This window comes from Lolium perenne, chromosome 2 (genome assembly GCF_019359855.2).
Source record: "Lolium perenne isolate Kyuss_39 chromosome 2, Kyuss_2.0, whole genome shotgun sequence".
Taxonomy (NCBI): Eukaryota; Viridiplantae; Streptophyta; class Magnoliopsida; order Poales; family Poaceae; genus Lolium; species Lolium perenne.
This window is the reverse complement of record NC_067245.2, coordinates 205,370,197-205,442,285: the sequence shown is the minus strand read 5'-3', so window position 1 is coordinate 205,442,285 and position 72,089 is coordinate 205,370,197. Positions and strand designations below refer to the sequence as shown.

Sequence of the window (72,089 nt, the reverse complement as noted above, 5' to 3'; positions counted from 1 at the left end):
CGCTTGCAAAAGCGCGTAGAAGATCTTGATCACGATCGGTTCCGGCGCCACGAACGGGCAGCACCTCCGTACTCGGTCACACGTTCGGTTGTTGATGAAGACGACGTCCACCTCCCGTTCCAGCGGGCAGCGGAAGTAGTAGCTCCTCTTGAATCCGACAGCACGACGGCGTGGTGTCGGTGGCGGTGAAGAAGTCCGGCGGAGCTTCGCTAAGCTACGCGGGAGATATGGAGGAGAAGGGGGCGGCTAGGGTTTGGGAGGGGGTGGCCGGCCACTCAAGGGGGGCGGCCAGCTTGTGGTCTTGGGGTGGCCGGCCCCCTCCCTTGGCCCCTCATTATATAGGTGGATCCCCAAGTGTTGGTGTCCAAGTCTTCGAATAAGACCCGAACCAAAAACCTTCCATAAGAGGGGAAACCTAGCCCAACTAGGACTCCCACCAAAAGGTGGGATTTCCACCTCCCATGTGGGGGGTGGCCGGCCCCCTATGGAGGAGTCCACTTGGGACTCCTCCCCATCTAGGGCTGGCCGGCCATGGAGGTGGAGTCCCATGTGGACTCCACCTTCCTTGGTGGTTTCTTCCGGACTTTTCTAGAACCTTCTAGAACCTTCCATAGAACCTTCCGCGACATTTTATTTCACATAAAATGACATCCTATATATGAATCTTATTCTCCGGACCATTCCGGAACTCCTCGTGATGTCCGGGATCTCATCCGGGACTCCGAACAAATATTCGAACTCCATTCCATATTCAAGTACTACCATTTCAACATCCAACTTTAAGTGTGTCACCCTACGGTTCGAGAACTATGCGGACATGGTTGAGTACTCACTCCGACCAATAACCAATAGCGGGATCTGGAGATCCATAATGGCTCCCACATATTCAACGATGACTTTAGTGATCGAATGAACCATTCACATATATTACCAATTCCCTTTGTCTCGTGATATTTTACTTGTCCGAGGTTTGATCTTCGGTATCACTCTATACCTTGTTCAACCTCGTCTCCTGACAAGTACTCTTTACTCGTACCGTGGTATGTGGTCTCTTATGAACTCATTCATATGCTTGCAAGACATTAGACGACATTCCACCGAGAGGGCCCAGAGTATATCTATCCGTCATCGGGATGGACAAATCCCACTGTTGATCCATATGCCTCAACTCATACTTTCCGGATACTTAATCCCACCTTTATAGCCACCCATTTACGCAGTGGTGTTTGGTGTAATCAAAGTACCTTTCCGGTATAAGTGATTTACATGATCTCATGGTCATAAGGACTAGGTAACTATGTATCGAAAGCTTATAGCAAATAACTTAATGATGAGATCTTATGCTACGCTTAATTGGGTGTGTCCATTACATCATTCACACAATGACATAACCTTGTTATTAATAACATCCAATGTTCATGATTATGAAACTAATCATCCATTAATCAACAAGCTAGTTTAAGAGGCATACTAGGGACTTCTTGTTTGTCTACATATCACACATGTACTAATGTTTCGGTTAATACAATTCTAGCATGATATATAAACATTTATCATAAACATAAAGATATAAATAATAACCACTTTATTATTGCCTCTAGGGCATATCTCCTTCATTTTAGCATTTCAGCCTTGCATTCTTTTTTAGTTTCAGGCAGTCGATATCCGCCGCTCGATTAGATAGAAAGAGTTCTATGCATAGAGTTGATCCAGTTTATAAGAGAAACCAGGTTCAAAAACTGTACATTGCCTGTTTATAAGGAAAACCGGGCCAAAAAATGCACAAGCGAGGAAACCCGTCGTGTACTCGTCGTCCATACCACGATGTTAGTCCACCAAACGCCACAAACTCACACCACAGTCTCTAGGGTCGGTGCCCCAACTTGCACCACTCAGCACCAAAGCCGCACGTGAGCCACGACGCTGCACGACCCAGCCGTCTCGTAGCCCCTGCTACCTAGGCGACCACCTGCAGCCCTCAACATCGCACCAAATCTGGGGCTGCCGCCCCGGCGTAGCAGCCAGGTCAAATTTTGCATTGCTCGAAGTCGAACCAGCCGGGTCGGCGAACTCATTGTCCGCACAGATCCAGGCCACTGCCCAAACAACGCTAGACCATGGCCCTGTCACATAGTACCGTCGTTGCATGGGGGACCGAGTCCGCCGCCTCGACATACCACCACCATCCAGGGCTGCCGACCGGACGTCTGCCTCCCCCGAGCAGAGCCATCCAGCCCTGCTCCAAGGCGACGCCTCTAACAAGGTAGTGACTCGTCCAGTCTCCATCACCTGCTTAGAAGGATCTTAGGTTTTCACCTGGAGATTTTGGAACCACTCGTGTCAGGATCGAAACTCCACGACACAATCAAGAAGCATTGAATTTGCATTGAGGTGGAGAACCTTAAGTTTGTTAATATTATCTTATGTGGTGATCATACATACTGTTTTACCTTTAACTAGACAAAAGACTTAAAAAGGATAAGCAGAAGGTAATGATCACTAACTCATGGATGTTGAAATAAACTAGTTGTTAGTTGTTAAGTTTTAGGTTTCAGTTAGACAGATAAAGTTAGTTAGCTGATTCAGTTTTATTTTCGGTCAAGACGCGGTACACTTTCCACACTTGTAGGATCGCCAGCTCGCACATTCCAGTGGTGGGATGGCACGATCAAGTCGCGCCACGGCATGTTTGTTTTCCTCTGAATAAAAGGGAGAAACAAAAAGCAGCAATTGGTATATGTAACGGCCCAGGGTAGCACCCCCTATTAGATTTGTTTGTGTTTTTATTTTGTGCATCATCATGGCATCATGCATGCATCACATCCATGTTTTAACAAAATAAAATTATTTTATTAAACCCTAACTCTTTATTTTCCTCTCATATGGTTTTAATAAAACCTCCCCTTGTCTTTTCATTTAAGAAAAACCCTAAAGCAAAACTATTTTATTTGCAAAAATAAAATGTTGGCAAAGTTTTGTATTTGTCTTATCTCTATCTCCCCCCTCTTCTCCTGAACCATCCACCGCTCGGCCCACCTCCCTTCTCCTTCTGGCCACTTGGCCCAGCCATCCTGGCAGCTCACCTCGGCCCAAGGCCACCGTACCCGTTCGCAAGCGGAGACGCTCCTCTCTTCGTCTTTTTCCCCAAGCACACACGCAGCGAGCGTGAGCTTCACGCGGTCGACGTCACAGCGCACCACCTCCACCAGCCTGGCTCTCACCTGCCCCTCCTTATCTCCTCGCGCTGGACCACGCCTCCCTCTCCACGCCTCTCTGTTTCTTTTCTTCCACTCCACGAAAGAAACCAGGAGGAGAAACCCCATCCCCGGCCACCGTGAGCTCCTCGCCGGCACTCCGCCGATTCCGGCCGCCCCGCGCCAAACCAAGGCCACCACGAGCTTCGCCTCCCTCTCCTCGTTCACCTCCTGCAAGGAATTGTGGCCGGACGCTCCCAGTCGCCCTCAAACTCGCCGTTCCCCCACCACGGCCTCCTTCTTCCGGCGGCGATTCTGGCAACCTCCGTCACCATCTCTCCATTCTGAGCACAGGTTGAGCACCAGGGCGTTTCTGCGCACCCCCTGGACCCCTTCTCCTCCTCCCTCTCTTCCTGTTTCTTCTTCTCACAAAGTTGCCGGCCGCTATCCCCGCAGATCCTCGCCGCCGGCAGAGTTCCGGCGACCCCCTGCAAGCGGCGCCGCCACCTTCTGGTCGAGCTCGACGAGACGCGTCGAACGGTACCCCGCACGCATCCAGGGACCCTCTACATCGGCGCGCGCGACGTCTGCCGCCGGTGACCACCGCGTCTGGAACGCGCGCGGCACGCACAGCGCCGAACACCCTCCGTGCAGCAGCACAAGCTTTGCCAGCTCAGCGCCACGTCGTCTGCCCTGGCCCCCACCCGTCAGCCGCTCGGGCTAGACCCCGCCACGGTGAGAAAACCCCCCTCCAGATCCAGATCTATCCGTTTTTCAGATAGGCCCCTGCACTTCTTTTTCCATCAACCCGCAGCCCCTGCCCCTAACAGTTTTCATCAAAACCCCCTGCAGCTTTTCAAAATAAACCCGGGGTCCTCCCCTGACCTAGTATTTGTTTTCTGGTCCTTTTTCTATTTAAAATAAATCTGTTTTCTATATTTAAACACTAAAAACTATTCTGCTAATAACTTTTAAATGGTAATTCAAAATAAAAAGTGTTATATATGAAAGTTGATCAGAAAAATACGAGGATCATGAATATGCCATCCATGCTTGCTGTTGCATCATGCATCATATAATTTCGTGCTAGTTCGCATTATCACCTAATATGTAACATATGGAATATGTGGGATATTGTATAAATGTTGTCCCGGTTCCATTTAACTTTGATGTAGCTCACCCCTGCCATGTTTGCTATGCTAATCCACCCTTAAATTTGACGATAGAAAATGCAACTCCAACCTAATTTATGTGTCCGGGGTTTCGACTCCGATTAATTTGGATAAGTTGCATCGCCGGATCATGTTTGCCATGCCATGCATATCATATCATGATCATGCAGATTCTTTTGCCGTAGTAGTAAGATGTGCATCTGTTGCTTGTTGTAGCGCTTTGATTCTTCCCGGATAGGATCACGAAGTGGTGCGGTGAGATACGCCAAGTTCTCCGGATGTCCCTCGGCAAGCTCTAACAGGCAAGCATTTCCCCTATACTCCTGCCCCTGCAGAAGTCGCTCACCTATTTTATTTTGCCTTCTCCCTCATGCTATCCTTAAGTTGCGTTCTTGTCACGTGTCCCTTCCACTTGTTACCTCAAGCAGCCCATATTGCCTCCACCAACCACCTATGGCTATTGTTTGGTATCGGGTCTGCCTTGCGAGTCGTAGTGCATGCTAGTGCTGTTATATCTCGTTACCGTTATCGCTATCTTATCGGTTGTCTGTTGGGAATCATGACACATGGTTTATGGTTATATCTGTTGGAAGTATCATGGTTACTTGTTAATAGTTGTTAGCGGAGGCATCGGTGGGTCAGTTGCTCGTTTTATGACGGCTCACTTGTGTTTCCTGAAAACCTAGGACCCCGAGTTCTTGTTATCTGTTCCGAGACTGAGCGCTCTAACCACACGTGGGTATGCTTCTGGGTCTCCCCTCGACCACTGCCGGAATCTACAGCTTTGTCCAGTGGCCACAACTAGTTCGTAATGTTTTACCATTTGTTATTGCGTGCATGCCAGCCTGTTACTTATTTATTTTGGGAAGCCCTAGGGTGCCTTGTATCCCTTGTTTCTGGTATGCACGTATAGGTCGCGGAGCCGCTGCGAAGTGGTTTATCGCCCCAGTGTGTGTTTAAACCACCTAGTACGCTGTCGCAAACAGCTAGGTCCGCTTCGGAGATACGGCCGGACTTCGACACGGGTTTAACTTAGTTAGGTGGCTTCCTGGACATTGTTGTCGTGAAGGAGAGTGCGAGTCGTGATATCCACCTGTCGCAAGTGGGTTGATCGTGCGTGTGGGCACATTTGGGCACCCCTGCAGGGTAAAATCTTATCGATAAGCCGCGTCCGCGGTTATGGACGACTTGGAGCTGTATGACTCGACCATAGACAACTTACACCTGCTGTTTCAATCATAATAACTTGTGTAGTAAGCTAGCACAACTCTAATAATAAATGGTTAAAACTTGACAACCGTGTGAGTGCCTTTGCAAGTACTTCTTGGCGAAGGGGGAACACATCGGCTGTGTTATGTTTGCAGAGTATAGAACTGTTAGTTATGCGCTCTCTCACCTTCTCTGATAGACGACAGTTGTAGAATGTCTCTATAGGTTTTTAGTGCTTGCGCGCTGCCGCTTAACCCCACCATATTGCCTATGACGTTCCTCTTGCGTCTTCTAAGTCCCCTGCGTGCCTCAAGTACAAAGGACGACTGGTTGACGAATGCTTATACGTCTTGAAGTCTTGTTAAGTACGAACCCGTACTTATTGCTGCTTCTACGGGATATAACCGGGCAGGTATGAAGATATGTTCGATGAAGACGACGCTAGCAAGGTTACCCTTCCGGCTTGGCCTGGGCAGGGTTGTGGACGCCATCGTTTATCTTCAGGACTCTTAGTCCAATTTGTATCTTGTCCGTACTCGGATGTATTTGGTCTTCTGTATGATTTGGATCTTTGTATGTATCTATTTGTATCTTGACTCGTTGGAGTCGTTGCTGTAATATATCTGTATCTTGTGGGCTCTATTGTAATCCTGTTGTAATGTTACCTCTCGTGATTGATTCCACCCGCATCGCGTGCATGCTTCGGCGTGTACGAGGCGCTTGGTGGTGCGTCTCCTAAAATCGATATCGTGCGGATTTCGGCGGATTCGCTGGGATCCTCATGGTACCGGTTTTGGGGCGTCACAAGTTGGTATCAGAGCATCAGGTTATCGATACCCCACTAGTCCAGCCTGTAGGATAACCTTGCCAACGGACGTTGTTGTGTCTAGTGTCAAAACTATTTTCTAAAATTCGTTGGATAGTTCTGATTAGCTCTGATTTTCTCCTTACCTAAATTCTTTCTCTCTTATCTTTGCGAGTTTTGATTCTTCTCTCTTATCTGAGCTTCTGAGTCTTAGGTTACGACGTGGGTTGGACGATCTATGCCTTCACCTAATAGGTCCGATCTTCGGAGGTCCCGATGAAAGCGCATCATCGACATCGGAACAACGACTTCTTGTTAGTGGTGTCGACCGACCAGCATGGAGCAAGAATTCTTGTTAGTGGTGTCGAGAAGATTAACACTTCGCCAGAAGAAGGTTCCACCTTGAGGTCGGGTGATTGTCAACATGGTACAAGAAGACTCGATAGTTTAATCAACTCCCCCTTGGCTTGACGTGGAACCTCGGGGCGAGGTTCCTTGTTAGTGGTGTCGATTGTAACGGCCCAGGGTAGCACCCCCTATTAGATTTGTTTGTGTTTTTATTTTGTGCATCATCATGGCATCATGCATGCATCACATCCATGTTTTAACAAAATAAAATTATTTTATTAAACCCTAACTCTTTATTTTCCTCTCATATGGTTTTAATAAAACCTCCCCTTGTCTTTTCATTTAAGAAAAACCCTAAAGCAAAACTATTTTATTTGCAAAAATAAAATGTTGGCAAAGTTTTGTATTTGTCTTATCTCTATCTCCCCCCTCTTCTCCTGAACCATCCACCGCTCGGCCCACCTCCCTTCTCCTTCTGGCCACTTGGCCCAGCCATCCTGGCAGCTCACCTCGGCCCAAGGCCACCGTACCCGTTCGCAAGCGGAGACGCTCCTCTCTTCGTCTTTTTCCCCAAGCACACACGCAGCGAGCGTGAGCTTCACGCGGTCGATGTCACCGGCGCACCACCTCCACCAGCCCCGGCTCTCACCTGCCCCTCCTTATCTCCTCGCGCTGGACCACGCCTCCCTCTCCACGCCTCTCTGTTTCTTTTCTTCCACTCCACGAAAGAAACCAGGAGGAGAAACCCCATCCCCGGCCACCGTGAGCTCCTCGCCGGCACTCCGCCGATTCCGGCCGCCCCGCGCCAAACCAAGGCCACCACGAGCTTCGCCTCCCTCTCCTCGTTCACCTCCTGCAAGGAATTGTGGCCGGACGCTCCCAGTCGCCCTCAAACTCGCCGTTCCCCCACCACGGCCTCCTTCTTCCGGCGGCGATTCTGGCAACCTCCGTCACCATCTCTCCATTCTGAGCACAGGTTGAGCACCAGGGCGTTTCTGCGCACCCCTGGACCCCTTCTCCTCCTCCCTCTCTTCCTGTTTCTTCTTCTCACAAAGTTGCCGGCCGCTATCCCCGCAGATCCTCGCCGCCGGCAGAGTTCCGGCGACCCCCGCAAGCGGCGCCGCCACCTTCTGGTCGAGCTCGACGAGACGCGTCGAACGGTACCCGCACGCATCCGGGGACCCTCTACATCGGCCGCGCGCGCGCGACGTCGCGCCGGTGACCACCGCGTCTGGAACGCGCGCGGCACGCACAGCGCCGAACACCCTCCGTGCAGCAGCACAAGCTTTGCCAGCTCAGCGCCACGTCGTCTGCCCTGGCCCCCACCCGTCAGCCGCTCGGGCTAGACCCCGCCACGGTGAGAAAACCCCCCTCCAGATCCAGATCTATCCGTTTTTCAGATAGGCCCCTGCACTTCTTTTTCCATCAACCCGCAGCCCCTGCCCCTAACAGTTTTCATCAAAACCCCCTGCAGCTTTTCAAAATAAACCCGGGGTCCTCCCCTGACCTAGTATTTGTTTTCTGGTCCTTTTTCTATTTAAAATAAATCTGTTTTCTATATTTAAACACTAAAAACTATTCTGCTAATAACTTTTAAATGGTAATTCAAAATAAAAAGTGTTATATATGAAAGTTGATCAGAAAAATACGAGGATCATGAATATGCCATCCATGCTTGCTGTTGCATCATGCATCATATAATTTCGTGCTAGTTCGCATTATCACCTAATATGTAACATATGGAATATGTGGGATATTGTATAAATGTTGTCCCGGTTCCATTTAACTTTGATGTAGCTCACCCCTGCCATGTTTGCTATGCTAATCCACCCTTAAATTTGACGATAGAAAATGCAACTCCAACCTAATTTATGTGTCCGGGGTTTCGACTCCGATTAATTTGGATAAGTTGCATCGCCGGATCATGTTTGCCATGCCATGCATATCATATCATGATCATGCAGATTCTTTTGCCGTAGTAGTAAGATGTGCATCTGTTGCTTGTTGTAGCGCTTTGATTCTTCCCGGATAGGATCACGAAGTGGTGCGGTGAGATACGCCAAGTCCTCCGGATGTCCCTCGGCAAGCTCTAACAGGCAAGCATTTCCCCTATACTCCTGCCCCTGCAGAAGTCGCTCACCTATTTTATTTTGCCTTCTCCCTCATGCTATCCTTAAGTTGCGTTCTTGTCACGTGTCCCTTCCACTTGTTACCTCAAGCAGCCCATATTGCCTCCACCAACCACCTATGGCTATTGTTTGGTATCGGGTCTGCCTTGCGAGTCGTAGTGCATGCTAGTGCTGTTATATCTCGTTACCGTTATCGCTATCTTATCGGTTGTCTGTTGGGAATCATGACACATGGTTTATGGTTATATCTGTTGGAAGTATCATGGTTACTTGTTAATAGTTGTTAGCGGAGGCATCGGTGGGTCAGTTGCTCGTTTTATGACGGCTCACTTGTGTTTCCTTAAAACCTAGGACCCCGAGTTCTTGTTATCTGTTCCGAGACTGAGCGCTCTAACCACACGTGGGTATGCTTCTGGGTCTCCCCTCGACCACTGCCGGAATCTACAGCTTTGTCCAGTGGCCACAACTAGTTCGTAATGTTTTACCATTTGTTGTTGCGTGCATGCCAGCCTGTTACTTATTTATTTTGGGAAGCCCCTGGGTGCCTTGTATCCCTTGTTTCTGGTATGCACGTATAGGTCGCGGAGCCGCTGCGAAGTGGTTTATCGCCCCAGTGTGTGTTTAAACCACCTAGTACGCTGTCGCAAACAGCTAGGTCCGCTTCGGAGATACGGCCGGACTTCGACACGGGTTTAACTTAGTTAGGTGGCTTCCTGGACATTGTTGTCGTGAAGGAGAGTGCGAGTCGTGATATCCACCTGTCGCAAGTGGGTTGATCGTGCGTGTGGGCACATTTGGGCACCCCTGCAGGGTAAAATCTTATCGATAAGCCGCGTCCGCGGTTATGGACGACTTGGAGCTGTATGACTCGACCATAGACAACTTACACCTGCTGTTTCAATCATAATAACTTGTGTAGTAAGCTAGCACAACTCTAATAATAAATGGTTAAAACTTGACAACCGTGTGAGTGCCTTTGCAAGTACTTCTTGGCGAAGGGGGAACACATCGGCTGTGTTATGTTTGCAGAGTATAGAACTGTTAGTTATGCGCTCTCTCACCTTCTCTGATAGACGACAGTTGTAGAATGTCTCTATAGGTTTTTAGTGCTTGCGCGCTGCCGCTTAACCCCACCATATTGCCTATGACGTTCCTCTTGCGTCTTCTAAGTCCCCTGCGTGCCTCAAGTACAAAGGACGACTGGTTGACGAATGCTTATACGTCTTGAAGTCTTGTTAAGTACGAACCCGTACTTATTGCTGCTTCTACGGGATATAACCGGGCAGGTATGAAGATATGTTCGATGAAGACGACGCTAGCAAGGTTACCCTTCTGGCTTGGCCTGGGCAGGGTTGTGGACGCCATCGTTTATCTTCAGGACTCTTAGTCCAATTTGTATCTTGTCCGTACTCGGATGTATTTGGTCTTCTGTATGATTTGGATCTTTGTATGTATCTATTTGTATCTTGACTCGTTGGAGTCGTTGCTGTAATATATCTGTATCTTGTGGGCTCTATTGTAATCCTGTTGTAATGTTACCTCTCGTGATTGATTCCACCCGCATCGCGTGCATGCTTCGGCGTGTACGAGGCGCTTGGTGGTGCGTCTCCTAAAATCGATATCGTGCGGATTTCGGCGGATTCGCTGGGATCCTCATGGTACCGGTTTTGGGGCGTCACAGTATAGTGCGCCAAAACACTCGTCTCAAGTTCTTTCACTTTCGTTAGTGAGTTGAGAGACACGGTGAGATCGAGAGAGATTCTGGTCGGGACACCTTTGCTGGTGGCGGCTGCATCCATATCGCCTTCAGGGGAAAGGACCCTTGTCACGTGGGCTCACCAAGCCGAGGACGGAGCAGGGTAAGGAGAGGCGACTGGCGGCGGTGAGATCGTGGTGCGGGAGATCATGCGGGAAACCGGCAGTGGCGGCGGTGCTGTGACTTGGCCCACCGCCCACCCTCACGAAGACGAACTACTCCGAGTGGTCCATCTTGATGCAGGCGCAGCTCCAAGGCACCGGCCTCTGGGAAGCCGTCGACACGAGTGACGCTACGGAGCGGCAGGCGCTCGGCGCCATCCTGCGCTCCATCCCACCAGAGATGGTATAGGTGCTTGCCGTCGGGGACAACACAAAGGCGATCTGGGGCATGATCAAGACCATGCGTGTCAGCGTTGATCGCGTTCGCGAGGAGCGCCGCCAGAAGCTCTACAAGGACTTCAACAATCTAACGTTCAAGAGCGGGGAGACGATCGAGGATTTCTCCATGCACGTGTCCACCATCGTCGCCGAGCTGTAGTCGCTGAATGACACCACTTTGGAGCTCGATGGCATGCAGGAGATCATGCGCGTTGTGCCATCCAGATCCAGGTATGCACAAATGGCATGCTCCATAGAATCTCCGCTCGATTTGATGGATCTCTCCATCGACGAGTTGAGTGGTTGTCTGGTGACGTCCGAGGGTGCAGCGAGCCGAGGCAGGACGCGAGCGGCCGTTTGCTCCTCGCCGAGGAGGATATGGCGTGCCTGCAGTTCAAGTCACCAGCCAGGATCGGGAGGATCTAGCTCCGGCGGCAAGCAATACAAGGACCGCCTCATCGGCGGCATAGATGGCACCTGCGGTGGTGGCCCGTCCAAGGACACAAGTGCATGCAAAAGGGGGCATTGGGACTGTGACTGCCGCAAGAAGAAGAAGGACGCGGAGGCCCAAGCGCATCATGTGCAAGAGGAGGACGATGATGATCCTGCACTGCTCATGGCCGTGCGCGTCAGATGATGCATGGTTGCGTCTACTGTAGCGCGGACGCACGGGCTCAAGGTCTTCCTTAACGAGGAGCGTGCATATGTGGAACACCGCCGCCGTGTTGATGATACAAACGCTGTGTGGTTCCTTGACATAGGGGCATCCAACCATATGATTGATGACGTGATAAGGGGTTGCCCGATCTTCTTAGTAAGCGAGGTGGATGTTGATGAACACGCGATGAACACAACGGATGAATATGATGATAAGTGGATGATAACTTGTATGATGCTGACGAGTCTCTCGATTGATGCTGACGAGTCTCAACCCTGCAAGATCTTCGTAACTCCACACACTTGCGCACGTAGTCGCCGACCCCGAAGCTTGCAATCTTCTAATCCCCAATGGAACAATAGATCACACAAATTTTCAGTAGCAAAACACCAGATCGATGCGAATTGGTGTATAGAATTCAATAGAGTTACGTAGCAATCAACTATGAACTAGGGTTTATCTTAAACATGGTCTAAACCTAATTTAGGGGCGTCCTTGGCACTTATAAAGGGGTCCAGGACGACCAGGGTACGAAATAACTGATACAAACCGACCCAAGATGGGTTTCGACCAAGTGGTTTTCGGACAAAGGCCGGCAGTGCCACCACTGGGGGCACCCCGGCAGTGCCGCCCATAATAGGCTGGCAGTGCCGGTGACGTCATCTCCCTCCTTCGCGCATGCCTCCCTCTCCTCCATCGCGCGTCCGTTTGATGTCTTCACGTCCAACACCATGTCCAGATGCTCCTCTCCTCCTCGTGCGACGCTTGCTCCATCTTCATACCTGATCATACATAAATGAAAGGACTTAGGCAGTATAAAGTTCTCATCGATCAAGGTATCATTTAGGAGTGAATTCACCTGTTGCTTAAGTAGCTTCCACGAGCCCTTGTAATGGGTCCAATCCTAACTTCATTGGACTCGAGCTTCGCAGCAACTTCTTGTTCATCTTGCAATGACGGAGGTAGTAGTTCAGTAGGGATGTCCTCATCATGACGTGATGGCATTCACGGACATGGATAGCAGGGTGTCCGGGACCGTCAAGTTTGGTGATAGCTCCCTCTTGGACATCCAGGGCCATGGCACCGTGCTCTTCGCATCGGCTAGTGGGCAGCATCGCGTGCTCATGAATGTATATTGGATTCCTCGCATCCGCAACAACGTTGTGAGCATTGGGCAGCTCGATGAAATCGGGTGCCCAACCCACGTCGAGGACGGGCACATGACGGTGTGCGATCGTGTAAAGAAGATTATCATCAAGGGGCCACGAGAACGGAACCAGCTCTACCCCGCTCATCTCGAAATCGTCAAGCCGGTATGACTCCTTGCGCACGCCGGCAAAACGGCGTGGGTCTGGCATGCCAGGTTTGGGCACCAGCACTTCCAGAGGCTGGAGCGCCCCGGCAGCCATGGCATGGTTCGTGGCCTTCCACGGATCGAACACCCGGAGCAGCTCTAGATGCCTGCCTCGCAGGGAAACAGAGGTGCACGTCGTTCCCTCTGACCGCAAAGTACAGGGCCTCTGATCCCCTCGAGCTAGTGCACGGGGACATCTGCGATCATGCCACCCACACCTGCAGGAAAGCGATATTTCTTTCTGCTAGTGGACGACTACAGCATGTTCATGTGGGTGGTGCAACTGACGATGAAGGACAAGGCAGCTGAATCCCTCCACCGGTTCCCTGCAGCTGCAGAGATGGAGTCGGGCCACAAACTGCACACTCTCCGCACTGATCGTGGAGGGGAATTCACGTCGAAGGAGTTCGCTGCATTCTGCGCTGATCGCGGGACGATGCGGCATCTCACTGTTCCATATTCACCACAACAAAATGGAGTGATGGAATGCCGCAACCAGACCATAGTCGGGATGGTGAGGACCATGCTCAAAGCAATTAACATGCCTGCAAGATTCTGGGGCGAAGCTGCCACGATTGCAGTGTTCGTTCTGAACAGATCATACACATGCAGCGTGGAAGGATGGATTCCGTTCGAGGCATGGTACGATCGTAGCACGTGTTTGGATGCAGGGCTCATGCGAAGGTGACTCGTCCACATCTGACAAAGCTGGACGATCGCAGCACACCGGTTGTCTTCCTTGGCTACAAACCTGGTGGCAAAGCATACCATTGCTGCAATCCTAACGCTAAACATGTGATCATGTCGCGGGATGTCGTCTTCGATAAAGGGCAGGCATGGCCATGGACATCAAGCTACGAAGAGAACCGTTGCAGCAAGATCACCGTCAATTACACAGTGTACGAGGGAGCCGTGGCAGACGTTGTCGCGGAGGAGAACACCATTTCTCCTGCCACGGGAGGACGCAGAACCCAATGTGTCACACGAAGGAGTTATGGCAGACTCTGCCGCGGCAGAAGAAACGCCGCAAAAGTCTGCTGCGGCAGACCCTGCTGTCGATGCAGCTGACAGCCCAGTGTAATTCGTCTCGCCACCCTCGGTGTTCGACGAGATGCTCGACGCCGAGGATGATCCTGATCGACCCCACCGGTTCCGCCTCGTCAATGACGTGTTGGGCAAGCAGTCTGAGCACATTCGTAGAAGCAGAGCCGCATGAGTTCTAGCGCCGTGTGATGCTTGAAGAAATGGCTTTGATCGAGGAGAATCAAACCTGGACCCTCACTGAGCTACCTGCTGGGCATCACCGATAGGGCTCAAGTGGGTTTTTAAGGTGAAGAAGGATGCTGACAGTGCTGTGATCGAGCACAAAGCACAGTGCTGTGATCAAGCACAAAGAACGCCTCATGGCTAAAGGCTACATGCAATGTGAAGGAGTGTACTTTGATGACGTGTTCGCTCCGGTGGCCAGGCTGGACTCCGTGCGCCTGCTAGTCGCCATCGCTGCAAAGCTCAGGTGGAAACTGCATCATCTCGACGTGAAATCTACATTTTTGAATGGAGAACTCGCGAGGAAGTTTATGTGGCTCAACCTCCTGAGTTTGCCTAAGATGGAGAAAAACACAAGGTCCTGCGTCTGCACAAGGCTCTGTATGGTCTCCGCCAAGCACCTCAAGCGTGGAACCACAACTCTTCGTTCGCTCGGTTTCACAAGCAGTGTTCATGTGAGGAACAGGGGACAAGAGGCTGCTGTTGGGTGTCTATGTCAACGTTTTGATCGTGGCCGCAGCTGGCAGTAGTGAGGTGGAACGATTCAAGGTGGAGTTGATAGAGCGCTTCAAAATGGGTGATCAGGTTCTATCTTGGTAATGAGGTGAGGCAAACTGACAGTGTCATCACTCTGTCACAGTCTGCATATTAAGATAAGCTGTTGATCAAGGCAGGTATGGGAGATTTACAACTCTGCAGCAGTACCCATGGAACCTAGATTGAAGTTGAGCAAGCTAAGCACTCAAGATCCAAAAGATGCAACATTCTATCGCAGTGTTGTGGGAGCTTTCGCTACATCATCCACACCAGGCCAGATATCGCTTTTGCCGTTGGATATGTCGGCAGATACATGGAATCGCCAACCATGGAACATCTTGCTACCGTCAAACACCTACTGCGATGCATTGCAGGAACTCGCAGCTATGAGGCAGTACCTGAGCACAGGAGGCATGGAGCTGAGGGTTTCAGTGATTCAGACCTCGCGGGTGACGTCGACAATCGCAAGAGTACCACGGGGGTTCTGTTTGCACTCGGTGGATGTCCAATCACTTGGCAGTCTCAGAAGCAAAGGGTGGTCACGCTCTCCTCATGTGAAGCTGAGTATTTCGCTGTGACCAGCGCAGCATGCCAAGGTGTATGGCTCGACAGCTGTTAAGGAAGACGCCAAGCCAGCAACCATCTTTGTGGACAGCAAGTATACGATCCAGTTGAGAAAGAACCCGGTCTTTCATGATCGGAGCAAGCACATTGAGGTGCGATTCCATTTCATTCGCGAGAGCATCGAGCAGGAGAAGATCACAATTGAGCACATCTGCCCTGACGACCAACTCGCGGACATCGTCACAAAACACAGGTTTCAGGACTTTGCGCGCTCGCATTGGCGTCATCGACGTCAAGTAATTCATCACAGCTAGTATTAAGGGGAGTATGTTGAAATAAACTAGCTGTTAGTCTTAAGTTCAGTTTTCAGTTAGACAGATAAAGTTAGTTAGCTGATTCTGTTTTATTTTCGGTCAAGATGCGGTCTGTGTGGTTGCCCCACTTGTAGGATCGCCATCCTAAGAGCATCTCCAACAGCCGCTGTATCCAGCGCTGTATCCCAAAAAGCGACTAGTTTAGCGCGCGAGAGATCTAAATTGTTGCTCCAACAGATGCTGTAACCGGTGCTGTAAAGTGGAGCGCGCTGCAAAAGCGCTATCTGGTGCACTATATTTAGGGCGCCGGATAGAGCGCGCTGTACAAATCCCGCGCAGAAACAACTGCCCAGTTTTACAGCTCCAAAATTTAGAGCTTCTGCCGGAGGAGAATATGGCCTCGCGCGCGAAACACGGATAGAGCGTGCTGCAAAGTGCTTTTACAGCGCCAAAATTTAGCGCGTCTGTTGAAGATGCTCTAAGGTGCTACTAAATGAAAGGATGCACGTTCCGGTCGTGGGATGGCACAATCAAGTTTGGAACGTGGCGTTAGCCACGGCATTTTTGTTTTCCTCTGAATAAAAGGGAAGGAAAGCAACATTTGGTACGCTGCTCCAAAACGGAGGTGGTTGGCTCATAGGAGCAAATGCTCCCATTATACAAAATAATTAAAAAACAATTTTAAAAATGTCAAAAAATTCTGACATAAATTTTTTGGTGTACATCGTGACATTCTTTGTTAGTGTACAAGTTTTTATGGAGAAACAATATTTTATGTGGCGTGTACAAAAAAGACAAAAAAATGTCCTGTACGTAGTCGTGTTATAGCATCAAAATTTGTCTTTTTTACAGGAGCCACAATTTTTTTTAGTTTCTTTTGAAAACTTGTGCACGAACATAAAATGTGTAGATGTACATGCAAAAATTACTTTAGAATTTTTTGGCACTTCGAAATGTAGATTCACATAGTGGGAGCAAATGCTCCTATGAGCCAAAGTGAATATCCCGCTCCAAAACACTCTTATCTCAAGTTCTTTCAGTTTCGTTAGTGAGTTGAGAGAGACAGTGATATCGCGAGAGATTCTGGTGTAGGTGCTGACAATGGAAAATGATTTCTAAAATCTAGTGCAATTCTTCACTCCATTCCGTGCATCCCGACCTGCATGGCCTAATATTGTTTAACGGACCTTCTTCTGCATTTGTAGGTAGCATGACCTCTCTCGTATGGAAAACAAAACTGCAAAAGGGGTACAACTTTTGGACATTTTGTAAGGTGTTCTTTTAACCACTCATCACTCCCATTTTAGCATCAATAATGCTAGTATACTCTACCAATTGTTCTTTTACTTTCAGGATGTGTGCAACCAACATTTCAAAACTTCGACAGCAAAAACATCCATGAAGATGTTTAGCACATTTTTCATCAATAGTACTCCTATGTCAAGTTATACAACACCTAGTATCCATTGTTTACGGCTAGAAGTACTGGGTTCTCCGCAATAAAAACAACACATATAAAACTCAAGAGAACTTCGAAATCATTACAATTTTAATTATATTTTGCTAAGATGTTGATGCATCAAGCTCAAGTATAAGAGAACAAAGGTAATGTAAAACAAGTAAGCAAGGTAACCCAGTACGGAGTATCTTTTATTCCCCCTTTGATAATGGGAACTGTCACGATTCATGAAATTTGCGTATGCCTGGGAGGCGTGAGCACACTACCAGTCAAACTTTAGTCTCAAGCAATATCACCCTTACATTGGACTCATTCGGATTATGATACACTGTACAGAGAAAACGAAAACCTTCCAACCAAAAGAAAATCCCTCCCACACCTGCATGCCTCTTTCTTGAATCAACAGTGGCACTTTGCCCTTCAAAATCAACATTATAGATGCAAGTGGGTTAATATTAGGGTACCCTCTACCCTCTTTACTACAACAAAATGTTGACCCACTTGCATCTGTAATCAACATCATGCACCCAGAATCACATGGTTAGGCTCACATCATACTTGGGTATAATCATTATATTTCATATGTGATCCCAACTTTGAGCAGCTGATCTTTCGGAATGGCTAGTGCCTTGTGCCCCTCCGTCAAGTTCTTCCTCAAGAACGTATAAACATAGTTCACCACTATCTTCTTCAAGACCGAGGACTTGGCTTTAGCTGTAACATTTGCCTCCCCCATCAGGTACACCATCCCCCGCTCCACCTCTCTGTCAATCAGCTGCTTCTCCTCCTCAACTGTCTGGTTCACATGGAAACTGATCCTCCCTGAGTGGCTGCTCACCCGTGTTTCAATCGCCTCCTCGCTGTGCACTGCAGTTTGCGTGGACCGCCTTGGCCTTGCCTGGGTTTCTGGAACTTCACTGCTATCATCGTTCTCTGGTTCGATCTGCGCGAATGCGCTCTCCTCCTGGATGAACATCTTGAGCCTATCCACAAGAAATACTGCAAACTCCTTGGGCTCCTCCAGCGTGTCGCTGTACCCATACCGCGCCACACACCGGAACATCCGATGCTCCTTCGGGCCGACCTGCCGGAAGATGAACCTCTCTGCAGGAATCACATGAGAGATTGGCAGGTGCTTGATTGACATGAAGATGAAGATGGAGTGCACGGATGGTATCTTCTTGATCAGCCGAGGGAACACTGGGGGAATACCCTGAACCAGCTCCGTGTATAGAAGGCCCACCCCAGGGATCCGCCGCACGTCGCTCTTCTCGAGCAGTGCTGTCATTTCACTAATAGGCACAATGTGGTCAAGCTCGTACCAGTACCTCTTGACCTGGACATAGTGCCATGTTGCCATCAGGCTCATCACGACCAGCGCAAAACAGAACGGGAGGTATCCACCTTCAATGAACTTCGACAGTATGGAAGAGAGGTAGATCAACTCTATGGAGCCAAACACAACGTAGAACAGCATGATGAAGATCACGTGCTTCTTCCATATGAGGAGCATCACGACAGTCATCAAATGGGTGGTGATCGAGAATGTGGTCACGACACAGATCCCTGCGCATCACCAACACCGGATCAGATGAATGCACATGTTCAGCATTATTTTCCATATACTGAAAGCCTCGACGCATATGCACTATTCTTTGTTAGATGCTTACCGTAAGCATTGCCGATGTTAGTGGTCGTTTTGAAGGCGATCGTGACTAGGATGCTTGCCAATCCCATCATGAAGTTCACCTCAGGAATGTACACCTGCCCCTCATATTTGTGTGAGGTGTGGATCACTCGAACCCTGGGCATGCAACCGAGAGATAGGGCCTTGGAGAGGATGGCAAATGCACCAGAGAGCATAGCCTGGCTTGCTATGATGGCAGCGAGAATGGCAATGATGAAGGTTGGCCAAAACATTGGTGCTGCAGGAACATAGACATGGAGAGTTGATCTTGTGCTATGCTTACCAAATACGTCTATTACATGAAGCACAACTGCAGTCTTTAATTTATTTGTACCTGGGATAGATTTATAGAAGGTGTCTGCAACATCATTTGGGAATTTCCTCAGGTAAGCGGCCTGCCCGATGTAACACAGCCCCACGGACGGGAACAAAATACAATTGAAGCTGAGCTGCAAGTGAAATACAGGAACTACTGTGAGACACTTCTGTTTCGACTTCTGAGATCGCAGGGAATGGTTGTTTATATAGCACGTCTTAGATGGATGATAGAAAGAAAATGGAAACTTTTTCAGGACCTAACAGGATCTTAGCATATCTTAGACCAATAATTCAATTCTGTTGAAACTTTTTCAGAATCTGTAACAAAAAGCAGAGTGATGATAAACTTCAAGCAGGTAACAAATATGCTTCTTGTTACCTGAACAGCCCTGACGTTGAAATGTCCTAGGTCAGCAAACATACCTTCTGTGCCTGTTTCATATGATAACCAGTGAGTTCAGATTACAGCCTTGCAGGTTACAGGTTGCAGGCTATAAAAGCCCTTTTCAGTTGCATATTTCAGTCAGAGAGGTTACCTGTGACACACAAGACAACTCCACCAAGTGAAACCCATCCAGCCTTCCCGTTCCTTGTGAAGTATTGTACTATATACATCGGATTAAAGGCCCGTAGAACACCGATATCGTGAATGACGAGGTTGTACATCCCGATACCGGCAATCAGAAGAAACCACACCGAGATGACTGGAGCAAAGGTGTACCCAACCTTGTCTGTCCCGAAACGCTGGACCGAGAAGAGCATGAACAGAATTGCCACCGATATGAGGACCACTTGTGCTGTACAAAGAGCCAACATCATGAATATTAGATGTGATGGGCACAGGGTAAGAAATAATGAAAATACTGATCTTTTTTCACATACTTTGAGTCAAGCCTGGCGCCTTTTCCTTGATCCCACTCACTGCAGAGAGCACTACAGCACATCCATGAACAAATATCAGTACCGCTTTGTTTAAACTATAGTACTATGCTCATTGTTTAGAGCAGAAGCTAATACAGTTGAATCTCAATTTGCTTTATCATTACCAGAAATTGCTGGTGTCAAGGTTCCATCTCCTATCACCATGGACGTGCCAAGGATGGTGAGGGTGAAGAGCACAATCTTGGCCGCCTTGCTGGACTCAAGCTTCTGCTTCACCCACTGCGCCCTCCTCAGCTGCGAATTTGGTGCTTCAATGTGGTAATTGGACACCGCAGCATCCTCAGCCTGCTGGTCCGGGATCATTCTTATCTTTGCGTACCGTGATATCAGCGAGTAAAGCGCAAAAGTGCCACCTACAACGGCAGTGAGTTGTTATTTCATACCAACTGGACAACACTATAATGCAATATCACAAGTACTTCAGCTTATCTTGCCCAAATTCTTATAAATGGCTTACCATCTCCGTTGTCGTTTGCATACAGCACGATGAAGACGTACTTGAGCATCGGTATGATGATGAGGGTGTAGAGGATGAGCGACAGGACGCCTAGGAGATCGTCGTTGTTCTTGATTCCGTTAGGGAAGGTACTAGAGTAGACGTAAAGTGGTGATGTCCCGATATCACCATAGATGATACCGATGCTCTGGAAAGCAAGGCTCAGCGTTCGGGTCCAGCTCACCTGTGTTACCCGAAGGAAAGTAATCCATGGTAAGACTGTTCTGTCACGAATAGAACATTGCTGTAGCATGTACACCAAGTTGCAGGAGAAGTATACCTGGGAGCCATGATGCTTCGAGTGGGAGACCTTCTCTGCATCGCCGAAAAGCGAGTCATGGCGTTTGAGCGGGGCAGGTATCTCCTCGACTTCGAGCGACATTTCTGGTTACCTGCTGATGTCGAAGCTGCGCACTTCCAAATACCTTGGAGGCCTTCAGGTGTTGTCAAACAATTAGTCTCCCGTGGCACTTGCTGCCTGCATAAATGGTTCCAAGGATTCAGATGGTGGTGGTGTGGAAATCAAGTATATATGTAACTTTTTGTCATTTCCAAGAAGAAGAGGTTGGCTTAAACCCGACATGGGATCCTTGAAAATAAACCCAAAAATGACTCCTTCGATGCTAAGGAATAGTAAAATAAATGCTCAAGATTCATTGGATAGCAGTGCTGGGACCTAATAAATCAGCATCATGAATGCCTACTCAAAACTGTTGCTGTAGATTCATTGGGAAACGGTGCTGGCGCGTAAAACAAATCAGCACCCATCAATGTAATTTGTAGTGCAATGCATGCATCCATATTTTAGTCAAAATTGTTGCTGGCAATTCTTAATGAATCTGCCTTGTGATTATAGTATACCCTTAATTACGATCGGCATAAGATTAATTGTCGAATCAAACAGAGGGATAGTTACCAGGAGTTGACAGGGAGCAAGCTAGTAAGATTTACAACATGCTGCGCTACGTCTGCATACATGTCATCTTTTTTGTAAATGAATGAACTGGACTGATATGTGACACCTAACACTGACAGGCTTCACAAGTTGGTCACATATGCACAAAACTTGCTACATAATCACTAACACCGAGCATGCACAAGTGACGACAATTACTCTGTAGCCGATTTCCTCAACAACAAAGAAGTCGAGTGTAATTTACTAAACGCCAAATACTCTGTTTTTTTCTTTAAGAAAGGCTACTTCAATCTAAGTATGTTGCCCTTTTAAAAAAATATTCATGTGTATTCATGTGTGACCTCCAGCCAACGGAAACACGCCAGATACACCAACCCCTGGGCTTAACTCACGCACTAAGTTTTGACTAGGAGCCTCACATGACGCAAGATTAGTTTTTCTATAATTAATCGCAGATCTTCTTGGGTCATGCACACCGCCCTCGCGTAGTTCCAAATAATAACAGATCCCACTTGTTTAAGTGCTAATCTGATCGCAGAGCAACCTCATTGGGTGCGCCCTTGACCTCCAAACTCCCAACCCATCAACACCTGTTCTATCCAGGGTTTAGTCTTACAGAAACGAATCTTTTCCAGTACTACCAGAACATGCTGACGCGTGGGACCACCTACTATTCATAGCAGCAAAAACGTCTGTTAATGAGTTGTAAAAACTTGGCTTTTCTAAGAAGTTTCCGTTTCTAAGACTTAATACAGAGATGAAACAAATCTCAGAATTTCTTTTGGCTGCGTAATCTTTACAAGGACGCAACTTCAGTCCAGGCATAGCAAAGGATGTTATGACATTCAGAAAAAAATCCTTTTCCACGGAAAAACACTCAGAAGGAAGAAGAGCACGTGCGATCGATGATGCGCTCCGTTTCTTCTTCTTTTGTAAAACAGATAGCAGATGATGGTACGACATTCAGAAAGAATCCCTTTCCATGGAAAAACACTCAGAAGGAAGAAGAACACATGAGATCGATGATGCGCTCCGTTTCTTCTTGTTTTGTAAAAAAGATAGCAGATGATGGTACTCCTACGACATTCAGAAAGAATCCTTTTCCATGGATAAACACTCAGACGGAAGAAGAACACATGAGATCGATGATGCGCTCTGTTTCTTCTTGTTTTGTACTAGTAAAACAGATAGCAGACGATACGGTAATTGCGTGAGAGAAACAAGGCATGCCATGTAAGGAGGAGACGGCGGGTACCTACCAAGGCTTAGGGGACTCGCGGACGGGCCGGCGGCGATGGTCGATCAGTCGGCCGGCGGTCGCCCCTCCCTCGCCGGCAGTTTGGTCAGCCGACCGAGAGCTAGCTAGCCGAAGACGGCCGGACAAAACCGGAGGGTGGTAGTAACAAGGAGGAAGCAATACACTCGAGGATGGAGCTGGCGTGCGAATTGGTCTGCTGCAGCTCGCATTGGAGGGGGAAGAGGAAGGGAGGCTCCTTTAAATAGAGCGGCATGCAGTCTGGTGCAGAGTGAGCCAAAACGAGAAAGCGGCCGTGGGAGAGTTCCAGTGGAAACCATAAAGAATTGTGAATTATGATGCAGTTCACTGTATTATTGGGCGAGGTGGCGGTTTGCTCTGATTTCCAGAGGAGAGGGGGAGGAAGAAGAGAAACGAGGTGTAGAGGAGTAACTCAGCTAGCTGGTCCTCGTCTTCGGCCGCCGAAGACTTTCTATTTCTGCTCGTGGTTTCTCTGGGATATACCAGCATCGTCCGTCCGTGCAATAATTGATGAGATATCTGGTGTATAGCCTTGTTGTCTTTTCTTCATTTTCTACGGTTGGTAACTCCATTTTTGTTCACTTTACACCAGATGGCTGTTTTCCAGGTCTAATTGGGTCCACTTGCCCCTCCTGAATTGGTTTGTTGCTTACTAGTACCTCCGTTTCGAAATAAGTATCATTCATATATCCTAGATTTATCGTGTGAATATATGTGCAATAATTGATGAGAAAATGTGTTGGTTTTTCTTTATTTCTCCATGGTGGTAACTCCATTTTGGTCCACCCGTTATCACCCTTGGATACTACGTTCATCAGGATTAGTGTCACTGTTATGAGCTCTGTGATATAAGTGTGCTTTTAGCATTTTGTGCCAAGTTAAATCTATTAGAACTTGATCAACTTTATAGAAAAAGTAGGCAGTATCACTAGATTCATTTTAAAAGGAACCATCGCAAATTTGTTTAAATTTGTGATAGTTAATAGTCCAGAATAGACTGAGTACTAGCCATCGAGCATGTTCTTGGGGTAACTGCGGACTTAACTGCCACACACAGACTGATTTTAGATGCAGGATGGTATCCATTTCCACGTCGACCAGATGGTTAAGTTCAAGAGTTTATTTCTTTTGAAAGCGTCGACTAAGTTCTAACTAAAATAGATAAATTCCCTGAGCTGTACTAAAGATGGATAATTAATTAGTTTCAACTCTCCTCCAAATAAACAAGACAATTATCAGGTGCAGATTTGTAATCTAATGAAGTTCTCAGGACAATAGCATCGACAGATAAAACAAAACCATGTAAGAATGGGTCTGCTCAGCTAGAAATGCATAGCTTTTATCAAATTGTTCCTAGGATATGCTTTATGTTCTAACTGGACTAGTTAACCTGTTCATTAGGGTTTATCGCAAAAAAAAAACCTGTTCATTAGGGTTATTTAGGTCATGGCCAGGTTTATTTGGCCATCCCACCATCTGGGGAGTAACTGAATACCAGTTCATGTTCAATATCCCTCTTGGCTAATGACCCGATCCGCCGCATCCACGTCAAGCTCGCCCGCACGGCCAAAGCCCTTAAATGCTGGCAGAGAAAGAGCATCGGCGACCTTAGATTTCAGCTTGCTACCGCAAAAGAGATCATAATGCGCCTTGACATCGCAGAGGAGGCTAGGCCGCTCTCCGACGAGGAGCGCGCCTTGCATCGGCAGATAAAGAGCTCCTACTTGGGCCTGCTCTCCATCCAGAAGATTAAACTACACCAACGCTCTCGCCTCACCTGGATACGGCTTGGCGACGCGAACACAAAATTTTTCCATGTCCACGCAAATGGGAGAAGAAGGAAGGTCCACATACAGTCCCTTGCCTCTGATAATGGATTGGCGATCACTTCCAAAGATAAAGAAGAAGTACTGCTGCATCACTTCAAACATCTTCTCGGCACCAAAGCACCTAGGCCTCTGAGCCTCGCTTGGGAGAGCATCGGATACGTGCCACATGACCTCTCCGATTTGGACGTCGCCTTTACAGACGATGAGATTAAAGAAGCCGTCTTCTCCCTACCTGCCGTCAAGGCCCCTGGACCGGACAGATACATCGGTGCCTTTTTTAAGTCTTGCTGGGACATTATCAAGAATGACATTACCGCCGCCATCATGCACATGTCCCATCTTCGGGTGGGCTGTGCCAGCCTTGTCAACTCCGCCAACATCATCCTCATCCCCAAGAAAGCTGAGGCCACTTCAGTGGGCGACTACAGGCCGATTAGCCTCATCCATAGTCTTTCAAAGATTTTCTCCAAGCTTCTGGCCAACCGCCTGGCTCCAATGCTCCCGGATATCGTCTCCAAGTGCCAAAGCGCCTTTATCAAGAAAAGAAGCATTCACGACAACTTCTTACATGTTCAAAACCTCATACGGGAACTTCATGCTAACAAGACCCCGAGCCTATTCCTCAAGCTTGATATCTCCAAGGCCTTCGATTTCGTAGGATGGGCTTACCTTCTTGACGTCATGTCAGCGCTGGGGTTTGGCCAAGCTTGGCGGGACTGGGTGTGTCTTTCCCTCTCCTCGGCCACGTCCAGAGTGCTGCTAAATGGTGAACCTGGCACCCCTTTCTGCCACGCCCGCGGTCTCAGGGGGACCCGCTATCACCCATGCTTTTCATCCTCGCCATCGACCCCCTACAACGCATCCTTTCCTCGGCCACTCAATTGGGCATTCCGAGTCCCATACGCTCTAGGACCAACTGCTGCCGCATCTCTCTTTATGCGGACGACGCTGGAATCTTCGTAAACCCCAGTAAGGAGGACCTTCGCGCCATCTCCTCCATTCTAGACTGCTTCGGAAAGGCCAGTGGACTTGTCACCAACATGACCAAGACGGAAATTTTCCCGGTGCGCTGTGCTGACGTGGACCTTCAGGAAATTCTCAATGATTTTCCCGCGAAGCTTGCCTGCCTCCCTGGCAAATATTTAGGGCTCCCTCTGCATTTTCGCCGTCTTCGGAAGGTGGACCTACAGCCCCTAATCGACAAGATCGCCGGAAAGCTCCCGGGTTGGATCGGAAAGAACCTTACTAGACCTGGAAGGGTCATCCTTGCGAAGACGGTGCTCATGGCCACTAGCACTTACCACGCCACTGCCATTCCTCTGCCAAAATGGGCTCATGAGAGGATCAACAAGATTGCCAGGACATTCGTCTGGGCCGGTGAAGAGGGTGAACATGCCGCCCAGGGGAAAGCTCTTGTGAATTGGAAAACGATATGCAAGCCAAAGAAGCTGGGGGGTCTCGGCATTCCGGACATTGAGAGATCTGGACGTGCCCTGCGATTACGTTGGCCTTGGCTCCAGTGGACTGATCCGGACCGCGCTTGGTCTGGCTCAAAACTTCCATGCGACGACACCGACATGTCCCTCTTCAGAGCCGCCACTAAAATTACCATTGGAAACGGGGAGACGGCCAAATTCTGGCACGACAACTGGTATGCTCGGGGCCCTCTATCTCAATGGGCGCCCGACCTCTACAGAATTGCCTCGAGGAAGAACCGTACGGTAGCCAATGAGCTAAGTGAAAACAACTGGATCCACTCTGTCGCGTCCCTAAACTCGCCTCAATAGCTGGCGCAATATATCGACGTTTGGGAGGTCGTTCACTCCATCAACCTTGCCCCCGAGTTGCCGGACACCATCGACTGGACGCGTAATGCCGATTCAACCTACACCTCTAGCTCCGCCTACGAGGCACAATTCCTTGGCTCCCATGCCCGCTTCGATGCCATGAAGATTTGGTCGGCACACGCCGAGCCCAAATGCAAGTTGTTTGGCTGGCTAGCCCTTCATGGAAAGCTCCTTACCGCCGATATGCTTGCCATCCGAGGATGGCCTCACGACCCTCGATGCCCATTGTGCCTCAGGGAGCCTGAGACAGCTGACCACCTTTGTAGAAACTGCCCGTTCACGGCGGCTGTCTGGAACCTTGTCAAATCTTGGGATGGTGACTCCTCTGATGACCGATGCCTTGACTTCCAATCCATATCTGACTGGTGGAACGACATGATAAAGGAAAAGCCACAGAAAGAAACGCATCGGCGGCCGGTTCTTATATGTGCTCTGGAACGCATGGAAGGAACGAAACCGGCGCATTTTCACTGGACAACGTCTTACCTACCTTGAGGTCGCAAGCATAGCAAACGAGGATATCCTCCAAAGGGATCGTGCTATAAATGGCTTCGGCCCGGCCATCCCATCCGGATTAGTTTTCTTTTTTGGTAGCTCGTCCTTCATGGTGGGTTCTGGGCATTTTACCACCTTAATCTAAAAATGCCCTCTCTTGTACAGTTTGGACCTTGTTGTTCCCTCTTGCTTAATGAAAAGGAAGTGCTCCTGCCGGTTGCTCCAAAAATATCAGTCACACGGCCTTCGTGAGGAGGCAACTGATTTCCTTTTTCACCGTGCATTTCAGTCAGTAATATCCGTGTAAAAAGGTTGCCGAGAAAACCAACACTCCTCTCCCCACTCAAACTTGTAGGGCTACATTCATGAGAAGAGCTAGACACATCAAGTTGTAACCAGCGAGGAGGCTGGTACCAAGCATGTTATAGTTCAGACAACTGACCAGTCTACCCAACGTGCCATTATTCATTCTCTTATAAATTTCCTTTCTACAAATCTGGTTCGGTCCCGGCTAAACTATGTAGGTAGGATACTGTGATATCCGAGATCTGATCCCATGATGTCACCCACGCACGCACACATTTTTTCTTAGGGCAATGTTTGGTAGCCTAGGATCCAATACTTATGATCTAGTAAAAGCCAAAACTGTATAACACCAGGGGTTCATGATCTCCCTCTCGGTGGGTTCCTGCGCATTGCAGATCTTCACCAACATTGAGTCCTCTCTCACCTTGAAGATGTGAATGTGAGAGTTGAGCTCACCGGCAAACCTCTACAGGTGCACATACTAGGAGCACCCTTGGCAGGTCTTCAGCTTGAAGGACCTATGAATCACGTCCTTGATCAGCGGCTTGAACTCTCTATGAGGATGAGCAGCATGTAGAGGTAATTTTTATCCAATTGGACGTGGAACCATAATGGATGAATGTCGTCGATAAAGTTGCCGATCCTTGGAGTGCAGCTTCGCTGTCACCTTCTTCTTTTCGCCCTGCCTACATGTAACCGCTGTATTATTGTCCCAAAAGTTTGTCAAAATGATGCCCTGGAGACCATGTCAAGTTCATAAAGCACTATACAACATAGGTATAAAAATAAAAATCCAAAAACCTAAATGTAGCATCATCGATGAAAATCCAATTTTCCAAATCAAAACAAAACTTCTAGAAAACCAAAATTCCCATACTAGACCAAAATCAAACATCATAGGACGAAAATCCCCCAATCTAAACATGCGCCCAAGATTTTTTCGATAAAGGGAATATATTAATATCAAGAAGATACCAATTACACCCAGCCTCTGCAACAACGCACCACCCTAATGGCACTACGGATGCACACAGCCAAAAAACAAGAAAAGAAAACTAAGAAACAAAAGTCCCGCTACAGTATCTCGGGCCTAACAACAGCAATACATCCACCGCCAAGACAACACCTGAATTACAGACTCTCCAAAAACGACGCCTCCAAGAAGGGAACAGTGCTCAAACACCGTCGTCGCCCGATCAAAGATCTTAGGTTTTCATCCTGAAGATAGTCCCCGCTCTCAAAACAATGCCTCCACCAAGATCATTGCCAGGCACAACCAATTAAGGCCAGACCTTGGGTTTTCACCCTGAAAGGTAGGACTCTGCACTTCACCTGTGTTGTCGCCCCCACTTTCATACCGCTGTCGTGAAGCCCGGAACACCAAGCAAGTCCCTCAACAGCGCAGAGACTTGAACCTTCCTTAGCTAGTCCTCCCCTCCGGCCTTCATGAAATTCTCTTCTTCCAACTTTCATCATGGAACCATAGTCACAAGATGATATGGAACCATAGTCACAATCCCAAAACCCAAAATACATTTTATTAATGATTTTAGGAGGACTTACAACGACATCAATAGGGTTAGCAGCCATCAGATCAGAGTGAGACATTGTCGGTGAAGGTCTCAGTGCCTGGTGAACGGTGAGCAAGAGTTGATGAAGATCACATCGCCTCTAGTGAAGGGCGAGCCATCGCTGGGGAAGGGTTAGCGTTGAAGGGTAATCACGAAAAAATGAAGGGCAAGCAATGAATGGTGAAGAACGAGCACCATCGATCAAGATCGAAAACCTGATGGTGGAAAATTGAGAGCGATGACTCGCTGGTGAAGATCGTGTAGCCAAATGCAATGCTGATCCGCTTCGGTCAAGAAGCATTGAAGATTGAGTTCGACGGTTTCTTGACTAGGAGAGAGAGATAGGTGGCTCATCAATGTTTAGTGTGGAGTGATGAGGGGTGAGAGAGAGAATGCGTAGTAAAGGCGCAAGTTCCTAAGATGTGTTGTCTCCTGTGTGTGTCGGCTCGACCACTCTTGCACCATGAGGACCTGGCCACCCCATCGTATGGAAACCAAACGTTGGAGAGTTGAATCTTGCAGACCTGCTTTCCCTAATGAAGACTACCAAACACGCACACACCCATACAAATATGTTGAAGTTCATCCTTGCATTCTCAATAATTAGCACTTCTTCTCGGAATAGTGCAGAAAAGTGTCTCACAGAGCATTTTTGCTAGCCAAAATGTTCTAACAACATGGTTCTACGTCTTTTTTCTTAGATAATCCTGTCAACTGACTATCAAAAAATGATCTAGTAGATTTTTTTTTTTTGAAATGGAGGGAGTACCCCGGCCTCTGCGTCGAAAAGGTGCATAAGACATTTTTATTAATTTATTCAACGAAGCTCTGGCATCAAAATACCCAAAGCCACCACACAACACCTACACACCCGACAACGAGTGAAGATCATGTCAACGTGGTCTTATTCCCTGATAAAATAATGAAAAAGTCCCATCAACTAGGAAAAGGAAACATCGCATATCCCGAGACACCTACTAAGCAAAACCGGAGTGCTCATCCGGTCTAGTAGACTCTTAGCTTGCACCTTATGCACACGGTACATAAGGTCACCTCCATTCGAACCCCCCATCAATGTTCAAGGTAAATATTCACATATATTTCGTCTTTCCAGCCTTCGATGCCAGACAACGCCACCTCCCTGTGCGCTCCATCGTCACACGCAGGCCGCTGATACCCCGCTGCATCATGCCGCCGAGAGTCGTCATCATAGACGGTAGATGCCACACTGCTCCACGACGACGAGGTGGAAACATAATATACTTAATGTCAAGTTTCATCCACTAGCCAATGCAACAAAAAGTCCTACCATATGGAAAGTCCTATGAAATCCACACATCTATAACACCCCCTCTCACGTGTGACTCGGGGAGGCCAACACATGCATAGAGGAAGAGGAATCCGGTGTATGACTCAAGAGGCCTATAGGTGGATAGAGAGGGGGATAAAAACAACAACCAGTAGAATTGCGCATCATTTTTTTTAATAAATTGCGAAAGCCAGTACTAGAACCCAACCACACGCCTCCTCTGATACCATGTAAAGTTCATGAAATAGCCAACACAACCAAAAGAAAGTACTTGAGGAAAAGGCATGGATAACACCTCCCCTCACGCCTGACATGGGAATGGATAAAATAGGGATTAGTGTTGTGGGCATTGAGACTTTACCCAAGACATGGACGCTCTAACCTCCTTCCAAAGTTCATGTACTCATCTTTTGATCTAGATCCCTTATTCAGTCATGTCGCGGGATTCTCCCCTCCCATGAACCCATGGAGGGGCGGTGGTGGAAACAAGCTAGGGCTCATCCGCTGTGATATCATGTTAGACATTTTTATCAACCAAATATCCAAAAGACCGATGTGATAGGAAACGGAGATATAATGTACTTAACACTGTCCAACCTCTAGAGTAGTAGAATAACCTAGGCACTGTCCAAACCTGATGCATACTACGATTTGTTCTTACATATGTAGTTCTGCAATAAACCTATTTGGATGTGTAAAGCCTTCATGTTTTCAGCCAATATAATACTCCCTCCGTTCCTTTTTAATTGACTCAAATTTAGTACAAAGTTGTACTAAATCTGAGTCAATTAAAAAAGAACGGAGGGAGTATCTGTAAAATACACTTACATATCCATCAAATGTTATTCCATCTATGTATGTGAAGTCATTCAGTTTCCTAGATCCATGTCTCTTGGCTTCCTGATTCCTGAATGGTTAGACAAACTAGTTTGCACTGCAAATAATTTTTCGCTAACTCCCGCATCATGCTCGTTGTTATGTTGTAATTGCTTCTTAATTATAGTAGTCTGAATGGATATGCAGTGCCCATCTGAGGCATGCACTTACTGTTTGCGCTTAGCCTCACAGACTAATTTGCCATGTTGACTTTGATGAGAATCTGTTTGTGGATATGCCATTCTTGTGTTTAGTATATAGTAGTTCAGTGTGTATAAAAATCATTCGTCCTTGTGCATTTCTGGTATTTTGAGCATCTTATTGCGGTAATTTTCAGCACCCAGACTTATGAGCAATCATTGCGAATTTAATTTTCCAGATTTCAAAGTGAGATGGTCTTGTAAAACTTCCTTCTACTTAGTTAATAGATTGGGGCAAAGCTTTTGTCCGCATTTCAAAAAAAAAGTGAGATGTCTTACGATTATTGAAAATGCAGAAAATAAGGACATTTTTTAGAAATGGGGATGGACCCTGTCTCTGGATTGTCACCTTTCTACACAAGAGAATTATATACACAAAATACTTCTTGTTCTGTTCCAGTTGAATACAGATCATCCTTGTTAGAAAAAAAAATACAGATCCTCCTAAACTATTATCATCAGTATGTACAGGTGTTAGGTATGTATCAACTGCAGAAGGTCCTGATTATATAACTTATCATAAGTAATCCGAATCCGGTTCATGGAACGGGTTGTACGGATGGATGATGAAAGATTGTGAATCTAGTACTTTGTTTAATAATAAAGTTTCCTTCAGGAACTAAAATTGTGATCCTGAGAGTTGACTCCAAACTTTTGTTTGAGGCTCTGACCTTGAATCCGCTGACTTTACAGAAAAAACAAGAGTTAATCATTGGTGTTATTTTAATCAGTGCGTCACGATAGAGAAACAAACGTATCTGTCCTTGTTCCCAATTCTTCAAATTAACTCTAGATCTCGTGAAATTTTGTTGGAGTTTCATATTCACGCGGAAAATTATCTAGGAGTATATATACAGTGGAGTACATAAGGACGTCCTGGAGCCCATAGCAGTACGTCACTCCTTTCTCTGTGCATGCTACTCAGGCGTATAACATAACCCTCTTGCCGCTGGCATGGGTGAGAGAGGGGACTGCCCCTCGCGTTCGCTCCCCAGGGCGACGCTAGGGGGCCCAAACCCTAGCGCCGCCAGCCCTCCCCCCCGCATCCTCTCTTCGCCGCTGTCGTCGGCGGTGGCCACGGTGGCGGCGGGCCCCGGCGCCAAACGTGGCCGAGGGGATGATGGAGGCGGTGGCGGCGGCCACTGGTTTCGACGCGCTCTGCGTCTAGGGCGGCGACCCTGGACGAGCGGCGGCGACTCCTCCTCCATGGCCTCCGGTAATGGATGGGTGCGGCGGCTGTTGGATCTTGTGCCGCCGAGATCAATCGTTGGCTTCAGCTGGCGGCGATTGGTGGGGCGAGGATGGTGTGGTTGCGGCGGCCGCCGTCCACCGATTCCTCCTTCATCGTCGTTGGTCAGCGGATGGCGGCGTGGGGGCATGTTCGTCTTCTTCGGGCTTGAAGGTGGTGGTCCTAGCGTTCTTCTTCTGCGAAGATGAAGACCTACCGGATGCCGATCCTTTTTCATCTAGCCGGAGTGTTGAGTTCCGGAAGGCTCCGCCGACGAATGGAACAACGCATCTTTTGCCTAGAATTTGCTGGATCGGGTGGTATTCGGTCGTGCGCACCCATGTTTTTATTTCGGCCGTTTGGTTCTGGAGGGACTAGCGTGAAGGTCTTTTCTGGGTTGACACCAACTGACATGGATCCATGGTGAAAGTCGGAAGAAGAGAATATCATGAAGGCCGGATGGGAGGACTAGCTAATGGAGGTTCAAGTCTTCGCGTTGTTGAGGGACTTGCTTGGTGTTCCGGACTTCACATCAGTGGTATGAAAGTGGGGGCGACAGCATAGGTGAAGTTCAAAGTCCTACCTTTCAGTGTGAAAACCCAAGATCTGGCCTTAACTGGTTGTGCCTGACAATGACCTTGTTGGAGGCATTGTTTTGAGAGCTGGGACTCGGGCAACGACGGTGCTGGAGCACTACTTCCTTCTTGAAGGCGTCGCTTTTGGAGAGTCTATATTTCAGGTGTTGTCTTGGTGGTGGATGTATTGCTGTTGTTAGGCAACGGCGGAGCTATGTACAACTCAGGGGGGCGGCGGCCCCCCCAGCCCAACGAATTTTTTTTGCTGACTATGTATTAGTTATACAAAGTTGGCCCAAATACAACATTCTGGCCCCCACCAGGCCCAGACATTCTGGCCCCCCAGGTCCGAGGCACAACACCAGGACGAGAGCATCTCGCTCGCGGTGGCCGACAGGCGACAGGCACATCGCCGCCGCCGCGACGCCGCCCCTCCCCTGTTCGGTCCCTGCCTCCCCAGTCCCCACATCACCGTCGCCCGCCTCCCCTCCCCCCATCGACGGACGGCCGGAGGCCCGGAGCACGCGCTGCACGCCCCCGCCCACCCGAGCGCGCGCGGCGACCTAACCTGGGTAGCAACCCGCAACCTACCTTGAATCATTGATTCTTGCTGTTCTTGCCTTAGGAATTTTGTTAGGAATTTTATTTAGTTGTTTGTTTTTTTCGATAAAGGGAATATATTAATATCAAAAAGATACCAATTACACCCAGCCTCTGCAACAACGCACCACCCTAATGGCACTACGGATGCACACAACCAAAAAAAAAGAAAAGAAAACTAAGAAACAAAAGTCCCGCTACAGTATCTCGGGCCTAACAACAGCAGTACATCCACCGCCAAGACAACACCTGAATTACAGACTCTCCAAAAAACGACGCCTTCAAGAAGGGAACAGTGCTCAAACACCATCGTCGCCCGATCAAAGATCTTAGGTTTTCACCCTGAAGATAGTCCCCACTCTCAAAACAATGCCTCCACCAAGGCCATTGCCAGGCACAACCAGTTAAGGCCAGACCTTGGGTTTTCACCCTGAAAGGTAGGACTCTGCGCTTCACCTGTGTTGTCGCCCCCACTTTCATACCGCTGCTGTGAAGCCCGGAACACCAAGCCAGTCTCTCAACAGCGCGGAGACTTGAACCTCCCTTAGCTAGTCCTCCCCTCCGGCCTTCATGAAATTCTCTTCTTCCGACTTTCATCATGGATCCATAGTCACTTGATGTCAACACAGAAAAAGAGCTTCGCGCCGCTCCCTCCAGAACCAAACGGTCGGAATAAAAGCATGGGTGCGCACGACCGAATACCTCTGATCCAGCAAACTCCAGGCAAAGCACTGTTACATTCGCCGGTGGAGCCTTCCGGAACTCAACCCTCCGGCCAGATCACGAGTCCAAGCCTCCGGTAGGTCCTCCTCTTCACGCAAGAGAGGCCCTAGGACCGCCGCCTTTATACAGGTCGGACCCCCACGTCGGCGACCATCCCGGGCTGGCCAATCCAGCCCTCCACCGGCGACACCATCGCCGGCTTCCATGCTCCTCCATCTCGCCGCCGGATCGCGGTGATAGATCAAAAGATCCACCACCACCAACCGCAGGCCGACCCTCTCTGGCGCAGAAGAGAGCCACCTCCTCCGTCGAACCCAAGGCTGCTGCCCCGGGCGCCCTCGTGACGCGGAAGAAGCCCGAGATCACCTCCACGACCGACAAGAGGCGGGGAGGAGGGCATGGCGCAGACCGAGGGCCTGGCCGTCGCCCACCACCAGCCCCTGCCGGTGCGCTGCGGATGGAGCCTACGAGAGGGGAGGGGGGACTGCAGCGCAAGAGCCGCCGCCGCCCCATCACCATCCGCGCCGGCCGCCGCCGCGAGCGTCGAGGAAGGGAGATCCCGTCCGTCGTCCCCCACGCCAGCGAGGAAAGGCCCCCGCCGCCACCACGCCCCGTGGGTCTTTGCCCCGGCGGCGCTACCGGTGGCGGCGGCGGTTAGGGTTGGGGAGGGGTCGGGAGAGGAGGGGTTGGGGAGGGGTCCTCTGGACGTACTGGGCGAAGAATAATATTTAGTTGTTTGTTGTATTGGTACTTGGTAGATCAGCTTGTGAATTGGACTGAAGATGGGGAAAAAGGGCAAGATCGCATCATACTTCAAAAGACAAAGAACAGAGGAACAGCCACCACCAGAACAAAGAACAGAGGAACAGCCACCACCAGAACAAAGAACAGAGGAATTTGCCCCTGCTTCTTGAATTGGAACAGCCACCACCAGAACATCGTGCACCACTTCTTGAACTGGAACAGCGGCAAGAAGCACCTCAAGCAAATGAAGCATCTGCAGGTCCTGTTATATTTCGAGGTATTGAATTTTTGGAGCGAGACCCTGCATTGCGTCCACAGATTTGGCGATATCCACCTGATCAAAGAGATCGTGTGCGGAGAGCTTATTTGATGCTTGGTCCAATGCAACCTTGTCTGAAGCATTATGAAGGTTCTGGTAAAAAAGTCCATCAACGTCGCTTCCGATACAATTGGTTCAGTCTTTTTCCATCATGGTTAGAGTACTCGCAAGAGAGTCATCGTGCCTATTGTCTATTTTGCTTTGTTTCCAGCAGAAATATCTTAGCAAAAGGTGGTTCTGATGTATTCTCAGTTCATGGATTTGAGAAATGGAAGAAGGTGAATGATGGAAAATCTTGTGCATTCTTAGGACATGTAGGTTCCGGCCCTTGCTCACCGCATAACAATGCAGTCACAGAATGTCAAGCATTGATGAATCAACCAGGACATATAGAAAATGTTGTTGCAGCAAAGGATCAGGAAAAAGTAGACATAAATCGTCTAAGACTTAAAGCTTCAGTTGCAGCTATCCGGTGGCTCACATTACAGTCTTGTGCTTTCAGAGGACATGATGAGAAAGCTGACTCAAAAAATCAAGGGAACTTTCTTGAATTGTTAAAGCTTCTTGCAGAGTTCAATCCCGATCTTGCCAATGTCATCTTGGGGAATTCTCCATACAACTGTAAGTACACATCTCCAGAAATTCAGATGGAAATCTTGAGCATATATGCATCTAAAGTTAGGAGACATATTCGTGAAGAAATTGGGGATTCTAAATTCTCTATTCTTGTGGATGAGACATGTGATGTTGCAAAAAGAGAACAAATGGCATTGGTTTTCAGATTTGTTGATAAGATGGGTTGTTCACAAGAGCGGTTCTTTGAGTTGATACATGTGGCTAATACTAAGGCTCTAACATTGAAAGATGAATTGTGCTCAGTATTATCCAACTATGGCTTTGATATTCAGAACCTTAGAGGACAGGGATATGACGGTGCTAGCAACATGAGAGGAGAGTTGAATGGATTGCAATCACTATTTCTTAAGGAATGCCCATATGCATACTATGTTCATTGTTATGCTCATAGATTGCAACTCGCACTAGTAGATGCATCCAAGGAGGTGGTTCCTGTTGCCCAGTTTTTTCAGCAGCTAATCTTTATCATAAACACCGCTGATTCATCCTCAAAGCGCCATGATGAACTCCATGATGCCCAGCTGGTAGAGCTAGCACGTTTGATAGAAAGTGGAAGAGTTGAAACCGGTCAAGGGGAAAACCAAATCAGATCACTTAAACGGCCTGGGGACACTAGGTGGGGTTCTCACTACGGTTCAGTTCTCAGCCTTATAAAATTATTCAATGCAGTAAATGTTGTGATACAAGATATGGCTGCTGATGGATCAATTGCTGGAACAACACGTGCTGATGCTGACACTTCTTTCAGCTATTTATCCTCTTTTGAGTTTGTCTTTGTATTATGTATGATGAAGGAGATACTAGAGATAACTGAAGGACTTGGCCAAGCTTTACAACTAAGATCACAAGACATTGTAAATGCTGTTCGTCTAGTATCTGCTACAAAAGAGTGTCTTCTTCAGTTGAGATCAGATGATGGTTGGGAACAATTCTTCTTCACAGTTGTTGAATTTTGTGTAGAGCATGGCACCACGATTCCGGACATGGGGGAAACTTATATCATGCGTGGAGGTCGAGCACGGCATCAACCTGATCATTTCACTAAGGAGCAATATTTTCGAGTGGAAATATTCCGTGCAACTATTGATTGCCAGCTACATGAATTGGATCGCAGGTTCAGTGAGAAGATAATGGATCTTCTATCCACCAGTGCCACTCTAATTCCTAGAAACAGATTTAAGTCTTTTAAAGGCAGTGATATATGTGAGTTAGTAAAGAAGTACTACCCCGCAGATTTTTCTCAACAAGACCGCTATGGATTAGAACAGCAACTGAAACCCTTTGTTATTGATGCTTCTAATGATGAAGAGTTGAAAAATATCTCAACCTTGACAAACCTTTGCCATTGCCTTGTTGAGACGGGAAGAGATGCTATCTACAATCTGATTGTCAGATTACTCCGTCTACTTGTAACTCTTCCAGTTTCTACAGCAAGCGCAGAACGTGCATTTTTAAGTTTGAAGATCATCAAGACAAGGCTGCGTAATAAAATGGGAGATGTGAATCTTGCTAATAATTTGGTAGTTCACATAGAGCGTGAAATTGCTGAGAAGTATGATTTTGAGTCTGTTTTAACAGAATTTAAGAGGAAGGGTGATCGGAAAGCTGATCTTTAGTTTTTTGTGTTCTTTCCCCCCCAGCTTTTTTTTAAGCTCCGCCACTGTTGTTAGGCCTGAGATACTGTAGCGGAACTTTTGTTTCTTAGTTTTCTTTTCTCTTTTTTTGGCTGTGTGCATCCGTACTGCCATTAGGGTGTTGCGTTGTTGCAGAGGCTAGGTGTAATTGGTATATTTTGATATTAATATGTTTCCTTTATCGAAAAAAGGACCGTCGTGGAAATACTACTTGAACCTTCCATGAGGTGGCCCAAATTATACCAGTGTAACGTTCCTATCAGTATAGAAGTTTTCCGATAGTTAGGTAACTATATTTTGATGCTGCATTATGTGCAATCATAGGAATAGTTTAGTTAGAACTTAAAATTAAGGCGTGTTCTAGGAAAAATATTGAGCTTCTTTCCGCTTCAAGGCCAGTTGGCTCATTAGAAACTCCAATGATCTCATGCATCATCTGGCTTAGTACTTCTCCAGACGCGCAATTAACACGGAGTTGAGAGACATTGGTACCAGACCCATAAAAACTCATGCACGGCTCCGTGAAAGGGATCGAGGTTCTGAAATCGGCGGAAGCTCGGCATGCCAAAGCTGACTTGCTGACCAAACGAGGCTGGTTCGTGACAAGTAGCCAAGTAGGAGAGGAAGAAGGTGCGATGCTTCTTGGCTGATGCTGCTAGCATGGCTCGTGTAGTACTTGAGAGCATGTCTAAGGGACTCCTTATTTTTCTATCCCTTAAAACACGAGTAAAGGGCCCGGTATCCACTTTTCGTTGGCCGAAAACTCGTCCGAGCTAGCAGGGGGCCTGTTTTACGGGTTCTGCTAGACGGCCGGGTAGCGCGCAACCCCTTATTTTGGCGGTTATTATACGGGTTTGGCCCTTTTAAGGGGTCTGTTAGACATGCTCTGACTGCTCAACTCAGCTCTCAGTCAAACGCTCGAGCTGAAAGGCCGAGAGATATTGTCCCGATTATGGCAACTGTTGAAGTGTCTCACTTGCTGTCTTCGTTCTTCTTCTCTGAACGATCTCGGCTCCGCTTTCGGTCCCTGTTGTTGGAAACAGATGCCATAACTCACCAGATCCTGGAGTTGGCAGGGGCGGAGATTCCTGATTGACGCATCGCCACATGTGAGATATGTTGTCCCCATAAATATATTCCCAGATTCCGCTTGGTTTGGTCGTCGATCATAATCCTACGTGGTCCTTCAGAGGCACTTTGTCATTTTCACGTGCCGCTTTCCTGTCAGGTTTCAGTTACGGAGATTGATCTACACTTTCTGAGAACTCTCCTGGGCGTACAGTACCGATAGATGGTTGCTAACCATGGAGATGGAATCAGGTTTGAGTAGCACGTCCGTCATAATTTCGGCAGCGTAGAGGGATTAGGAAGACGTCTCCTTCCTCACGAGTCTAAAGGGCAGATTGGTAGGGGAAATAATTTGTTGTGGAAAAGTCACGCAGAGGAGCAAGTTTCTGGAGATTCTTACATTGCATGTGAGGTGTTGTTCCCACGGCTTGCTTAAGCCATATGCATATGCACGGGTTCATTGTCAGTTGTTCCAGTTGGAGAAGGTTAATTTATTGTGCATTATGTAGGGTTTGTCAACTCTACCATCACTGTTGCACGTCCATTGAACTCAGCTAGCCTAGCTATAGCTTGCTAGTATCTGAGTATCTCTTCTCGTTGATTCAGTGACACGGAGAATATCCACTGGATGATGGCGTCGCCTTCGTGTCGACAGTTGCTCAGCTCCCCTTGTCGCCAATTACTCAAGTCATATGCATCACACTGACCCAAAAGAATTACGTGCATCATACGATGTAGAAGCTGAAAGATATGCTCCCTTTTTATCTAAAACGTTATCTTAGACTTCGAGTGTGGTCAGTGCGTGCGTGCTGATTTGATTTTTAGCCGTCTCTTCCACTGGTGGAAAAAGGGTCTTTGGTCGCGGTTCGCAACTGCCATTAGTCGCGGTTGCGCAACCGCGACCAAATTAGCGCGACTAAAGGCCCTCCTTTAGTCGCGGTTGCTTACGAACCGCGACTAAAGGCCCGTCCACGTGGGCGCCAGGCGACCGTCGGGGCGGAGGACCTTTAGTCGCGGTTCTTCTGGCCAACCGCGACTAAAGGCCGCCGCAGGTTTAGGGTTTTAGGCCCCCCCCTAAACCTGCCCCCCCCTAAACTTGTTTTCTGTTTAATTTGTATTGTTTTATTTCTTTTGTGCTTTAATGTAATTTTGAAGGAGTTTCACATATTCTACGGTACTACATACATGCATATGAATGTACAATTTCAAACAAATTTGAAATTAGAACCAAAAAGAATTCAAGAGGAATATACAATATATATTCAATATCATCGGATGACCATATACAAGTTTGAACAAGTTTCCATACATAATTTAATGCATGTATAGTTCTATGTCCTCGTAATGGTGTTCTCCTTTAGGATCGAGGACTTCCCTCCTGAACCATCCAGCTAGTTCCTCTTGAAGTGGTCGGAAGCGAGCTTCTGGACTAAGCATCATCCGGAGGTTATTCCTCTGAGCATTGGTATCACTCGGAACGCGCTCAGAGGTGTATCTCTGGATCATCTCACAGACATAGTATCCACATAGATTGGTCCCCGGTGGCTGAATATCGCCACCATTCTTAGCCTTTGACCGCATGAGATGTAGCTCTTTTTTGAATTCACCGACCTTTGTATCTGAGAACCGTCTCCAAACCCTACGAGGCAAAGAAAATTAAATGAACAAGAGAGTTATTAGTTAATTACTTGAAGCTTAATTAGGAAATGAACGAAATAGGCCGATCGATATAGAGCGCAAATGAATGAAAAACAATTACTTTTGAATCATTTTTCTCATGTCGGCCCAAAGCGCCGGATCCATATTCAGAGAGTCGTGGACGAGACATTCTGATTTGTCAACTTTAATTACTAGCAGAATCCAGTGGAACCTGCGGACACGATACATGCACAGTACGTCATGCATAACTCATCGATTAGCCGGCCACATACCATGCATGGAGTAAACAAAAGAGAATGTGCTCAAGACATAAACACTCACCCAAAATGGTAAGGAAATAGAATATCACTTTTGAGTTCCTGCTTTGTAAGAAACTGCCACAGATCTGCCTCCACGTCGGCGGGGTGATGCTGTAACGTATATCCATTAACGATGTGTGGGTCAATGAACCCAACATCATGGATGTTCCTTACTCTGCATTCCTTAATCTTCAATCTGCATGTATAATAGCGGACACAACAATATAGTTAGGACATATATATTGTGCAGGCAATATGAACGAGATGGGGTAGAAATAAATCACTTACAGAACGTAGCAACTGATGATAGATTTGTCGAGCTCGCGCAGATTGAAAAGCTGGAACAATTCACTCAGATGAATTTGTACAGAGTAATGTTTGAAGTGATGCTCATATCCAACTTCCACATAAATATATTCTTTGGCGTTTTTATTTTTTATGTAACCCTTGTACCAATTCAGCAGACCTTTCATTTGTGGAGGTAGATCCTCTTCCTGCGCAGGCTCGACGAGAGGCCCATTCTTCACATATGTAAGTACTACCTCCTTCACTGGCGCCTCATCAAGGCCTAACAGTTCACGAAGAGTAATACCTAAGTTGGCCGCTTGTTCTCTGGCATTCGTTACAGTCAATCCCTGTGCTGCCGCAGCTTCTATGATATCGGGGGCATCCGGACCGGCGGCTGTCACTATAAGCGGGGCAATCGATTGTTTACTTTGTTCCCGAGCTGGGCAACTCGTTTCCCGCTTTTTTTACTTTCTAATTCCGCTTTCTCGGCCTCCTCTTTCTTCTCCTTGAACATGCGTGCCTGATTACGAAGTTCACGTGCATAGTCGTCAGGCAGATTCTTCGCGGCTTGGGGCGGTGTGTTCAAAAATGACTTAGCCCACTTCTTTTGCTCATCAGAAAATACTGGCTTGGGCTCGGGCTCTCTTTTCTTCTTGCAGCCCGCCTTCCATTTCTCATATTCAGCAGTCGCGGCCGCCTCGACTTCCTCGGCACTACGTTCCCAAGGCCTCGTGGGGAGAGGCTTCAGTGATGGCTCCGGTACCTTTGTTATCTTAGGTACATAAGGGTCCGGGTTAATACTCCAGGACTGCTGCTTCTGCTTCTTCGCCGGAGGTGGATTGGGGGGCGGCGTCGCACCCGCCCGGGGCGGACTAGGGGGCGGCGGCTGCTTACCCGCCGGAGGTGAATTGGGGGGCGGCGTCGGCTGACGTGAAGGAGGTGTAGGTGAAGCACCACCACCACCACCGCCACCGCCACCACCACCACCGTAGGGGGGTGGACTTGTTGGCGCCTCGCCTGGAAACTTGATAAACTTCTTTTGCCATAGAATGAACTGGCGCTTGACATCTCCAAGTCTTCTCGCCCCTTCAGGTGTAGCAATGTCAATGTCCAGGTCCTCAAACCCTTGGACTATGTCCTCCACCGTGACACGAGCATAACCATCTTGAATGGCCACATCAACCGCTACTAAAGGGTATTTTTCGCCCGAATTTAGTTTCCCGCGGAAAAATACCCTTTAGTCGCGGTTGGCGAGGCCAACCGCGACTAAAGGTATTTTTCAAAATACTTTTCTTTTTAGAAATCTGAAAATTACAAATAATATATCAATATATTCAGAAAATTATAACTAATTCATTTAAAAATCTTAAAAATACAAATAATATATCAATAAATTCAGAAAATTAAAACTAATTCATTTAAAAATCTGAAAAATACAAAAAATATATCAAAAAATTCAGAAAAATAAAACTAATTCATTTAAAAATCTTAAAAATACAAATAATATGTCAAAAAATTCAGAAAAATAAAACTAATTCATTTAAAAATCTTAAAAATACAAATAATATATCAAAAAATCAGAAAAATAAAACTAATTCATTTAAAAATCTTTCCGCCTCCCTCTTCCCACCAGTTCTTCCCGGCCGCCTCTGTCTTCTCGCCGGCCCCCTCTTCCCGCTCTCGTCTTTCCGCCCCCCTCTTCCCGCCTCGTCTTTCCGCCCCCTCTTCCTTGCCACTACGGATTCCTCTTCTTCCTGCCATTTCTTCCCTGTCTTCCCGCCACTTTCTTCCCGCCTCTTTCTTCCCGCCACTTTCTTCCCGCCTCCTGTCTTCCCGCTCCCATTTTTCCCGCCATTTGTCACTACATATATGTAGCCCGGCTTGGCCAACATTATCACATCTCTATAATCTCTCATCACTCTCTCATGGCTTCCACCGCACCCACTCTAACCTACCAGCAGGTGGAGGAGCTTTGCGCCTCGAACTACCCTTGCCCACCGGGCTACCACGTCCCCGCCGGCTGGAGCCTAAGCGCCGGCGGCGTGCCGGTCCCTCCCGTCCCTCAGGGTACTGCGCGCCGGGCGGCCATCACGAACCACTACTACCTCGACCTCACGCCGAAGCAGCGGATGAATCCCCGCTGGCATCCCGATAACCAGCATACTTGGGACGCCTTCTTCATCAATCGGCGTGAGAGGGCGCTCGCTGTATGAGGAGGACGGTGCCTCCCGGGAACTTCCACGAGGCCGGTCGTCGGCTATGGTGGTACGGCCGGACTCGTAGAGCGTCATGGACTACATCACGGCCGGCGATATCCCCCGCCTGCGCTACCCTCAGTTCGAGCCACGAGCGCCGCCCGACGACAGCGACGACAGCAGCGACGACGACGGCGGCAACTTAGAAGGCGACGACTACCAGTACAACGGCGGTGGCTATGAAGACTACGAGTATGCATATTATACGCCTAGGCAGGAGTATGACTAAATCACTCCAAATTTCATGTATCATCAGTGGTATCTCGAATCATTCGAAAATGGACACCAAACACATCACGGGTAATATAATTCTCACATGATCCATTCAACAAAGTTTGGTACAATAAATTATTACACATCATTTCTTCCCTTGTGTCCCTGCTTGCTTACGATTGTGCCGTATCCATGGAGCATCCTCATCATTTAACTTAATGCTTGGGTCGATGTTCACTTTGAAGGGCGGAATTTCAGCAAACATATTATAATCTTCTGACATGTCTGTCTTGTCCTCCACTCCCACGATGTTTCTTTTCCCTGAAAGAACAATGTGGCGCTTTGGATCATCGCATGATATACTGATCGTTTTCTTATCTTTCCGTTTCCTCGGTTTGCTACTCATGTCCTTCACATAGAAAACCTAAGCGACATCTTTCGCTAGGACGAATGGTTCGTCAAGGTAACCAAGATTGTTGAAATCCACCATTGTCATTCCGTATTGCTGGTCCACCTTTACCCCACCTCCTGTTAGCTTGAACCATTTGCACCGGAACAAAGGGACCTTAAAGGAGGGTCCATAGTCAAGTTCCCATATCTCCTCTATGTAACCATAATATGTGACCTTTTGCCCATTCTCGGTTGCTGCATCAAAGCGGACACCACTGTTTTGGTTGGTGCTCTTTTTATCTTGGGCGATCGTGTAAAATGTATTCCCATTTATCTCGTACCCTTGGAAAGTCGTTATAGTCGAAGATGGTGTCTTGGCCAACATGTACAGCTGATCTACAACATGATCGTCATTCATTAAATGTTTTCTCAACCAACTGCCGAAAGTCTCCATGTGGGCCTTCCTAATCCAGGATTCAGGCTTCCCAGGGTTGTCCGAGCGTAAAATATTCTTGTGTTTCTCAAAGTACGGAGCCACCAAGCTGGAATTGGTCAGAACTGTGTGGTGTGCTTCAGTCAGAGAATGGCCGTCCATACATATCGTTGATTTCCTTCCGATCGTGCCTTTTCCACTTAGTCTCCCCTCGTGCCGCGATCGAGGAAGACCAATCGGCTTAAGGTCAGGAACAAAGTCAACACAAAACTCAATTACCTCCTCATTTGCATAGCCCTTGGCGATGCTTCCTTCTGGCCTAGCACGGTTATGAACATATTTCTTTAATATTTTCATGAACCTCTCGAAGGGGAACATATTGTGTAGAAATACAGGACCGAGAATGGAAATCTCTTCGACTAGGTGAACCAGGAGGTGCATCATAATATTGAAGAAGGATGGCGGGAACACCAACTCGAAACTGACAAGACATTGGATCACATCGTTCTGTAACCGTGGTAGAACTTCTGGATTGATTACCTTCTGAGAGATTGCATTGAGGAATGCACATAGCTTCACAATGGCTACTCGAACATTTTCCGGCAGAAGCCCCCTCAAAGCAATCGGAAGCAATTGCGTCATAATCACGTGGCAGTCGTGAGACTTCAGGTTTTGGAACTTTTTCTCCGCCATGTTTATTATTCCCTTTATATTGGACGAGAATCCAGACGGGACCTTCATACTGCTCAGGCATTCAAAAAAGATGACCTTCTCTTCTTTGGTCAGAGCGTAGCTGGCACGACCTTGAAACCATTCCGGATGCCGGTCATCAGGGTCTTTCAAACATTGCTGGTCCTGCCGTGCTTCCTTTGTATCATTTGTCTTCCCATACACGCCCAAGAAGCTTAGGAGGTTCACGCAAATATTCTTCGTAACGTGCATCACGTCGATTGCAGAGCGGACTTCTAGGACTTTCCAATATTCTAGCTCCCAGAATATAGATTTCTTCTTCCACATGGCTGCGTGCCCGTCAGCTCCCTTCGGAACTGATTGTCCGTCAGGACCCTTTCCAAAGATGACTTTCAAATCCTTGACCATATCAAATACCTTAGCACCAGTGTGTTCCGCAGGCTTCGGCCGGTGATCTGCCTTGCCGTTGTAATGCTTTCCTTTCTTTCTTACTGGATGAATTTTCGGAAGAAATCGACGATGCCCAAGGTACACGTTCTTCTTACAATTTGGCAAATATACACTTTCAGTCTCATGTAAGCAGTGCGTGCATGCACTGTATCCCTTATTTGACAGTCCCGAAAGGTTAATAAGAGCAGGCCAATCGTTGATGGTTACGAAAAGCAACGCTCGTAGGTCAAATTCCTCTTCTTTGTGCTCATCCCACACACGGACACCAGGTCTGCCCCACAGCTGTAAAAGTTCATCAACTAATGGCCTTAGGTACACATCGATGTCGTTGCCGGGTTGCTTCGGACCTTGGATGAGCACTGGCATCATAATGAACTTCCGCTTCATGCACAACCAAGGAGGAAGGTTGTAGATGCATAGAGTCACGGGCCAGGTGCTATGGCTGGAGCTCTGCTCGCCAAAAGGATTCATGCCATCTGTACTTAGACCAAATCTTATGTTCCTTGCGTCAGTTGCAAAATCTTTGAACTCTCTGTCGATCTTTCTCCATTGCGTTCCATCTGCGGGGTGTCTCAACTCCCCGTCCGACTTACGGTCCTCTTTGTGCCATCGCAACAACTTGGCATGCTCTTTGTTCCTGAACAGACGTTTCAACCGTGGTATTATAGGAGCATACCACATCACCTTGGCGGGAACCCTCTTCCTGGGTTTCTGGCCCTCAACATCGTCACCAGGGTCATCGCCTCTGATCTTATAACGCAATGCAGTGCATACCGGGCATTCATTCAAATTCTCGTATTCACCGCGGTAGAGGATGCAGTCGTTGATGCATGCATGTATCTTCAGAACCTCTAAACCTAGAGGGCAGACAACCTTCTTTGCTTCGTACGTACTGGCGGGCAACTCGTTATTCTTTGGAAACATATTCTTCAACATTTTTAGCAAGTTTTCAAATGCCGAGTCAGCTACACCTGCCTGTGCCTTCCATTTCAGCAAATCCAGTGAAAAGGAAGCTGAATCGGAGGGTACCACGTCGGCACAGTCCCCTCCTCCTGCTGTTTCTCCAAGGAACAAAAGGAAAAGGGCTGAAGTCGAAGATTCCGGCACCTCCAAAGCCGAAGAAGCTGCTCCTTCACGTCAGAAGGCAGCTTATGATCCATATCTTGAGGCCCTCATCAGCTCGTAAGTCACCTTTTATTTCCCTTTATTTTTGTACTCGAATTTTTTTGTCTATCTTGCTTTTTATGTTGCCGCCATTTAATCGTAGTGATGATGAGGAAGAAGTACCAGCTTTTGATGCGACTGCTCGAACGAGTACGTCGCACACTCTGGTTGTTTCCGAGGTGCACGTTGAAGGAGAAGAATCTTCGCCTCCTCAACAAAACCTCGACGCTCCTACTCCTCCTTCAAGCCCCCTTGCCCCTTCACCAAAAAGGACGAGGGTTGAGACAATCACGGAGCCTACCCTACAATTGGGTAGCTCCTCGAGTCCTCTTTTGGACGATGTAAGTCCGTAATTTCTTTTCTTGTCATTATCTATATTTTTCTTTATTTGCTCCTTTGTGCCGTCGTGTTTTTTCTCATACCTATGCCTCTTTTTTTTCCCTTTTTCCTTTTTTGACAGCCCATGATCAAAGAGCTTATTCGCATCGGTGCCCAATTCATTGGGTATCGCGAGTACGCCAGCAAGACCGAAGGTAATGACTCCCTGCTTGCTTTTGTTTGTGGCTTCTTGCTCCTGTGTTATCGATATGTTGACTATTTTTGACTATTTTGGCAGAAAAACGTGCAGAGGCCAACAAACTTGCCGAAGCGCTTGCTCAGAAATTAGAGCAAAGTGAAGCGGCTCGCAAGAAGGCCGAACTTGATGCTGGCAAAGCTAAAGCAGAGGCTGATAAGGCCAAGGCAGAAGCTGCTGGTGTCAAAGATCTGCAGAAAAGGCTTCATGCTGCCGAAACTTCTTTGAATGAGCACAAGGCCGCACAGGCTGCTCGTGAAAAATCGATCATCAAGCGCTTGAACTCGGAAAATCGGCGCTTTGTCGGTAAGTTTGTCGATCTATTCTATCCTCTTTAGACTTACTTTTCTTTATTTGCTTATCGACCAACATATATTTTCTTCGACAGGTAAAACTAACCAAGAATTTGAGCTTGAAGATCCCGACAACGATCCTCTTCTCGACGCACTCTCTGTCCTCGAGTTTCATGGAACAGAAACTCGTGAAGGTATTGAACAGGCTGACGCAGGATTGTCACGGCTGTTCCCCTACTTCTTCCCGAAGAAAACGGAACCCAAGACTTTCCTTGCTCTTGCCAAGGAATTCAATCCACCAGAAGATCTTGGACTGAAGATGCGCCAAGAAAACATGAAGATTGCTATCGAAAGCACTGTCGCCTTGGTCGCTGACAGCCAGCAAACTATTGACTGGTCAAAAGTAGGCGACACAGAACAGATGGAGACCACAAAATGGCGATCGCTGATCAGGGCGCCAAAGCCCAACACGAAGAAGATCTTGGCCTATCTCGGGATCAAGCCAACTTCGACTCCTAGCTCGTCGAAGCCGGAGGTCTAGTTGAATGCCCCTTCTCTTTTTTTTTATTTTCTGTTTCTTTAGATCTTGTCGCCACAGCAGTTTTGGCGACAATAGTCGTAGTAATCCTTTTGAAGAACTCCTCCTGTAATATCCTTGTAAATTTCCTGAAGCTCAATGAAATTCTATTTTGCCTTATCATTGATACCGAGACTTTCTTTTCCAGTTGATATTTGATAACTACTCCGCCAGTCCTTGTTCTGCCGATACTTCGCCTGCTTCTTCCTTCTCGAAGAAAACCTTTGTCGATAATAGCCTTATCGAAGGTTCTTCAAGTAAACACTTGTCGCCAGATTTGCAAGAACTTCGGCAACAACTTCAATCCATGAAAAAACAAACTCTGGCGATGATGGAGCAATCTCGAAAAGCATCCAAGAGAGAGAAAATTGCTCTTCAACAGGTGAAAGAAGCCATCGCTGCTAAGAACACTGCTATTTCGGAAGCTGAGAAAGCGGCGACTCGAGAAAATAGTATGCTCGAGCTGATGACTGAAGCTAGTGTGGATATGTTAGGTATGTTTTTCCAACTTAGCACTACTTCTGCTTTTTGCTATACCTCCCCTGAAGTTTCTTACTCTGTTGCTTAATAGGTTCGGTTCTTGATCCTGCTGCTGAAGATGAGAGAGTGAATGTGAGAACTAACCTCCTCGTCAATCTTTCACTTAACCATGGCTGTCTTTTCTGGGCCACTCCCGAGCGAACCCAACAGATTGTCAGGTTTCAAGATCGCGCTTGTCAGGTTCGTGAATTTCTTAACTTCTGCACGAGAACCTTGACTCTTGTTTACAAGACTCTGTTCCCTCGAGACGAAACTCCCGAAACTCTTCTTGGATTGATGGAGAAATTCAGAGATGCCCCCCGTATTCACAATTTTGTGCGAGCTCAATTAACTGCTGGAGCAAGATTCGCTATGATTATGATACATATTTGCCATCCCAAATTGGACCTGACGACGATTGTCGCTGACTGCTTGGCCAAAAAATCGCGGCGAAAAAATAACATTGACTCAATCAATGAGATGGTGACTCTTGTGGCTGAGGCAATGATGGATGAACTTCTTCGGATGGATTCAGAATTCTTCGTCAAAGGGGCCTATGTTGAACACAAGACAACCAAAGGTTTATCCATAGATAGTATACTAGGCCTTAACTAAGCTGTACTTATACTGCGAGAAGCTATGTCTATATTTTTGTCGAGCTCTTTTGTATATTGTAAAGTGTAGTCTATATTGTGAAGCCCCCGGGTCTTTGGCTAAACTTGTACCGTTGGAGATTTTTCTTTATTCCGAGAATACATATTTTTTGCTATCCATGGGTTATGAGCCCCCGAGTGTCTTGGTGGCGACATTCTGTATTTTTATTGCGAGGTTTTCAAACCAAAGCAATAGAATTTTGATGAGTATACTATATTTATTGCTGTGAACTCTTGATTGTCTATTTGGCGAGGTATTTTTATACCAAGGCGAAATATTTTTGTAAATCTGGTTTGTCTATTTTGTGTATATTTTGTAACTTTGAAGGCTTTTTGGCCCCCGAGTGAGTCGAAGAACAAGAAGTATATCTCCACTATCTTTATTATATTGCAGCACCGCGAGCCCGCCTCAATAAAAACATTTTCAGCCCCACTCGGTGCCCTGAAAAGGAAAAGAGTGCGTCTGAAAACTCGCGGGCGTTTCAGTTGTTATCACCAGAATTTAACCGGATCAGAGGTGGGCCGTGATTAAGATGGGCTTGGAGAATATACACGGAAGATATACATGAATCGGCCTTGTACAAGGAGTTTGGGCTAGATTGCCCGTGTATCTGTAAATATAGTAGGATACGTGTCGGTTAGGAGTAAAAGGTAGAATTTGGCTCGTGCACGGTTGGGATTATTCCCACGTTAGAAAGTCTACGGACTATAAATATGTATCTAGGGTTATTGAGAAAGAGGACAATCACGTTCACAACAAATCAATCTAGGCGCATCGCCACCCCTTGTTTCGAGGGTTTCTTCCGGGTAAGCACCATGCTGCCTAGATAGCATCTTGCGATCTAGGCAGTATCACGTTTATTCGCTGTTCATGCGTTGCTCGTGCTGAAGCCTTGTTGATGGCGAGCAACGTAGTTATCGTAGATGTGTTAGGGTTAGCATCAGTACTTTCTTGGTGTATTTGATTAGCCATGCTACCCCTAGACATCTAGCCACCCTTGTACTGATCTGAGGTGCAAGGGTGGCACCTTACTTAGTCATTTGTTCAGTAGATCCGATCCGTTACGATCGCTCCTTGTTCTTCAAGGATTAGTTTAATATCCACATAGTTAGGCCTTGCAAACGGGTTGAAGGATCCAGTAGTACGTAGGGTGTAGTTTGCTAGCCCTAGACAAGATGTTCCGGGAATCAACTCCATGTTGGTTTTTAGGCCTTATCTAGGGCTGGTTTATTATCATCCTGCGTGGCTGCCAGGCTCAATTACGTGTAGGACGTTCCGGTTATGTGGTGAAAACCCCAGATCGTCATAGATCGTTTTAACTTAATATTGATCAAGCAGGATCACCATGTTATCGTAGACCTCATACGAATCATGGGTGGATCGGCTCCTTGAGCCGATTCACAGGACAACCTGAGAGCCGATCGAGGCTCGTATTTAATGTTTACGTGTATGCCATGCAGGAAACTAAGCGAAGCAATCCATCACCTTCCTGACCAGGTATAGGTCAGGTGGCACGCCCTTGCACCAGCATCGGACATGCGTGCCGGAGCTTTGCGGGCCGTCGCACGAGGGACCAGGGCCTACCGCAGTTCTGGGAGCCTCCCGGCTCTACGTGTTGCCCATCGCTACTCGCCGGTGGGTTTTGGACGCCAACACATTCTGGCACGCCCACCGTGGGGCAGTCTTTGACATCAACTGCATCATCATCCGCATCAGAGATGGCGGAAGATCCAGTCACGTACGAGGATCTGACGGAGGAGCTCAAGAAAAAGTATGACGATGTCAAAGCTCTCTTCGAAGCCGACCTCATCGGCTCTTTCCAGAGAACCCGCTCACACGGCATCAGGTGGAAAGGGTTCTCACCTGAAGGCGCGCTCGATGGAGTGGACCTATCTACTCCTTCAGAAGAACGCACCAGGTCTCTGCGTCAGGAGGTGAATCACATGGTAGCTCATTCGCTACACCGCCATTCTGAGAGCCTGGTGAACGCTTTGGAGCGTGTCGCGCTTTGCGTGGTCCAGGAAATCATGAAGCATCAGTACTCTCCATCAGGACCTGCTCTAGGGACTCACCAAGGAGAGATACCACTCCAGACCAGACCACCACTGCCATTCGCGCTGGCAGCATCAGAAGTGCCGAGTTCACCGGCATTCGTCGTTTACAAGATCGGTGGCGATCCTAGTGATTACCAGTTCTTGTATGAAGCACCCAAGGAGGTCCCACACGGATACATGTGCGCATATGTGCCAGACTGCAGTAGCTGGGCACGTACAAACCAGACTACAACAGCAGGGACTTCTGGAACAGCAGTAGGGGCTTCTGGATCTGACCTTGAGAAGCAGGTGTGGCTAGCTAAGTATGCCACTCCAACGAATCTTCAAAGCTCGACTCCTGCAGCTGGCTCGGATCTTGAGAAGCAGGCGTGGCTAGCTAACTATGCCACTCCAGCGAATCTTCAAAGTTCGACTCCTGCAGCTAGCACCGTGGATCAGATCAGTGCAATCTTGAGAGACCAGTTCGGCATGGTGCCGAAAAGGAGGGCAATCGGCTATTTCAAGCCGTACCCCGACGAGTACGATTTGATCCCACTACCACCCAAATATCGGCTCCCTGAATTCTCCAAGTTTAGCGGGTCAGAAGGCTCCAGTTCAATCGAACATGTAAGCCGATATTTGGCGCAGTTGGGCACGATCTCAGCATTGGACCCATTACGTGTGAGGTTCTTCGCACAGTCCCTCACAGGATCGGCTTTCGGGTGGTACACCTCGCTGCCACCAGATTCAATCCGGACTTGGAAGCAGATGGAAGAGCAGTTCCACATGCAGTATCACTCAGAGGCTTCCGAGGCTGGCATTGCCGATCTAGCACAAGTACAGCAGAAGCGCGGAGAAACAGTGTCAGAATACATCCAGCGCTTCAGGACCATCAGGAACCGATGCTACTCGGCTCGTTTGACTGAAAAAGAAGCAGTCGAGCTGGCGGTGGTGGGTCTCGCATCGCCGATCAAGGATATGGCTTCCCAAGCAGAGTACGCTTCACTGGCGCATATGGTTCAGAAGCTGTCATTATATGAACAGCGCCACCCAGAGTTGTACCAGGACAAGTTCAAGCGCGCAGTAGTCCTGGTTGAGGCAGAGGAAGGTGAAGACTCTGCTGGAGATCAGGAGGTAGCGGTGGCTGAATGGGCTCGGGGGGCAAGCCCCGTGTCCTGCAAGTGGGTTAAGCCACAAGGTCCTCCAAGAGGGTTTGACTTCGACGTAAGCAAAGCTGAGCAGATTTTTGACCTCTTACTCAAGGAGAAGCAGCTGAAGTTACCCGAAGGCCATAAAATCCCTACGGCGCAAGAGCTGAACGGAAAGCCATATTGCAAGTGGCATAACACATTCACCCATACCACCAACGACTGCAGGGTGTGGCGTCAGCAGATCCAAATGGCGATAGAACAAGGGCGTCTAATTTTCAGCCAGTACGCCATGAAAGTCGACACGCACCCCTTTCCCGCCGTTAACATGGTGGAGTGCACTTACCCCGGGAGGTGCCAGCCAGGTTTCTCGTTCAGTATTAACATGGTCGGGCCTGTGCACCACCCTGGTAAGGACAGAGACGAGGGCACCCGCTCTCGCAGCAAGGACAAGGAGGAGGCCGTTCCACGTGACCGGCCCCGACACGATGGCAAGCGCTACATCACAGAGGGAGAAGTGAAGAATGTGCGATATCAGCGACCTCTCTCTGATCATCTCCTCAACAAATATGAGCGTCAGTACGACCAACGCCGGCGATACAACGACGATGACGAAAGAGATCGTCGGGCTAGCAGGGATGCCAGGAAATATCGTCAGCACGATCGGGACGATGAAAGATATGAGCGCCATGCCAAGGAAAAGTCAAGAGAGCAGGATGACGTGGACAGGCACTGGGATTGTCCCTTCTTCAAACACTGCTGGGATTCAGGAATGAACCGATTGCCCACAATCGGCAACTGCCCAGAATGTAGACAGAAGAAGAAAGGCACAGGAGACGTGTCAGTGTTCAAGCGTCTAGGACCTCTCCCATCTCGGAACAAGCAAGCTGAGTCCTCTCGGGTGGAAGATCTCGAGGAGTTAGAAGACGAAGAAGAAGAAGAAGAAGAAGAAGATAAATACCACCGTCCAAGGTGGTGCCCGGATGGACTCAGCCACTCCCAAAAACGTAGGGTTCAACGACTACGTTGCTTGGAGGAAGCCGAAAGGTTATACCTGCATACGTTGAGGAAAGCGCGGCCTGATCTAGCCGCGAAAATTCAGCGAACTCTGGACGAGGAGGGTAGACCACAGAAGAGAGAGTGGCGCCCCAAACAAAAGAAAGCCGATGATGAGACATCGGCTGGCACCAACATGGTGTTCATTCTTCCGGCGGAGTTTTGTGCTCCTGAAACTGAAGAGGCACCTGTGGCACAACTTGACTGCGGCCCAAGGCCAGTTATCTTTGAGAAGCCACGAGAAAGAAGTTACAGACACCTGAAGGCCCTGTACTTACAAGGTTATATCAATGGGCAGCCGGTCAACAAGATGCTGGTCGACACCGGAGCGGCAGTCAACATCATGCCATACTCCATGCTACGTCGTCTGGGACGCTCTAGCTCGGATCTGATCAAGACCAATGTCACATTGAGCAATTTCAACGGCCAAGCATCAGAAGCACAAGGTGTTCTGAACGTGGATCTGACCGTAGGAAGGAAGACCATCCCTACGACGTTCTTCATTGTCGATAGCAAGAGCACCTACGCTGTCCTGCTAGGGAGAGATTGGATCCACGCCAACTGCTGCATTCCATCCACGATGCATCAATGCTTAATACAGTGGGATGGGGATGAAGTAGAGATCGTCCACGCAGATGACTCAGCCGAGATCTCAACGGCTGGCATGAACGTTTGGGAGACGGCAGGCCAAGAGCCACTCTCCGGAATTACTTTGGACGACTGTGAGCGCATTGACGTGACAAAAAAGGGGGTGAGGCTGGTCTTATCCACCGGCCTGACTGTGTGACAAGAGCAAAGACTATGGACGTACGTGGCAAGGCCGATCCATGCGATCGGCCCCAAAAAATAAAAAGTGATGATCTTGTCTCAAGCATGTCACGTAGTCGTAATGAAGTACGAACAAGATGTAAACCTTCATTGAGCAATGCAATCAAAGTGGGGGCCAATTCTAGCAATCGGCCTATATTCTCCTTGCCATACGTTTTGCCTGTGTTGAGCATTGATCTAACAGGAGACGGAAAGCTAGGGTATGGGTTTACATCGGCTGATGAGCTAGAAGAGGTTGATATTGGTCCTGGGGATAAGCCACGACCAACTTTTATCAGAAAAAAGTTAGATCCACATCCCAGGAGCCAGATGATAGCTCTGTTTGCTTTGCATGGGATTACACAGAGATGCCTGGGTTAGACAGGAGCATTTTTGAGCATCGGCTCCTGCTCAAGAAAGGATTTCGGCCATTCCAGCAACGTGCACGTCAGATGAAGGCCGAACTTCTCGAAGAAGTCAAGAAAGAGATCGAGAAAATGTTGGCCGCCGGGTTCATCAGGCCATGCAGGTATGCGGAATGGATTTCCAGTATCGTACCTGTAGAGAAGAAGGACGGCTGATGGCGTGTTGCCATAGATTTCCGAGATCTCAACAGAGCCACTCCAAAGGATGAATATCCAATGCCTGTGGCAGAAACATTGATCAATGCAGCTGCTGGCCACAAGGTGTTAAGTTTCATGGATGGCAATGCCGGCTACAACCAAATTTTCATGGCTCCAGAAGATATACACAAGACTGCATTCAGAGTACCAGGATCAGTGGGCTTGTTTGAATATGTGGTCATGACTTTTGGGCTGAAGAATGCCGGTGCAACGTACCAAAGAGCCATGAATTACATTTTTCATGATCTGATCGGCAAGTTGGTGGAAATTTACATCGATGACGTGGTGGTCAAGTCTGTCTCCGTAGAAGGATACTTGGATGATTTGCGACGCATCCTAGACCGAACTCGAAAATTCAGGCTGAGAATGAATCCAAAGAAGTGTGCCTTTGGTTTGACGGCCGGTCAGTTCCTAGGTTTTTTGGTTCATGAACGAGGAACTGAGATCGGCCTGAAAAGTCAAGAGGCAGTACGTACCATGCAGCCGCCTACCACGAAGAAGGAACTCCAACGTCTTATCGGCAAGATCAACTTCGTCCGACGGTTCATCTCTAATCTGTTAGGACGAATTGAGCCGTTCATGGCGTTGGTGAAGATCAAATCTGATGACGAGTTTCACTGGGGGGCAGAACAGCAGCGAGCATTTGACGAGATCAAGCGGTATCTAACAACGCCGCCTGTGCTAGTTCCACCTCAGCAAGACAGGCCGTTCTATATCTACTTATCAGTAGCTGACACGTCCATCGCTTCAGTGGTGGTGCAACTCTATGAGGGTGTTGAAAAGGTCGTTTTCTACCTCAGCAGAAGGATGTTGGATGCAGAGGCAAGGTACCCTGAGGTCGAGAAGTTATGCCTCTGCCTATTCTTCACCTGCACCAAGCTTCATCACATCCTTTTGACGGCAGAAATCATCATCATATGCAAGTCAGACGTTGTCAAACACATGCTGTCGGCTCCTGTTTTGAAAGGCCGACTTGGTAAGTGGATGTTTGCGTTATCGGAATTTGATCTCCGGTATCAGCCTGCGAAAGCAGTCAAGGGACAAGCGTTGGCCGATCTTATAGCTGAACGGATCAATACTAATATAGCAGCACTATCTGTACGTGCATGGGCTATGTTCTTCGATGGATCGGCTTGTGACGATGGTTGTGGCATCGGCATTCTGCTCGTGTCGCCTCGGGGGGCAACATACTCCTTCTCCATCAGGCTATCTACCCCTTGCACCAACAATGTCGCTGAGTATGAGGCAATACGCAAGGGAATGGAGTTGCTTTTGGAAGCCGGGGCAGAAGCGGTGGAACTTTTTGGAGACTCGAAGTTGGTGATCTCCCAGCTCACGGATGAATACAAGTGCGAGAGTGAGTCACTCTTCCCATATTGGATGGAATGCTGCGAGCTGATGGCACAATTTCGGTACATCAACTTCAATTGGGTCCCAAGATCTCAAAATACCGAGGCCAACGATCTCGCACAAATGGCGTCAGGCTACAAGGACATACCAGACGGGTCAGAAGTTCAGGTGCAGTTCCTGGAACAGGATGATTGGAGAGCCGATATCTTCAATTACTTGAAGGATCCGGCTCGGGGGGCACCTAAACGGATAAGGTACAAGGCCATGAAATATGTCCTCATAGGAGATGACATGTTCTACAGGACGTTGGAAGGGTTACTGCTCAAGTGCTTGGGACCAACTGAGTCTAATCGGCTCTTACACGAGGTGCATGAAGGCGCCTGTGGAACTCACCAATCGGCTCATAAGATGAAGTGGCTGATCAGGCGATCAGGGTTTTACTGGCCCACCATGCTTGAGGACTGCTTCAACTACTACAAAGGGTGCCAAGCGTGTCAAATGTTCGGGAAGATTCAGATGGTACCCGCATCAGCAATGAATCCCATCATCAAGCCTTGGCCATTTCGAGGTTGGGGCATGGATATGATCGGTAAAATCCATCCTGCATCGAGCAAAGGCCACAAGTGGATCTTGGCCATTACCGATTACTTCACTAAATGGGTGGAGGCCATCCCTATGAAGAAGGTAAAATTGGAAGATGTTATCAAATTTGTGAAAGAACACGTCATTCATAGATTCAGGATTCCCCAAACCATCACGACCGATGGAGGTTCGGTCTTCACTTCTAAAGAATTCAGAAAGTTCTGCGATGACATGGGAATTAAGCTGATCCGATCATCTCCATATTATGCTCAAGCCAACGGGCAAGCTGAAGCGTCCAACCAGAGCCTTATCAAGCTGATTAAGAGGAAAATTGACGAGAACCCTAGGGGTTGGCATGAGGTTTTGTCGGAAGCTTTGTGGGCCTATCGCATGTCATGCCATGGAGCTATAAAGACTTCGCCATATCAGCTGGTCTATGGGCAGGAAGCCGTATTGCCTTGGGAAATTACGGCTGGATCGAGACGTGTCACGTTTCAGAACGACTTAACAGCTGAAGAATATGCAGCCCTGATGAGTGATACTATTGAGGATGCAACGGAACTCAGACTTTGGTCGTTGGAAAAGATTAAAGAGAACAAGGCCAAGGTAGCTCGCGCATACAATAAGAAGGTGAGACCAAAGGAGTTTCAGGTTGGTGATCTGGTATGGGAAGCTGTGTTGCCATTAGGAACTAAGGATAAAGCATATGGCAAATGGTCTCCTAATTGGCACGGTCCGTACAAAGTTGACCAGGTATTGAAGGGCAATGCATACATGCTCGAGCAGCTGGACGGTGTTAAATTCCCAGTAGCCGTCAATGGTCAACACCTCAAGAAATATTTCCCAAGCATGTGGGACGATGGATAGTGAAACATGGGGGCCGATGCATAAAATCGGCCAGTAAAAATTTTTTTTTTATGCAAATCACAGCCGATGCACAGACATCGACTTTAGACATATGGATACCAGTACAGCCGATGCACGGACATCGACTTCAAAATAATAAAAAGCCGATGCATAGTCATCGACTCTAGAGGAACAAGCTCGATTGAGCAGTTAACAGAACAGTTTCAGGCGAGATTGTGGCATTTGGGATAATTTTCCCATTGAATTCGCCGAGAAATTGAATTTGCGCGCTTGAGAAGTTGGCGCGGACACGTATTGGACCTGTGAGTGGCAATTTGGAGAGCTAATTTTATTCTCTCAAACGAAGGTGGCAGATGACTGTGTAAATAAGCAGCTGATTTGGCCTTAATGGCGTTTCATGGTGAAGGCCGATGTTCTGCCATCGGCTCTTTGCGCGTTGACTTACTCTGGCAATCGGCAAATTTAACGAGAAAGTAAGATCGGCAGAGGAATATTCTCTTCATTAATAAAGGGGATTTCTTACAAAGAAGAGCCGATTGCTCGAGGGAGGAAGAACAAAAGAAAGGTCTATTGACCAATCTGCTACTACTACTAGACCTATACTAGTAGATGCTACCCTACGGGCCGTCGCTGCCCTCGTCATCGCCATCGGAGCTCTCATCGGCGCTGCTGCCGACGGGCTCCTCGTCGCTGCTCCCATAGCCCTCTATGGGAGCCTCCTCCTCCTCGTCGTCGTCGTCGTCGTCGTCGTCGTCCTCCGATCCGGCGCGGAAGCGCTTCGCCGGTGGATAGTCCTCGAGGGAGTCATCGTCGTCTTCTTCTTCCTCCTCGTCGGAGGAAGTGTAGTCGTCCCAGGAGAACGAGTCGTCCTCGCTCTCCGCCTCCAGTTCCCCATCGGCAAGGAACTGGAGGTCATCATCTCCGCTGGTCAGGGATTTGTCGTCCTCTGACCAGATGGAGGAGGCGTGGTCCTCCTGGTCCCACTCCTCTGGGGCGCGTTCGTCGTGCGCCGCCATTGGATCCCACTCCGGCGTGGGTTCGCGGGAGGAGGAGGATGAGGAAGAGAAGGATTGGGAAGAGAGATCCGACGAGGCGGAGGAGGAAGAGGAGGATGACATTGCTACAGGAGATGGGGTTTCTTGGTGCCGATGGCAAGAACAGAGCAAGGGGATGAAGTGGCGAACTGTTCGGAGCGGTTGAATAAAAGGGGATATGATGGAAGTTTAATGCCACAGCAGTTTCCGAGGAAGTGGTGCCAAGAGAAGAAAAAAAAACAACTGTCAAATCACGCGGAGAAGTTGAGAAGGCAAGGCATCATGATGAAGGATACTGCGACGGTTTTGCCCTGCCACGACATGACCCAACGAAGAAAAGGCAGAGTGGTTTTGGAATTATCATTTCCAAAACCAGGGGGGCATGTGTTATCACCAGAATTTAACCGGATCAGAGGTGGGCCGTGATTAAGATGGGCTTGGAGAATATACACGGAAGATATACATGAATCGGCCTTGTACAAGGAGTTTGGGCTAGATTGCCCGTGTATCTGTAAATATAGTAGGATACGTGTCGGTTAGGAGTAAAAGGTAGAATTTGGCTCGTGCACGGTTGGGATTATTCCCACGTTAGAAAGTCTACGGACTATAAATATGTATCTAGGGTTATTGAGAAAGAGGACAATCACGTTCACAACAAATCAATCTAGGCGCATCGCCACCCCTTGTTTCGAGGGTTTCTTCCGGGTAAGCACCATGCTACCTAGATCGCATCTTGCGATCTAGGCAGTATCACGTTTATTCGCTGTTCATGCGTTGCTCATGCTGAAGCCTTGTTGATGGCGAGCAACGTAGTTATCGTAGATGTGTTAGGGTTAGCATCAGTACTTTCTTGGTGTATTTGATTAGCCATGCTACCCCTAGACATCTAGCCACCCTTGTACTGATCTGAGGTGCAAGGGTGGCACCTTGCTTAGTCATTTGTTCAGTAGATCCGATCCGTTACGATCGCTCCTTGTTCTTCAAGGATTAGTTTAATATCCACATAGTTAGGCCTTGCAAACGGGTTGAAGGATCCAGTAGTACGTAGGGTGTAGTTTGCTAGCCCTAGACAAGATGTTCCGGGAATCAACTCCATGTTAGTTTTTAGGCCTTATCTAGGGCTGGTTTATTATCATCCTGCGTGGCTGCCAGGCTCAATTACGTGTAGGATGTTCCGGTTATGTGGTGAAAACCCCAGATCGTCGTAGATCGTTTTAACTTAATATTGATCAAGCAGTATCACCATGTTATCGTAGACCTCATACGAATCATGGGTGGATCGGCTCCTTGAGCCGATTCACAGGACAACCTGAGAGCCGATCGAGGCTCGTATTTAATGTTTACGTGTATGCCATGCAGGAAACTAAGCGAAGCAATCCATCACCTTCCTGACCAGGTATAGGTCAGGTGGCACGCCCTTGCACCAGCATCGGACGTGCGTGCCGGAGCTTTGCGGGCCGTCGCACGAGGGACCAGGGCCTACCGCAGTTCTGGGAGCCTCCCGGCTCTACGTGTTGCCCATCGCTACTCGCCGGTGGGTTTCGGACGCCAACATCAGTACATTGTATTTTTACAGAGTAGGACTATATTTCGACTCTAGGTGTAGAATCGCCTGAGCTGTGCCACGTTCCAGGGGTTTTTCTCGGGAACCCCTGTCTTCTTGTCCTTGATCCTGTATGCGCCTCCGTCGATTACTTCTGTGACGATGTAAGGGCCTAGCCATGGTGACTCGAGCTTTTCAGTACTTTTTTGATTTAACCGTAAGACCAAATCTCCAACCTGGAAAGATCTTGGTCTTAGCCGTCGACTGTGGTAGTTTTTGAGGTCCTGCTGGTACTTGGTGACTCGTGAAAGTACTTCATCTCGAGCTTCATCGAGCGCGTCTACGTCGTCCTCCAAAGCCTTTCTTGAAGTTTCCTCATCATACTCTGTCACTCTTGGAGAATCATGCTCTATCTCAATTGGCAGTACTGCCTCAGCTCAGTGGACGAGGAAGAACGGAGTTTCTTGTGTCGCCGTATTTGGTGTTGTTCGGATGCTCCATAAAACACTTGGCAATTCTTCTGGCCAGGTATGTCGAGCCTTTTCAAGCGGTTCTAGCAAACGCTTTTTGATACCGTTGCAGATGATACTGATACGTCTCCAACGTATCTATAATTTCCGATGTTCCATGCTTGTTTTATGACAATACCAACATGTTTTGTTCACACTTTATATCATTTTCATGCATTTTCCGGAACTAACCTATTAACAAGATGCCACAGTGCCAGTTCCTGTTTTCTGCTGTTTTTGGTTCCAGAAAGGCTGTTCGGGCAATATTCTCGGAATTGGACGAAATCAACGCCAAACCTCCTATTTTTCCCGGAAGCGTCCAGAACACCGAAGAAGAGTCGGAGAGGGGCCAGGGGGCCACCACACCACATGGCGGCGCGGGCCAGGCCTAGGCCGCGCCGGCCTAGGGTGTGGCGCCCCAGTGCCCCCTCGCGCCGCCTCTTCGCCTATAAAAGCCCTTTCGACCTAAAAACGCAGTACCAATTGACGAAACTCCAGAAAGACTCCAGGGGCGCCGCCACCGTCGCGAAACTCCAATTCGGGGGACAGAACTCTCTGTTCCGGCACCCTGCCGGACGGGGAATTGCCCCTGGAGCCATCTCCACCGCCGTCTTCACCGCCATCTTCACCGCCATCGCTGCTTCCATGATGAGGAGGGAGTAATCCACCTCCGAGGCTGAGGGCTCCGCTGTAGCTATGTGGTTCATCTCTCTCCCATGTACCTCAATACAATAATCTCATGAGCTGCTTTACATGATTGAGATTCATATGAGTTTTGTATCACTATTTATCTATGTGCTACTCTAGCAAAGTTATTAAAGTAGTTCTATTCCTCCTGCACGTGTGTAAAGGTGACAGTGTGTGCACCGTGTTAGTACTTGGTTTATGCTATGATCATGATCTCTTGTAGATTGCGAAGTTAACTATTGCTATGATAATATTGATGTGATCTATTCCTCCTACATATGCATGAAGGTGACAGTGTGCATGCTATGTTAGTACTTGGTTTAGTCTGTTGATCTATCTTACACTATAAGGTTACTTAAATATGAGCATTATTGTGGAGCTTGTTAACTCCGGCATTGAGGGTTCGTGTAATCCTATGCAATGTGTTCATCATCCAACAAAAGTGTAGAGTATGCATTTATCTATTCTGTTATGTGATCAATGTTGAGAGTGTCCACTAGTGAAAGTGTAATCCCTAGGCCTTGTTCCTAAATACTGCTGCGTTACTACGCTTGTTTCTTGTTTACTGCGTTACTGCTGCAATACTACCACCATCAACTACACGCCAGCAAGCTATTTTCTGGCACCGTTGCTACTGCTCATATATATTCATACCACCTGTATTTCACTATCTCTTCGCCGAACTAGTGCACCTATTAGGTGTGTTGGGGACACAAGAGACTTCTTGCTTTGTGGTTGCAGGGTTGCATGAGAGGGATATCTTTGACCTCTTCCTCCCTGAGTTCGATAAACCTTGGGTGATCCACTTAAGGGAAAACTTGCTGCTATTCTACAAACCTCTGCTCTTGGAGGCCCAATGATGTCTACGTTCCCCCTCCTTTCCTGTAGACAGTGTTGGGCCTCCAAGAGCAGAGGTTTGTAGAACAGCAGCAAGTTTTCCCTTAAGTGGATACCCAAGGTTTATCGAACTCAGGGAGGAAGAGGTCAAAGATATCCCTCTCATGCAACCCTGCAACCACAAAGCAAGAAGTCTCTTGTGTCCCCAACACACCAAATAGGTGCACTAGTTCGGCGAAGAGATAGTGAAATACAGGTGGTATAAATATATATGAGCAGTAGCAACGGTGCCAGAAAAGTGCTTGGCGTGTAGTTGATGGTGGTGGTATTGCAGCAGTAGTAACGCAAAGAAAACAAGAAACAAGCGATAGTAACTCAGCGTATTTAGGAACAAGGCCTAGGGATTACACTTTCACTAGTGGACACTCTCAACATTGATCACATAACAGAATAGATAAATGCATACTCTACACTTTTGTTGGATGATGAACACATTGCGTAGGATTACGCGAACCCTCAATGCCGGAGTTAACAAGCTCCACAATAATGCTCATGTTTAAGTAACCTTATAGTGTAAGATAGATCAATAGACTAAACCAAGTACTAGCATAGCATGCACACTGTCACCTTCATGCATATGTAGGAGGAATAGATCACATCAATATTATCATAGCAATAGTTAACTTCGCAATCTACAAGAGATCATGATCATAGCATAAACCAAGTACTAACACGGTGCACACACTGTCACCTTTACACACGTGCAGGAGGAATAGAACTACTTTAATAACTTTGCTAGAGTAGCACATAGAATAGTAGTGATACAAAACTCATATGAATCTCAATCATGTAAAGCAGCTCATGAGATCATTGTATTGAAGTACATAGTAGAGAGATTAACCACATAGCTACCGGTACAGCCCCGAGCCTCGATGGAGAACTACTCCCTCCTCATGGGAGCAGCAGCGGTGATGAAGATGGCGGTGGAGATGGCAGCGGTGTCGATGGAGAAGCCTTCCGGGGGCACTTCCCCGCTCCGGCAGCGTGCCGGAACAGAGACTCCTGTCCCCCAGATCTTGGCTTCGCGATGGCGGCGGCTCTGGAAGGTTTTCGTGGGTTTCGTCAATTGATGTAGGGTTTTCTGATCCAGGGGCTTCTTATAGGCGAAGAGGCGGCGCAGGAAGGTCGAAGGGGGGCCCACACCCTAGGGGGGCGCGCCCCTAGGCCGCGCCGGGGTGTGGTGTGGTGGCCCTGCCTCCCTTCTCTGGCGGTTCTCGTGTGTTCTGGATGCTTCCGGGTAAAATAGGAACCTGGGCGTTGATTTCGTCCGATTCCGAGAATATTTCGTTACTAGGATTTCTGAAACCAAAAACAGCAGAAAACAGTAACTGGCACTTCGGCATCTTGTTAATAGGTTAGTTCCAGAAAATGCACGAATATGACATAAAGTGTGCATAAAACATGTAGATAACATCAATAATGTGGCATGGAACACAAGAAATTATCGATACGTTGGAGACGTATCACCCAACACTGTCTACAGGAAAGGAGGGGGAACGTAGACATCAAGCACTTTTCTGGCGCCGTTGCCGGGGAGGAAAGGTAAAAGGTACTCACACTCCGGACCTCGGCTACCAAGCTATTTTCCGCCATTGTAAGTACTCGAAGCTATTTCCTTTAGATCCTGCAATTGCAACTTTTTGTTTCTTGTTTACACTAGTTAGGCATAATGGAAAACAACAAAAAAATTGGTGAGCTTTTTAGTCTTTTTCCTGATTTAGAATTGTTTGATGCAAAAATTAAAAAACCTATGGAACCTTATTTGCATGCTAGTAGTGATGTTATTAGTATGAATGCAATTACTGCTAATGCTATGGAGAAGTCTAAGCTTGGGGAAGCTGGTTTTCATGATCTTTTTAGTCCCCCAAGCATTGAGGAGAAAATTTTCTTTGATGATACTTTGCCTCCTATTTATGATGATTATAATGATAGTGGTCTTTTAGTGCCGCCTACTATGGAGAGTAAATTTTGTTGTGATTATACTATGCCTCCAACACTTGATGAGAATAATAATGATAGCTACTTTGTTGAATTTGCTCCCACTACAACTAATAAAATTGATTATGCTTATGTGGAGAGTAGTAATAATTTTATGCATGAGACTCATGATAAGAATGCTTTATGTGATGGTTATATTGTTGAGTTTGCTCATGATGCTACTGAAAGTTATTATGAGAGAGGAAAATATGGTTGTAGAAATTTTCATGTTACTAAAACACCTCTCTATGTGCTGAAATTTTTGAAGCTACACTTGTTTTATCTTCCTATGCTTGTTACCTTGCTCTTCATGAACTTGTTTATTTACAAGATTCCTTTTCATAGGAAGCATGTTAGACTTAAATTTGTTTTGAATTTGCCTCTTGATGCTCTCTTTCGCTTCAAATACTATTTCTTGCGAGTGCATCATTAAAACTGCTGAGCCCATCTTAATGGCTATAAAGAAAAGAACTTCTTGGGAGATAACCCATGTGTTATTTTGCTACAGTACTTTGTTTTTATTTTGTGTCTTGGAAGTTGTTTACTACTGTAGCAACCTCTCCTTATCTTAGTTTTGTGTTTTGTTGTGCCAAGTAAAGTCGTTGATAGAAAAGTAAGTACTAGATTTGGATTACTGCGCAGTTCCAGATTTCTTTGCTGTCACGAATCTGGGTCCACCTCCCTGTAGGTAGCTCAGAAAATTAAGCCAATTTACGTGCATGATCCTCAGATATGTACGCAACTTTCATTCAATTTGAGCATTTTCATTTGAGCAAGTCTGGTGCCATTTTAAAATTCGTCAATACGAACTGTTCTGTTTTGACAGATTCTGCCTTTTATTTCGCATTGCCTCTTTTGCTATGTTGGATGAATTTCTTTGATCCACTAATGTCCAGTAGCATTATGCAATGTCCAGAAGTGTTAAGAATGATTGTGTCACCTCTGAATATGTTAATTTTTTTTGTGCACTAACCCTCTAATGAGTTGTTTCGAGTTTGGTGTGGAGGAAGTTTTCAAGGGTCAAGAAAGGAGGATGATATACTATGATCAAGAAGAGTGAAAGCTCTAAGCTTGGGGATGCCCCGGTGGTTCATCCCTGCATATTTCAAGAAGACTCAAGCGTCTAAGCTTGGGGATGCCCAAGGCATCCCCTTCTTCATCGACAAATTATCAGGTTCCTTCTCTTGAAACTATATTTTTATTCGGTCACATCTTATGTGCTTTACTTGGAGCGTCTGTATGCTTTTGTTTTTGTTTGTGTTTGAATAAATGCTTGTGTGGGAGAGAGACACGCTCCGCTGGTTCGTATGAACACATGTGTTCTTAGCTCATAATATTCATGGCGAAGGTTGAAACTGCTTCGTTAAATTATTATATGGTTGGAATTGGAAAATGCTACATGTAGAAATTGGTGTGATGTCTTGAATAATGTGATACTTGGCAATTGTTGTGCTCTTGTTTAAGCTCTTGCATCATATACCTTGCACCCATTAGTGAGGAAATACATAGAGCTTGTTAAAATTTGGGTTTGCATGAGTGGTTTCTCTAGAGTCTAGATATTTTCTAGTAAGATGTTTGAACAACAAGGAAGACGATGTATAGTTTTATAATGCTTGTAATATGTCTTTTATGTGAGTTTTGCTGTACTAGTTCGTGCTTGTGTTTGCTTCAAACAACCTTGCTAGCCTAAACCTTGTATCGAGAGGGAATACTTCTCATGCATCCAAATCCTTGAGCCAAACAACACTATGCCATTTGTGTCCACCATACCTACCTACTACATGGTATTTTCCGCCATTCCAAAGTAAATTGCTTGAGTGCTACCTTTAAAATTCCATCATTCACCTTTGCAATATATAGCTCATGGGACAAATAGCTTAAAAACTATTGTGGTATTGAATATGTAATTATGCACTTTATCTCTTATTAAGTTGCTTGTTGTGCGATAACCATGTTCACTGGGGACGCCATCAACTATTCATTGTTGAATTTCATGTGAGTTGCTATGCATGTCCGTCTTGTCTGAAGTAAGAGAGATCTACCACCCTATGGGTAAGCATGCATATTGTTAGAGAAGAACATTGGGCCGCTAACTAAAGCCATGATCCATGGTGGAAGTTTCAGTTTTGGACATATATCCTCAATCTCATATGAGAAAATTATTAATTGTTGTTACATGCTTATGCATAAAAGAGGAGTCCATTATCTGTTGTCTATGTTGTCCCGGTATGGATGTCTAAGTTGAGAATAATCAATAGCGAGAAATCCAATGCGAGCTTTCTCCTTAGACCTTTGTACAGGCGGCATAGAGGTACCCCTTTGTGACACTTGGTTAAAACATGTGCATTGTGATGATCCGGTAGTCCAAGCTAATTAGGACAAGGTGCGGGCACTATTATTATACTATGCATGAGGCTTGCAACTTGTAAGATATAATTTACATGATACATATGCTTTATTACTACCGTTGACAAAATTGTTTCATGTTTTCAAAATAAAAGCTCTAGCACAAATATAGCAATCGATGCTTTCCTCTTTGAAGGACCATTCTTTTACTTTTATTGTTGAGTCAGTTCACCTATCTTTCTCCACCTCAAGAAGCAAACATTTGTGTGAACTGTGCATTGATTCTTATATACTTGCTTATTGCATTTGTTATATTGCTTTGCATTGACAACTATCCATGAGATATACATGTTACAAGTTGAAAGCAACCGCTGAAACTTAATCTTCCATTGTGTTGCTTCAATGTCTCTACTATGAATTTATTGCTTTATGAGTAACTCTTATGCAAGACTTATTGATGCTTGTCTCGAAAGTACTATTCATGAAAAGTCTTTGCTATATGATTCACTTGTTTACTCATTGCATTTACATTGTTTCGAATCGCTGCATTCATCTCATATGCTTTACAATGGTATGATTAAGATTATGTTGGTAGCATGTCACCTCAGAAATTATCTTTTATCGTTTACCTACTCGAGGACGAGTAGGAACTAAGCTTGGGGATGCTGATACGTCTCCAACGTATCTATAATTTCTGATGTTCCATGCTTGTTTTATGACAATACCAACATGTTTTGTTCACACTTTATATCATTTTCATGCATTTTCCGGAACTAACCTATTAACAAGATGCCACAGTGCCAGTTCCTGTTTCTGCTGTTTTTGGTTCCGAAAGGCTGTTCGGGCAATATTCTCGGAATTGGACGAAATCAACGCCAAACCTCCTATTTTTCCCGGAAGCGTCCAGAACACCGAAGAAGAGTCGGAGAGGGGCCAGGGGGCCACCACACCACATGGCGGCGCGGGCCAGGCCTAGGCCGCACCGGCCTAGGGTGTGGCGCCCCCAGGTGCCCCCCTGCGCCGCCTCTTCGCCTATAAAAGCCCTTTCGACCTAAAAACGCAGTACCAATTGACGAAACTCCAGAAAGACTCCAGGGGCGCCGCCACCGTCGCGAAACTCCAATTCGGGGGACAGAACTCTGTTCCGGCACCCTGCCGGACGGGAATTGCCCCGGAGCCATCTCCACCGCCGTCTTCACCGCCATCTTCACCGCCATCGCTGCTTCCATGATGAGGAGGGAGTAATCCACCTCCGAGGCTGAGGGCTCCGCTGTAGCTATGTGGTTCATCTCTCTCCCATGTACCTCAATACAATAATCTCATGAGCTGCTTTACATGATTGAGATTCATATGAGTTTTGTATCACTATTTATCTATGTGCTACTCTAGCAAAGTTATTAAAGTAGTTCTATTCCTCCTGCACGTGTGTAAAGGTGACAGTGTGTGCACCGTGTTAGTACTTGGTTTATGCTATGATCATGATCTCTTGTAGATTGCGAAGTTAACTATTGCTATGATAATATTGATGTGATCTATTCCTCCTACATATGCATGAAGGTGACAGTGTGCATGCTATGTTAGTACTTGGTTTAGTCTGTTGATCTATCTTACACTATAAGGTTACTTAAATATGAGCATTATTGTGGAGCTTGTTAACTCCGGCATTGAGGGTTCGTGTAATCCTACGCAATGTGTTCATCATCCAACAAAAGTGTAGAGTATGCATTTATCTATTCTGTTATGTGATCAATGTTGAGAGTGTCCACTAGTGAAAGTGTAATCCCTAGGCCTTGTTCCTAAATACTGCTGCGTTACTACTGCTTGTTTCTTGTTTCTTTGCGTTACTACTGCTGCAATACTACCACCATCAACTACACGCCAGCAAGCTATTTTCTGGCACCGTTGCTACTGCTCATATATATTCATACCACCTGTATTTCACTATCTCTTCGCCGAACTAGTGCACCTATTAGGTGTGTTGGGGACACAAGAGACTTCTTGCTTTGTGGTTGCAGGGTTGCATGAGAGGGATATCTTTGACCTCTTCCTCCCTGAGTTCGATAAACCTTGGGTGATCCACTTAAGGGAAAACTTGCTGCTGTTCTACAAACCTCTGCTCTTGGAGGCCCAACACTGTCTACAGGAAAGGAGGGGGAACGTAGACATCAGATACCATTGGCTTTCTCGACTTGGCCATTGGTTTGCGGGTGCCCAACTGACGCAAAGTGCAATTTGATGCCTACTTCTGCGCAGTACTCCTTGAATTCCTTGGTTGTAAAGTTACTGCCATTGTCTGTGACGATGTTGTTGGGTACTCCAAATCGAAAGACGATACCCTTCACGAATTTGACTGCTGATTCTCCATCTGGTGAATTTATCGGCTTTGCTTCTATCCATTTGGTGAATTTATCGATGGCAACCGACATGTACTCGTATCCTCCTGGCGATGCTTTGTGTAACTTTCCCACCATATCGAGTCCCCATTGGGCAAACGGCCAAGACAATGGTATTGGCATCAGCTCTGCCGCTGGAGAGTGGGGTTTTGCGGCAAATCTTTGGCACGCGTCGCAGGTTCGTACTATCTCTTTTGCGTCCTCAATTGTTGACAACCAATAAAATCCAGCCTGAAAGACCTTGGCTACGATAGCTTGACTGCTTGCATGGTGACCACATATTCCTTCGTGTACGTCCTTTAGAATGATTCTTACTTCTTCGGGTGTGACACACCTCTGCAGCACGCCCGAAATACTTCGTTTGTATAGCTCCCCTTTGACCACTGTGAAAGCTTTGGATCGTCGAATAACTCGCCTTGCTTCAACTGGATCTTTGGGTATTTCTTTCCTTAGGATATACGATATGTATGCTTGCATCCATGGAACTTCTACCATCATCACCAGCTCTTGGTCCTCTTCTTCGTCTGGAACTTCTTTGAGGGACGCCGAAGTTTTCTCCTCCCTCGTTTTCTTCTGCGCCTTCTTTGGCTTTGTGGATCTCTCAGCTATTTCTTCCCAAAACACTCCAGGTGGTATTGCAAGGCACTGCGACCCGATGTTTGCAAGAACATCGGCTTCGTCGTTGCTTAGCCTGCTGATGTGATTTACTTCGCATCCATCAAACAGCTTCTCGAGTTCATTGTATACCTCCTTGTATGCCACCATACTGTCGTTGACTGCGTCACATTGGTTCATAACCTGCTGAGCTACCAATTGTGAGTCGCCGAAGATCTTTAGTCGAGTTGCGCCGCAAGCTTTCGCCATCTTCATCCCGTGTATAAGGGCTTCATATTCTGCTTCATTGTTAGATGCGTTTGGGAACGTCATCCGTAGGACGTACTTTAATTTATCGCCTTCAGGTGATATAAGTATCACCCCTGCACCAGCTCCTTCTACTCTCTTGGATCCATCGAAGTTCATGGTCCAGGTTCTCGATAAATCTGGGGGTCCTGTATTTTGTAGTTCCATCCACTCTGCAATGAAATCTGGCAAAATTTGCGACTTGATTGCTTTTCTTTTTTCATACGTGATGTCCCGAGGAGAGAGTTCTATTCCCCAAAGGGAGACACGTCCTGTGGCTTCTGGATTGTTCAGTATATGCGATAGAGGTGCTTCATTGACCACTATGATCAGGTGTGCCGAAAAATAGTAGCGCAATTTTCTTGCTGTCATGAATACTCCATATGCTAATTTCTGGTACTGCGGGTACCACTGTTTTGAAGGAGATAAGACTTCACTAATAAAATATACCGGCCTTTGCACTCCATGGAGCTTTCCTTCTTCTTCTCTTTCAACGACTAGCACCGTGCTAACCACCTGGGGTGTGGCTGCGATGTATAGCAGGAGAGGTTCCTTCTCTTTCGGCGCCACCAAGATAGGTGGTGTCAAAATTGTACGCTTCAAATCCTCGAAGGCTCTATCAGCTTCTTCGTTCCACTGGAATTTCTCCCCTTGCTTGATTAGAGCATAGAACGGTAATGCTTTTTCTCCCAGCCTGGCGACAAATCTGCTTAAAGCTGCGACTCACCCCGTTAGCTGCTGTATTTCTTTCAACTTTGTTGGCTTCCTCATCGTTACGATAGCTTGTATTTTATCGGGATTTGCTTCAATCCCTCTTGCTGAAACTAGAAATCCAAGAAGTTCTCCTGCTGGGACGCCGAAGGAACACTTCGTCGGGTTCAATTTGAGGCAGAATTTATCGAGGTTGTCGAAAGTTTCTTTCAAATCCTCGATTAGCGTTGTCCCCTTCTTTGATGTTATGACGACATCATCGATGTACACTTGTACATTTTTCCCAATCTGTGTCATCAAGCACTTCTGCATCATCCTCTGGTAAGTTGCTCCCGCGTTTTTCAGACCAAAGGGCATTGTTCTGTAGCAAAACACGCCGTAAGGTGTGATGAACACTGTTTTGACTTCATCTTCTTCTTTCAATCTGATCTGGTTATAACTAGAATATGCGTCCAAAAAGGAAAGACGTTCACATCCTGCCGTGGATTCGATAATTTGGTCGATCCTCGGGAGGGGAAAGTGATCCTTTGGACAATGTTTGTTGAGACACGTAAAGTCGACGCACATGCGAAGGACTTTAGTGTTTTTCTTCGGCACCAACACTGGGTTTGCTACCCATGTGGCCTCTGTATGCAACTCTTTTATAAAACCAGCTTCTCGTAATCGGTCTATTTCTGATAGCATAGCTTTGCGGTTTGGCTCCGAAAAACGCCGCAAAGGTTGTTTGATTGGCCTCGCTAGTGGATCCAGATTTAGGTGGTGCTCGGCAAGTTCCCTGGGTACTCCTGGCATGTCAGCTGGACACCATGCGAAGATTCTCCAGTTCTCACGGAGGAACTCGACGAACGCGCTTTCCTATGTGAGGTCCATATCTTTTGCGATGGACGTCGTTTTCGTCGGGTCTGTCGGGTGAATCTGCACCTCCTTAGAATTTTTCTCAGTGTTGAAAGTCGATTCTTTATTTGGCCTTCCAACATCTGGTAGCACATCGTAGTCAGTCGTGAGTCTTGATGCCATATACTCTGCTTGCATCCCGAAAGTTTCTGACAGTCGATGAAAATCCTTATCACACTTATCGGCTAGGGCAAAGCTTCCTTTAACTGTGATTGGTCCCTTAGGTCCAGGCATTCTCCACAACAGGTACGTGTAATGTGGTACCGCCATAAACCTAGCGTATGCTGGTCGTCCCAACAAAGCGTGATACTGTGATGGGAAATCTACGACTTCAAACTCCAGCTTCTCGATTCTGTAGTTTTCTCGGGTCCCAAACTGAACGTCGAGATTAATCTTCCCCAACGGGTAACTTGGCTTCTCTGGTGTGATACCGTGGAACCTCGTGTCTGTTGGTTTCAGGTTTGCTAAGGATATGTTCATATTCCTTAATGTATCTGCATACATAAGGTTTAAACTACTGCCGCCGTCTATGAA

General features: G+C 47.3%; 2 protein-coding genes across 2 annotated transcripts; one reads left to right on the top strand and one right to left on the bottom strand.

The window, feature by feature from the left end:
- Window positions 1-17,306: 17,306 nt before the first annotated feature.
- Window positions 17,307-23,074, bottom strand: LOC127334389 (potassium transporter 1). The gene is made up of 10 exons (XM_051360832.2): window positions 22,764-23,074; window positions 20,869-21,066; window positions 20,550-20,772; window positions 20,197-20,445; window positions 20,033-20,083; window positions 19,687-19,947; window positions 19,530-19,582; window positions 19,167-19,281; window positions 18,816-19,070; window positions 17,307-18,711 (listed from the first exon to the last, which is right to left on the bottom strand). Exons 2-10 carry the CDS (start codon window positions 20,968-20,970, stop codon window positions 17,717-17,719), a joined length of 2,304 nt encoding a protein of 767 aa, XP_051216792.1. The 5' UTR covers window positions 20,971-21,066; window positions 22,764-23,074; the 3' UTR covers window positions 17,307-17,716.
- An 11,722-nt stretch (window positions 23,075-34,796) lies between these two features.
- LOC127329037 (uncharacterized) lies at window positions 34,797-37,654 on the top strand. The gene is made up of 3 exons (XM_051355584.2): window positions 34,797-34,992; window positions 35,098-35,347; window positions 35,617-37,654. Exons 1-3 carry the CDS (start codon window positions 34,797-34,799, stop codon window positions 37,652-37,654), a joined length of 2,484 nt encoding a protein of 827 aa, XP_051211544.2.
- The last annotated feature ends 34,435 nt before the right edge of the window (window positions 37,655-72,089 follow it).

Excerpts from the sequence above, each read along its gene's own strand:
- LOC127334389 (XM_051360832.2), bottom strand. The coding sequence starts at position 20,970 with ATGTCGCTCGAAGTCGAGGAGATACCTGCCCCGCTCAAACGCCATGAC. Across the intron at positions 19,583-19,686 it reads AGTTGTCTTGTGTGTCACAG|GCACAGAAGGTATGTTTGCT; the intron begins GTAACCTCTCTG and ends CATATGAAACAG. Across the intron at positions 18,712-18,815 it reads TAACATCGGCAATGCTTACG|GGATCTGTGTCGTGACCACA; the intron begins GTAAGCATCTAA and ends GGTGATGCGCAG.
- LOC127329037 (XM_051355584.2), top strand. The coding sequence starts at position 34,797 with ATGGAGCCTACGAGAGGGGAGGGGGGACTGCAGCGCAAGAGCCGCCGC. Across the intron at positions 34,993-35,097 it reads CGCTACCGGTGGCGGCGGCG|ATCAGCTTGTGAATTGGACT; the intron begins GTTAGGGTTGGG and ends GGTACTTGGTAG. Across the intron at positions 35,348-35,616 it reads ATGAAGCATCTGCAGGTCCT|AAATATCTTAGCAAAAGGTG; the intron begins GTTATATTTCGA and ends TGTTTCCAGCAG.